Genomic DNA, 72,089 nt, shown 5'->3' with positions numbered 1-72,089 from the left:
CTTGTGAAATAAGAAGATCTGGCCAGTGGCAGGCCTACACCCAGCTGGTTATTGATAGAACTAGGATTAGAATTGGTCTCATGTTTGTGGTACAATCCTATCCACACTCCCACACCTCTGAATTTCTGGATCAAATGGAGATATTTTGTTCATCTGTATCTGTAAGTAGTATTAATAATGTATTTAGTCAATACAAATGTATTTGGCTATTCTTATCACATTAGTGGAATACAAAAATTAACTTTTTTTTTTCAGAAATAGATTTAATCAGATTTACATGTTTATGCATTTGGGGCAAATCTGGCAACTCTAGCAAGCATAGACATAAGAACTGATGAATAAGCCTCAGGAGAAAGTGATTCATGGTGAGTAGCATATTCTGGCATACTCTGGTTACTTTACTGATCATTTCACTAGATTTATACACACTTTTATTGTATCACTTATCACGTTGGGGAGGTAATTTGTGGATCTGGTTGTCTCTACCTCCTTTAACCGTCAGGAGTCGTGTTCTTCGTTTTGTAACGCTAGCTCCTGGTACAGAGCTGATTTATGTGCAAAGCCAGCCAGGAAGAGAAGGGACAGAGAGAACCAACGCCGAACACAGTCCGTGTCCTGGTGCGGGGTCAGCAGGGCTCCGTGTGTCATTTAGCCTCAACTTTTCAGATTGGTGAAGTAAATACTGTGGGTGTTACATGAGCTGGGTATTTCACAGACAATCAGACTGAGATTCACAGAGTCTAAGTAGAGTTCCCAGAGCCACATCCTATCTAAGCTACTAATTGCTGGCACTTATTGGAAAAAGTAAATATTTTTCAAAGTTGTGGTTTCACTTGCTTTTTTATTGAAATACAGTTGATTTTCAGTGTTGCATTAGTTTAAGGTGTACAGCAAAGTGATTCTGTGTTTTATATATATATATATACACACACATGTGTATATTCTTTTCCAGATTCTTTTACATTATAGGTTATTATAAGATACTGAATACATTTCCCTGTGCTATACAGTAGGTCCTTGCTCTTTATCTATTTTATATATAGAAGTATGTGTCTGTTAATCCCAAGCTCTTAACTTATCACGCCTTTCCCTTTTGGCAACCGTAAGTTCATCTTCTATGCCTGTGAGTCTGTTCCTGCTTTGTAAACAAGTTCATTTATGCCATTTTTTTTAAGATTCCACATATAAGTGATATCATATCATATTTATCTTTCTCTGTCTGACTTACTTCACTTAGTAATGATAATCTCTAGTCCCATCCATGTTGCTGCAAATGGTATTATTTCATTCTTATTTATGGTTGAGAAATACTCTATTGTATATATGTATTACATTCTCTTTAATCATTGATCAGTCCATGGACATTTTCGGCTATTTTAAGCAGTGCTGCTGTGAACACTGAGGTGCATGTATCCTTTCAAATTAGTGGATTGTCTTCCTTTGGCTATATACCCAGGAGTGGGGTTGCTGGATCATATGGTAACTCTATTTTTAGTTTTTTAAGGAACCTCCGTAGTGTCCCACCAACTTACAGCCCCATCAACAATGAAGGAGGGATTCCCGGGAAAAGTATATTCTTGTTATATTTGATCTAAATAGTCACTTTAGACTCTTCTAAATAGTTGTATTATATCTATAATCTGATACATTTTTTCTCTTTAGGTCTCAATCCTAGTTTCATGTCTACCAATTACTTTTGTACATTACTCTGAATTGAGATTTGATTTAGTAATACTTATATACTTATAATTGTCTGTTTATACAATAGTGTTTGCCAGTTCATCCCTTTATCCATGATGTTTCTTCTGCCTGGTATAGTAGGAGTAGCAGTAATAGCACTAGTGACATCTTAAACTTTTCGAGTACCTGCTATGCAATTAGCATTGTTTTAAATGTTCTACATGATCTAAGTTATCCTATCATCTACTTAAAAGTTGAAAACTGAATTTCCTACTTGGAAGGTGAAGAAACTGAAATATAGGAAGATTAATGAACTTGACCTACTGTTTTGAGAAGGATGCTTAATATTGCAGATTTTTAGATCATGCTGCCTGGATTCCGATCCCAGTTCTACCATCAAATATGCTACTTGAGCAAGTAATTTACCTCTTTAAATTTTGGTTCCATCTGAAGCAAAATGGAGGTAATAATAGTACCTGCCTAACAGAATTGCTAACTGAACTAAATGAGTTAATATATGTGACCAACTTAGAACAGTTTCCTGACCCAAAGTAAATATTATGTGTTTGCTGTTATAATAATTAATATATTGTTGTTATTATTTCTTTAGTTTCCAAGCCACAACTGAGGGGTTCTGACCTCCAGAAATCCTTCCTGAGTTCTTGTGTTGGGCAAACCAAACATCCTTTCTCATTTCAAAGGCCATGGGTGTTACCTCCACTTCAGAAATTCATTGTGACTAATGTATCTTTCAGATGTAGGTCTCTCCCACTAAGCAATCCTTAAAGACAAGAGCTGTATCACATCCTCCCTTGAATATTTAATAATAGTTAATCCAGGAGGAATGAATGGGACTTAACATCCCAGAGTTAGAAGTGTCTCTCGAGTCAAGCAGTCTCTCAAGCAGCTACAATAAGCTATCCGCTGAGTTACCACTGGAGGTGAGAACAACCTACGTGATACAGCAGGAGGTCTGTGGTCTGGTTGATGGTTCACAGTCTCTAGGTGAGGACAAAACTGATTCTCCCATCTCCCCTATTCTCTTTACCCACAAATAAGGCAAAGGTGTAGATGACAGTGGAAGACAGAAAACAGGGCCACTCAACTGAGGGCCCCATGAATTAGAAGGAAAAAAAAAAAGGTTGGGTGTCCCTAAATCAGGGCTTTGATTCACTGTATGCCTCCAGTGAAGTGAATGAGGGTCCCTCAGAGATGGAGGAGGCAACTGAGGAGGGCTTGTCAGCGTTATACACCAATGACTGACAAAACGTTTCCTATCTTACTTTCTGTTGATTTAAGCCTTCTATATATACCTTAGACAAGTAGGCTTGTAAGAGATGGAAATATTAAAAAAGAGTCCTACGTGGTTTAATATAAGAGGATATAACATTCAGCAAGCAAGCAAGCTGAAATGTGACCCAGAGTCATAATATGGTCCGTTCATGGCAGCCACAATCAGTAAGGGCATTCTAGCATTTTCCATACCACTTCTAGATGAACAACCTCACGCAACCCACAATCTGGTTCAGCTTCTCACCCATGAGCTCCTTCCCTCCACAAGAAGCTGACACATGAACTAGAGACCCCATTTACAGTTTACTCCCCATGAAGATGATCAAATAGCCTCATCTTGTATTTGCCTATCTCGTCATAGGTGCCACTCACGTTGACTCCCCAGTTGATGGAGAACCTTTCAGAGGTGACTGAATTCCTTCTCGTGGGGTTAACAGATGCTCTAGAGATGCAGGTCCCTCTATTTACAACCTTCACTCTCATCTGCCTCACTACTCTGGTTGGGAACCTTGGGATGATCGTGTTGATTCTGTTGGACTCTCGACTTCACACGCCCATGTACTTTTTCCTCAGTAACCTCTCCCTGGTGGATTGTGTTTATGCCTCCTCTGTTACTCCTAAAGTAATGGCGGGGATTCTCACAGGAGATAAGATTATATCCTACGATGCATGTGCTACCCAGATGTTCTTCTTTGCAGCCTTTGTCACTGTTGAAAGTTTTCTCCTGGCCTCAATGGCCTTTGACCGCCACGCGGCCGTGTGCAAACCCCTGCGTTATACCACCACCATGACTAGAGCGATGTGTGCCTCGCTGGTCACCAGCTCCTATATCTGTGGACTCTTACAGTCTTCCATCCATGTTGCCCTCACTTTCCACCTCTCCTTCTGCCATTCCAACGTGGTTAATCACTTTTTCTGTGACATTCCCCCACTGCTGGCTCTCTCTTGCTCTGATATCTACACAAATGAGATTGTGCTCTTCACACTGGCAGCGTTCAGCACTTTTTCTGCTCTTTTGGTTATCTTGGGCTCGTACCTTTTCATTTTTATTGCTATCCTGAGGATGCGCTCAACTGAGGGACAGAAGAAGGCTTTCTCCACCTGTGCCTCCCACCTCACCACTGTCTCCATCTTCTACGGGACAGGCACCTTCATGTACTTACAGCCCAGCTCCAGCCACTCCATGGGCACAGACAAAATGGCGTCCGTGTTCTACACCATGGTCATCCCCATGCTGAATCCACTGGTCTACAGCCTGAGGAACAAAGAGGTCAAGGGTGCCTTTAAAAGGGTGGTTGGGAAAGCAGTCTTCACTAGGCTTAGCTTACTAATTGGAAACCACATGTGAAACTTTTATTGGACTTCTGTGGCCAAGAATGCTATTTGAAGGTTAATTCTTTCTTGTCTTTTATTTCTTTGGGCAGTTCCTTCCCAGACAAAACTGACTTTATTCACTCTTCATGACTGTAACTGGGTAGAAGAAATTCCGGACATCCCTTTCCAGAAATATAACATTGCTTCTGTCTTAAGATAAAGATTATAATCCTTGATACTATAGGATCCCACATTACATCAGTCTGTTGGTTTAAGGTGCTTTGCAGGTAACTCTTATAGGTGATTTACACTAGAGTTCCATTTTCAATTGCTAGAATTAAGAGAACTCTATGAATCTTCCACACAGCACAGGGGCATGGTTCTTAGACATTTATACTCCTAACAGTTACCATGAAAGACTGCTGAAAAAATAGAATTTAGGGATCTAATCCAGATAATATAACTTAGCATATTTCTGGTAGAGCTCAGAAACCTTTTGAATTATGCCCCATTATCCACGTGTACATGGATCCTGAACTTAGATAGTGCTCACTTCGGCAGCATATATACTAAAATTGGAATGATACAGAGAAGATTAGCACGGCCCCTGTGCAAGGATGACATGCAAATTCGTGAAGCGTTCCATATTTTTAAAAGCAAAAATAAACAAATGGGACCTAATGAAACTTAAAAGCTTTTGCACAACAAAGGAAACTATAAGCAAGGTGAAAAGACAGCCTTCAGATTGGGAGAAAATAATAGCAAACAAAGCAACAGACAAAGGATTAATCTCAAAAATATACAAGCAACTCCTGCAGCTCAATTCCAGAAAAATAAATGACCCAATCAAAACATGGGCCAAAGAACTAAACAGACATTTCTCCAAAGAAGACATACAGATGGCTAACGAACACATGAAAAGATGCTCAACATCACTCATTATCAGAGAAATGCAAATCAAAACCACAATGAGTTACCATTGCTCACCAGTCAGGGTGGCTGCTATCCAAAAGTCTACAAGCAATAAATGCTGGAGAGGGTGTGGAGAAAAGGGAACCCTCTTACACTGTTGGTGGGAATGCAAACTAGTACAGTCACTATGGAGAACAGTGTGGAGATTCCTTAAAAAACTGGAAATAGAACTGCCATATGACCCAGCAATCCCACTCCTGGGCATACACACTGAGGAAACCAGATCTGAAAGAGACAAGTGCACCCCAATGTTCATCGCAGCACTGTTTATAATAGCCAGGACATGGAAGCAACCTAGATGTCCATCAGCAGACGAATGGATAAGGAAGCTGTGGTACATATACACAATGGAATATTACTCAGCCATTAAAAAGAATTCATTTGAACCAGTTCTAATGAGATGGATGAAACTGGAGCCCATTATACAGAGTGAAGTAAGCCAGAATGATAAAGACCAATACAGTATACTAGTGCATATATATGAAATTTAAAAAGATGGTAACGATAACCCTATATGCAAAACAGAAAAAGAGACACAGATGTACAGAACAGACTTTTGGACTCTGTGGGAGAAGGCGAGGGTGGGATATTCTGAGAGAATAGCATTGAAACAAGTATATTATCAAGGGTGAAACAGACCACCAGCCCAGGTTGGATGCATGAGACAAGTGCTCAAGGCTGGTGTACTGGGAAGACCCAGAGGGATGGGATGGGGAGGGAAGTGGGAGGAGGGATCAGGATGGGGAACACTTGTAAATCCATGGCTGAATCATGTCAATGTATGGCAAAAACCACTACAATAAAAAATAAATAAATAAATAAAAAGAACTTAGATAGTGAGAATGTCAACTGTAAATCTGGATAATGAGGGATATTACATAAGCTAGATCTATTTTATTCCTGAATCTCAGGGAGAAAAACATGCTTCAAAAGGCTGACATATATCCATATCTATTCCTTACCTGAGTTCTAATAGATGAAATTCATATAAGAGTCTGGCCAGGGAGAACTGCCTGTATTATTGACAAGCTTCCCCTGTATTTCAGATGAGCTTGGGGTGCAGATCACGCTTTGAAAACTGTTTCCCTAGAACAGTGGTTCAAAAGCATCATTACCAAGCCAGCAGCATCAGCATGACCTGGGATTTTTTTAGAAATGCCAATTATAGGAGCCCTCATCCCAGACCCACAGAATCAAAACTCCAGGAGTACAACCAAGCTATCTGTGTTTTTTAACAAGCCCTCCTGGTGATTCTGAAGCAGGCTTAGGTTTGAAAACCAATGCATTCAAGCAACCGAGAAACACTTAGCCTACTGCAGTGGTTCTCAAACTCAGCTGCACATTCCAATAACCTGGGGGAGATTTTTAAAACACTACTGCCCGGGTCCCACTTCCAGGGAGAGTGATATAATAATATGATTTAGCAAAACTTGATCTGAGATAAGACCTGGGCACCAGGAGATGGTAAAATGCAGTCACTTCCCTGGAGCCTGATATATACAAAAGATTAGGACCAAAAAAGAGGTAATATTCATTTAGAATCTAGTACCTTTCCAAGTATTGCATATGCTATCTCATTAACTCTGAGAGCCTCAGCCAGGTAGGGAGGAGGAATGGAGTCTCAGACTTGGGTGCGTGGGTAATGGGTGCTCAGTTGCTCAGTCATGTCTGACTCTGCAATGCCATTAACTGTAGCCTGCCAGGCTCCTCTGTCCATTGGATTCTCCAGGCAGGAATACTGGAGTGGGTTGCCATTTCCTCCTCCAAAGAATCTTCCTGACTCAGGGATCGAACCGGCATCTCTGGAGTCTCCTGCATTGTAGGCAGATTCTTTACCACTGAGCCGCCTGGGAGGATGTGGGTAGATGGTGACAAAGTGAGAATTTTAAGTCTGTGGAATCCCAAAGCAAATCCTTTCCAGCTAACAATTGTTTAATACCAGGGCAGACTGTAGGGCACATAAAGTATATTAAAACAAAAAAAAAAATCTTTTTATCAAAGAACACTAGTCTCAGTATAACAAAACTATCTTTTTTAAATTGAAGTGTAGTTCATTTGCAATGCTGTGACAATTTCTTCTGTACAGCAAAGTGATTTAGATAGCATAATTATCTTTATAACTAAGACATTAGAAGGCCTGAAAGAGAACGTCAGAATATTATTAATCTAGCATCTTTCTTGAATCTGTTTAAATCTCCTTCCTTGTTGATACTCTGAAGACTGCCCGAATCCCCATCACTTGATCCTAGGTCTCAGTAGGAGCGCATTAAACAACATGGTTTTTGAGGTCATCAGAGGTATAGAAAGGGGACTGAAACCCGTGTGTTGCCATGTTCTTACAATCAAGCCCTGTTAACTGAGAAGACTTGTCGTCCCCGCTTTCTAGAAGTTTTGAACTGCATAATTCAAGGCTTCACTTGGATAAAAAGTTAAGCTAGAAAATGTGCATGCTCCAGTGAACATCCGCGTTTAAGAGGACTGAAGACCACAAACCTTAAAATATGATATGTTCACCTTCATCAATTCCCAAAGGTACCATCGCCTCACTGAGAAGACAGGAAAAGAGCAGTAAAAGACAAATGCATGCCCAGAATGCCTCCACGCCCTGACCTTTGAGGTCCTGATGGGTTGATGTGTGGCATTACTCAACCTAGTGCGGCACACACAGCAGACAAATTCAGACACCAATCTGACCACACTGAACCCTCAGTGTTGGACAACAATGGAACACGATAACAGTTCATCCATCTCCAGTCAAATATGCTACTGTAACTTTTTAAATATGAGTAATGAACATATATTAATGCAACTGAAAGTCTCTGTCTGGACTATTTCTGAAAATGGAGGTTGCTCTAGACTGAATATCTGTGTGTCACCAAAATTCCTGTGTTACATCCTAGTGCCCAATGTGAGAGTCGTAGGAGTCGGGGTCTTTGAGGGGAGGCAGATCCGGTGTCTGGGGGAGCCTCCATGAGTGGGCTTAGTGGTCTCCTGAAAGAGACCCCAGGGAGCTCTTTTGTCCCTTCCACCATGTGTGGACACAGCAAAGAGACGGCAGCCTATAAACCAGTGCCTTGATCCTGGACTTCCTAGAGTCCAGAACTGTGAGAAATACGTCTTTATTGTTAATAAGCCACCTGGTCTTGGTATTTTGAAGCATGGGCAGACCCAGATGGAAGCCTTAGCTGCAGCAGAATGAGATCAAACCTTCCCCAAACTGCTGTGACTTTGATTCTAATAAGACCTTGAACTCAGGATAATCAATGAGGAGAAATACTTTTAGGAAGACTGCAGAGGAATTAAATAATTTCCTTATTCTTCATTCTGGAGGAAGAAATGGCAACCCTCTCCAGTACTCTTGCCTGGAAAATTCCTTGGATGGAGGAGCCTGGTAGGCTAGAGTCCATGGGGTTGCAAAGAGTCAGACACAACTGAGCAACTTCACTTTCACTTATTCTTCATTCAGAGTTCAATCAAGCTAAAATGGAATTTATTCTAGTTAAAGAATTCTCTCTGAAATTGACATCTAATGGGAATTTTACACTCCTGAGACTGGGATGGGCTCATACATCAGCTCTCTCATTCTTTACCAGGCTTGGGTTTTTATGAGTAATCAAATGTTTATTCAATGAAAAAAAAAAATAAATGGATGGATGAGGATACGTGTGCCTGTATGATAACATTAGTTAGTAAACAAACAAGTGAATGAACTGAGGTTGAATAAATTAGTCAGCACCAAGTTGGGTACCTAATGGCCAATTACAGGATTCCAGATCTTCTCTTTCTATGCCCAAAGAGAGGATATATCTCAGATCATACCACAGAGTTTTCTCTTCCATCATCCCATAGAAGTACAAACCATGCTCCTTTTTACTAACTAAACCCAGCTGGAGTTGGGATATTGGTTAATCACTTTGCTGACAAAGATTCATATAGTCATAGCTATGTATGGTCTTTCCAGTAGTCATGTATGAATGTGAGAGTTGGACCATAATGAACACTGAAGAATCGATGCTTTCAAACTGTGATGTTGGAGAAGACTCTTGAGAGTCCCTTGGACAGAAAGGAGATCAAACCAGTCCATCCTAAAGGAGATCAGTCCTGAATATTCATTGGAAGGACTGATGTTGAAGCTTAAGCTCCAATGCTTTGGCCACCTAATGCAAAGAGCCGACTTACTGGAAAAGACCCTGATGCTGGGAAAGATTGGGGGCAGGAGGAGAAGGAGGTGGCAGTGCATGAGATGGTTGGATGGCATCACCAACTCAATGGACATGAATTTTAGCAAACTCCAGGAGACAGTGGGCTTCCCTGATAGCTCAGTTGGTAAGGAATCTGCCTGTAATGCAGGAGATAGTGGAGGACAGAGGAGCCTGGTGTGCTGTAGTCAATGGGGTCACAGTCAAACACAACTTAACAACTGAGCAACAACAATGGTTTAATGGGATAATACATTTTATATACTTAGTACAGTGCTTGGTGTATTATAAAGAAGAAAGATTAAGTATTTTTTATTTTATCTTTAGCAAAAATAGAAGAGAGAGAATCAGAATTATATCTCTCTGCCTTTCTCCAATTTCAGGACCACCTAATTTTATTCCTTCTCTCTTTCACGTTCTTGGACTTCATGAACCAGATCTATGTTCTTATACAATCTCCATCCGAGGACATCTTCCTGAGGCCAAGGACCTATGGGGAAACCATAACAAAGACCAATTTCTCTGTCTGGTTTTGTTTAACCCAGACAGTCAAGATAAGTTTAATATTGTGAGCTCAGCCACAGAACTGCCTGATTCTTCTTTCTCTTTTGTGTCCAGGAAATGCATTGAGAATGGAAGAATCTAGTGACCTTCTCATCATTCATCACAGCACTGTTTATAATAGCCAGGACATGGAAGCAACCTAGATGCCCATCAGCAGGCGAATGGATAAGGAAGCTATGCTACATATACAAATGTTTTAAAATAATGCTGAGATTAGTGATATTCTTGTGTCAGGTGTACCTAAATCATACGCACATTCTCAAGGCTCTTTGTGAGTTACTTCACAAACTTAGCTCTCTCCAATGTCCTAGTGAGAGAGAGTTCGATGTGCTTTGCAATAGTGTGTGTGCATTTTATCAGCAGCTTTCCCATGAGAGTACTATGTTAGATCATGTAATCTACAGGGACAACTTTAATTATTCCTTTCGGATATGAATTGCTTTTATTCCTTTGTCTTTCCTAATTGTTCTGTCCGGGACTCCCATTACAATGTAAAACTGTAGTGGTGAGAGTGAGCATCCTTGTCTTGTTCCTGATCTTAAAAAGGAAAACATTTCCACCATTGAATATGACGATAGCCATAGGCTTGTCTTACAAATGGCCAATAGGTATATGAAAAGACGTGCAACATCACTAATCATCAGGGAAGCACAAATCAAAACCACAGTAAGACATTAACTGTCACTATTAAAAATGGCTATCATCAAAAAGATAAGACATCAAGTGTTGGCAGAGATGTGGAGAGAAGAGAACACGTGTACACTGTTGGAATCCTTGTACTCCTTGGAAGAAAAGTTATGACCAACCTAGACAGCATATTAAAAAGCAGAGACATTACTTTGCCAACAAAGATCCATTTAGTCAAAGCTATGGTTTTCCAGTAGTCATGCATGGATGTGAGAAAGAAAGCTGAGTGCCAAAGAATTGATGCCTTTGAGCTGTGGTGTTGGAGACGACTCTTGAGAGTCCCTTGGACTGCAAGGAGATCCAGCCAGTCCATCCTAAAGGAGATCAGTCCTGGGTGTTCATTGGAAGGACTGATGCTGAAGCTGAAACTCCAATACTTTGGCCACCTGATGCCAAGAACTGACTCATTTGAAAAGACCCTGATGCTGGGAAAGATTGAAGGCAGAAGGAGAAGTGGACAACAGGGGATGAGATGATTATATGGCATCACAGCGACTCAATGGACATGAGTTTGGGTAAACTCCGGGAGTTGGTGATGGACAGGGAGGCCTGTGTGCTGCAGCCCATTGGGTTGCAAAGAGTCGGACATGACTGAGCGACTGAACTAAACTGACTGTACACTCTTGGTGGGAATGTAAGTTGATGCAACTATTATCAAGAACAGGATGGAGGTTTCCTCAAAAAAATTAAAATTAGAACTGCCATGTGATCCAGCAATCTCATTTCTGGGTATAAATCCAGAGGAAATGAAGTCAGTATATTGACGAGATGTCTGCTCTCCAATGTTTGTTGTTGCATGAGTCTCAATGGCCAAAAATGGGAACAATCAAAGTGTCTATTGATGTACACACAATAGTATATTAGTCTTTTGAAAAAGAAGGAAATCCTTTCATCTGTGACAACATAGATAATCCAGGAGGATATTATGCTAAGTGAAATAACCCATACAAAGACAAATATCATATGATCACACTTGTATGGGAAACAATTTTTAAAAATCCAAACTCCAGATAACAGAGTAGAGTGTTGATTACCAGAGACTGAGATGTGGGGGAAAAGAAAGAATTTTTTAAAAGAAGAAAGAATGTAGAATTGGGGTTGCCAATAGGTAGGGGGAGGGGACCATGGAAGGCTTATTGTTTAATGGATACACAGTTTTGGTTTTGCAAAATAGAAAGAGTTCTGAAGATGGGTGGTGGAATGGTTACACAATATGTACTTAATACTGCAGAGCTGAATACTTAGAATGGTTAAGATAGGAAGTATTATGTTATGTGTATTCTACCACAATATAAATAAACAGTGAGTTTACCCTTGTAAATTTAAATAATAAAATATGTGCATTTTGCAAATTAATTATATCTCAATTTAATTTTTTAATTAAGTATGTGCATTTTTAAAACAAAGGACAAAAAAGACTCTAAGAGTAAAGGGTGGAAGCCAGGAGACCAATCATGAAAAAAGATGCAGAAATTCAAGCAATAGATGATGATACATTGGAGCAGACCTGCAGAGATGATGTAGGAGAAGCAATCACATTCTGAATCATTGGGAGCCTGGAGCTAAAACGTGGAGCAGGTTGGATGTGCGGGTTGAAAAGAAAGAAATGACTCTTACAACGAACTGTCGTTTACCTCACCAAGGGAGAATAGGAAGAGAAGCAGGTTAGTGAGAAAAATCGAGGGCTAACTTAGACACGTCAAGTTAAAGTTTGACATAGAGAAGCAGAGTAGACAACAGACGCACTTTCTAAAGTTCGTTAGGCAGGTTTGCGACAAGGCCACAATTCTGGGAATTGTCAGCACGTACTAGTGTTCACATCAACACTCTCTGGCGTTTCATCCGACCTGAAGGGTGCTGGCTCCTTCTCACTCTGCTTGCTTCACCCTCAACATCTCCCCGAACCTTAATGTTAGTGTGGCCCACAGCTTATTGCTTGGACCTCTCTCCTCTGCTCTGTCACCTAGATTTCACCCAGGTTCATGACTCAAAACATATCCAGAAGCCTTACAGTGAATATCTGACTTGTAAATACTACATATTCTGGGCAATCTTTATATCACTGACCACAGACAGGTTCCACAGTACCAAACAAGACAATTTGAACCTTATAATAGTTAATTTGAACATAACTAATTGTTTTTAAAGAACATAATTAATTTTTAAGAACATAACTAAGTTGTTTTTAAAGTATTATGGATATTGTTATATATCTAGCATATTGAAAAAAGTATGATTTTATGAATGATAAGAAGAGTTTTTAATTTAATCTCTGTAAGCCTTTGATTCATGTATGAGTCATCTGTTATTCCTCAAAGGAAGACTCTCTTGATTGACCATCATAACAAACAGCATTCAAGTCCATATATTGATTTTTAAAAATATGTATCTAACACAGAAAAATCTCTGATAATCCTGACTTAAATAGAAGCTTTGCAAAGAGTTACACAATTAGATGGAGAGGTTGAAAAGTGGAAATTCTATTAGCAGAATCAGGGTGGAAATGGTACATGAAATTAAAGAGAGGTCACTAAGGAGAAGCAGCGGAACAATTTGGTTGAATGAGAATTAAAATGATAGTTATCATCACAGAAATGAGCAGGAATGGGACAGAGTTCAGCAGAGAGAAATATAAACATGATTGACAGCAGAGATGAGAAAGCCAAAAGTGATGTATGGACAGCAAATCTTCAACGTGTTCTGTGTCTTTTGAGAGAAGTAGAAACTGTAGAATTCTGAGGTTAGAAAGGACCGTGAGGGACTTCTCTTGCGGTCCAGTGGCTAAGACTCCACACTGGCAATGCAGGGAGCCTGGGTGTGATCCCTCATCAGGGAACAGGATCCCACATGTGGCAACTAAAGACCCTGCGTGCCACAGCTGAGGCCCGGCACAGCCAAACAAATAAGTACATATGTGTTATAGAAACCGAAGGACCGCAAATGCCATCCAGTCCTACCATTTAGCACATAGATGTGGAAACTCAAATTTTAGTTTCACAGTGTGCCTGGGATAATTCAGCATCTGAGTGGCAAAGCCATCCCTAAAGTTCACGCCTCCAACACTCTCTGCAAGTGTCATTTTAATGCTCTCTGTGCCTGACCTGAACATTTCCCACTGCTTGGATTTTCCAAAGCACAACACTGTGGTCCCCGCCGGGTGTGGGCAGGGAGGGGGACCCCATCCTGTGGGTCCCAGACAGTGGTCATCTGTGACGATCAGAAAAGCTGCCCACTCACTTTGTCACCGTTGATCAAGCCAAGAAAACGTTCCCAAAATTTATTTAGTTGATTTGCTGTATGAAAGGCCACTGGAGAAACTTCTCTTTGGGACCCGTTGTTTTCCTGCATCCACTGGGGCACTAAGGTCTCTGGTTAACTCAGGTGAGAATGGCGTCTTAGTAAAGACGTGAATCTGGAGACGTCTTCCTGTGCGGACCGGCTTCGGATAACCCCTCAGTGCCCCTACTTCCATGCTATTGCTCTTTATCTTGCCCTGTTCCAAGGATGGCTCTCCAAAACCTGACGCTTCTTCTGAACACCATCAGACGCCCTCCCATCCATACCTAAATGTTACAAGGACATCTCCTATCGGTCACTTTCCATTTCTAGGGAATTGCACACATCTGGAGCCCCCATATTCCTATTTTATGTCATCATTAAAGACAGGATACATGGGTCAGAAAGCATTCCTAGAGAGCTCCCTTAATCATCTAGGGCAGAAACTCTTAGCATTTCAGAAAAAAAAAAAAAAAGTTTGCCTGTATGAATTTTTTGATGGCTGATGGAATGAAGTGAATTTCAAAAAGGTAAGGAAACATCTTCAGAAACTTTTAAAGATGAATTAGCTATCCTTTTTCCTAATTGGCCTTAATTTACTGTGTATAATAATTTAGAGCAAGGGCAGACAAACTAGATGTACAGATCACATTTAGTCTTTTTTTTTCCCTTGTATGGCCCTTCAGCTAAGCATGTGTATTATCATTAAAGAGAAAAGAATGTAAAAAAGAAATGAAGAAGATGAGAGAGATAGAGATCAAAATAGAGACTGAGAGGAAGGAAGTGAGGAATGAACAGAGAGAGGAAGAAAAGAATTTTAAAAAAATAAAAAAAAAACCTATTGTGACCTGCAGTGCCTAAACTATCTACTATCTGGTCCTTTATATAAAAGTTTGCCAATATACTTTAGAGAGTAAAGATAATTTGCTAGTACATGCAAGAAGAGCTGAAGCAGCCAAATTATGTAATGGTTTGGATAAATACCCATACTTCCCAGATGTGGAAAACAAAGCTTAGATTGTGCCTTTTCCAACCCTGTATAACCGGAAGTAGTGAAACCAAGGTTCAGACTCAGGTCTTTCTTTTCTAGATCCAAAACGCATAGACTTGACTCTTGATTCCACTGTGGACTAGCTGTTTAATCACAGACCAGTCAATTTGTCTTTTCTGTGTAGGTCTGTCTTGAATAAGTTGCAAAGCGATTGGTATAGAATAAGAAATGGAATTAAAGAACCGGAGAGTATGAGTAGACTCTGTCTTCTAATAACCAATCTTGTTGGATCGAGGTCTTACTTTTGCCTTTAACTATGTCATCTTCTGGGCTTCCCAGGTGGCACTAGAGGTAAAGAACCCACCTGTCAATGCAGGAAACATAAGAGATGCAGGTTCAATCCCTGGGTGGGGAAGAGTCCCCTGAAGGAGGGCATGGCAACCCACTCCAGTGTTCTTGCCCGGAGAATCCCAAGGACAGAGGAGCCTGGCGGGTTAGAGTCCATACAGTTGCAGGGTCAGACATGACTGAACATGCATGCACGTGGTCTTCTAATTCCTTTGTGATTTTGCTTCCTAAGAATACAAATTTTGGGCCATCTAAAATAAATTTCAGTATATGGTAACTTAGAAAGTTCATGGCATAATGAGTATTACTCCATTATTCCATACCATGGAGTAATACCATGGTTATTTGAAAAATAATTGAGTAAACATTTACTGAATGCTCATAGGGACTGGCACTATATTAAGTGCCTTTCATTTATTTTTACTTTATTATCACAGAAACCCTATAGGGCAAGTACACTTGTTATCACATCCTTTTATAACATGAATGAGGAAATCGAGCTATAGAGATTTTATCTGTGTCCAATATTACTTTGAATCCAAGAAGTCTAACAGCAGGAAGCAGGCTCTTCACCCCTCTGCTATGCTGCCTTGCCTTTACCATGTTCTGAAGACTCATATGTTCATGGGCATTTTCTGTTTTATTTAAATATCTCCCTATCCCGCACTTACTTTTGAATTGGTATAATTTAAATATTATATATTTCTGACATATGATAATAATATACTACAATTTAGTATTTAATGTAAGCCTCACTCTTGTTCTTTCTTTGGACATCTGTTTATTTTCACTTGGTTATTCTTCAAAATACATTTTAAAATCACATTATGAAGCACAGGTACCTGCCCACACATAGAAACACATCCTACTTCTCTTGGATTTTATCAGATTCACACTAACTATGTACATTACTTTGAAGATACTTTATTTTAGAGTATAGAGTTTTCCCATCACTCCCCAGTAAAAGATTTAGTGATTGATTTTTCTTTAATTTTTGGAAAAATAGTTTTCATACAATTTGAAAAATACATTTACTTATATTAATATTAAGTGCTGTTAAGAATATGAAAAAAGAAAGCTATGGTTTTTCCAGTAGTCATGTATGGATGTGAGAGTTGAACCATAAAGAAAGCTGAGCACAGAAGAATTGATGCTTTTGAACTGTGGTGTTGGAGAAGACTCTTGAGAGTCCCTTGGACTACAAGGAGATCCAACCAGTCCATCCTAAAGAGATCAGCCCTGAGTGTTCATTGGAAGGACTGATGCTGAAGCTGAAACTTCAACACTTTGGCCACCTCATGCAAAGAGTTGACTCATTGGAAAATACCCTGATGCTGGGAGGGATTGGGTGCAGGAGGAGAAGGGGACGACAGAGAATGAGATGGCTGGACGGCATCACCGACTCGATGGAGATGAGTTTGAGTAAACTCCGGGAGTTGGTGATGGACAGGGAGGCCTGGCGTGCTGTGATTTATGGGGTCGCAAAGAGTCGGACATGACTGAACGACTGAACTGACTGACTGACTGATGAATATGAAAAGAATGAACTTTCTTCCAATTATCCACATCTAAATAGTAACATGATTTTTACTGAATCACTCTTTATACAGTTTGATAAAATTAATATAATTTTGCCTGGCTCTCCTTTCTTTTACCCATTTTTTAATATTTTATATCACTTGAAATTTTAGATCTAGATTGCTATTAAAGTTGTTTTTCATAATGAATTTTCTATAAAATATTTGAAACAATTATTTAGACACGTGTGTTTTACTGTCTTCTTTTGACTTTTATATTTTTTAATTCCCCATAATTAATTTTTAATTATTTATCAAACTAGATTTTTTTGAGTTACTGAGTTACTGTTTCCAGCATAGATGTAAACAATATAACACAGCATGTGCAAATCTGAGAAAAATTCTTTTTGATTTTATATACAAGAATAATGAGGATTTCCCGGAAGACTCAGTGGTAAAGAATCTGCTTGCCCTTGCAGGATACGCAGGAGACATGGGTTCGATCCCTGAGTCGGGAAGATCCCCTAGAGGAGGAAATGGCAACCTACTCCCATATTCTTGCCTGAAAAATCCCATGTACAGAGGAGCCTGGCGGGCTACAGTCCATGGGGTCTCTAAAGGGTTGAACATGGCTGAGGGACTGAACAACAGAAATCTGAAAGCATTTTGAAAGCAGAATCCCTTTCTTTTTTATTTTTTAATTCTTAAATTTTTAATTTTTTTATTTTTTAATTTTAATTTTACAGTGTTGTGTTGGTTTTTGCCACACAACCACACAAATCAGTCTTAATTTTATATATATATATATACACACACACACACACACACCCCCTCCCTCTTGAGCGCCCCCCCCACCTTCCCACCCCTCTAGATCATCACAGAGCCCCAGGCTGGGTTCCCTGTATTACGCAGCAACTTCCCACTAACTATGAATTTTACACATGGTAATATGTATATGTCAATGCTACTTTCTCAAGATTCCCCTTCTTTTCTCTAAATATCTTTAGTCAGTTGGATGAGGCCCACCCACATTAAGAAGAGTAAGTTGCTTTACATATAGTCTACTAGTTTTATTGTACTTCATTTTTTTTCATGTTTTCTAATATTTTGTCTTGAAAATTTTCAAACGAGTAGCAACATTGTTAGAATTTTACCATGGACACCCACATACCCAGCACCTAGATTCTGCTATTAACATTTGATTATACTTGCCTTATTACATAACTACAAACCCATTAACATATCTTATTATTTGTGATGTGCTTCAAAGTAAATCAAAGACATCAGTGCACTTCCCCCAAACCCTTCCAAGGCATGTCATTAATATTAGAGTTTAAGATTTGCTGACATTTTTCTTTTGATGTAAAATCTGCGATGAAATGCACCATCTTAAAAGCACATTCGCTGCATTTTGACAAACATATACAAGTATAAGCTACCAAGATACAGAATACAGGTAGTTCCCTCACTCCCCTTTCTAGGGAATCCCTCCTCCAAGCCCCAGTGGTAACCCCTGTTCTAAATTTTTTGCAGCGTAGATTACTTTTTTATATTTTGGCATCATGCCAGTGAAATTACATAATATATAACCTTTTGTGCAAAACTTCCTTCAGTCTGCATACTATTTGTGAGATCTATCCACAGTCTTTCATGTATCAGTCACTTGTCATTTTGTGTTGCTGCTTTCATGGTTCACCATCATGTATTTATCTGTTTTTCTCTTGACAGACACTATGGCCCTTTCTAGTTATTGGCTATATGAGTAAAGCCATTGTAAACATCTTGAGTCTTTTTTGTGAAGATATTTTTGTTTATATTGGGAAAATATCTCTGTGTGGAACTGCTGGTCATAGAGTAGGTGTGTGTTTCATTCTAGAAGAAGCTGTCAGACTTTTTCCCAGGGTGGTTGTGTCATCGACCCCGCCACGGACAGCCCTGCTCCAGGGACTGCGTCCCTTCTTCCACAGATGGCTGGTGTCAGCCTCTTTGATGGCCTACTGATTTAAATGTGACTTATATTTTAAAACAAACACACACACACACCAAAAAAAAAAATCTTTAGTGTAGCAGCTCCACTGGCGTTTGACCAAACTACTGGGTGCCATGGCCTAGCCAAGTTAACATGTAAAGTGACCATCACAATGCATCGCTTGTCAACTCAGCACCCCTACTCATCTTCTTAAACCATACTTGATCTCCAAGTAAAGATAGTAAAAAGCATACTTCTGCCTAATCTGATACAATTGCACTGCATATAACTGAAAACACACAAACTGTTTCCACATGAGGGGAATGCAAAGTCTTTGTCATCCTTCTCCTTGATATTCTGTGTATTAAATACTATGATGTAAAGTTAATAATAAACACCATGGTGCAAAGTCAATACATTTTGTTATATGGCAAAGGTTTAAGAGATGGAAGGACACACACACCAACATATGGATTAAAAAATAAAGAATAAATATGCATAATAATTATAGCCCTCATTTCTATAACTGGTCATGTACTCAAAAGTTGATATTTATAAAACACTTCTTCCAACACCCATTCCACATTCCCTTTGTCCTCAGAAAGTACCACAATATTTGGCAGTATTGGAGGAGGGAGGTTGGCAGTATCAGGGGCTTCCCTGATGGCTCAGTTGGCAAAGAAACCTCCTGCAATGTAGGAGACCCTGGTTCCATTGCTGGGTCGGGAAGATCTGCTGGAGAAGGGACAGGCTTCCTACTCCAGTATTCTTGGGCTTCCCTGTGGCTCAGCTGGTAAAGAATCCGCCTGTGATGTGGGAAACCTGGGTTCGATCCCTGGGTTGGGAAGATCCCCTGGAGAAGGGAAAGGCTATCCACTCCAGTACTCTGGCCTGGAGAATTCCATGGACAGAACAGTCCATGGGGTCGCAAAGACACAGCTGAGCAACTTTCACTTTCATTACCTTCTTTATAAGGACCCAGCCTGCCCTTAATTCAAGGAGTTCTGGGTCTATAAACTAGCTCAAGTCTGAGAATTGATTCTGTTTTATGATCCAAGTTAAGACTTTTGGTCACTTGACCTAAAGCTCTTCCACTTAATAGGCTTCCCATCTGTTTTACTTCCAGGAGCACTATGATCAACTAGCCAAGGTCATTCACAGAAGTCTAAGTCATAATATCCCGATTGCTGTTTTGACTTTGTGTGCATTAGGATAACCATACCATCTTACCTTTGGTAATTAAATACCACACTTGGACCTTGTCACCAAGAATCCAGTTATCCCCATTACATTTAAGTTTCTCGAGTCAGTGGCAGAAGATCCCACTGTATTTTCTGAGAAGAGCAATCACAGAACTCTTCAGAGACTCTGGAATTCCGCTTATGAATTTGTTTCTCATGGTCGTGGTGAAAAGTGTGTCCTCTGGACTCTCCTGTGGTGGGTGAAAGTGAAAGAAAGTGAAGTTGCTCAGTCGTGTCCAACTCTTCGGGACCCCAGGGACTGTAGCCCACCAGGCTCCTCCGTCCATGGGATTCTCCAGGCAAGACTACTGGAGTGGGTTGCCATTTCCTTCTCCAGGGGATCTTCCCAACCCAGGGATCAAACCCGGGCCTCCCGCATTGTGGGCAGATGTTTACCAGCTGAGCCACAAGGGAAGCCCAGGTAAGGTCAGCCCTGGGGTGGGTGAGCAGGTCTTAAATGACAAGCCCTCTAACTTCCTAAGCTCCTAAAGTCTGTGAGTTGCTCTCTCGATGCGATCCCAAGGCACGCTGGTATTTCTACTTTCTCTGGTGTGAGCCACCCCGTGGCCCATGTTTCAGCGAAACAAGCAAATGATTAAAGTCCTTTAAACACCCCAAGCTGCCAAAGTAATTTCAAAATCTATGCTTAGGGTCCTTGTTGTCCAGTCGCTAAGTCGTGTCCAACTCTTGGAGACCTCATGGACTGCAGCACACCAGGGCTCCCCAGGTAGCTTGGTGGTAAAGAACCTGGCTGCCAATGCAGGAGACACAAGAGATGTGGGTTCAATCCCTGGGTCAGGAAGATCCCCTGGCAACACACCCCGCTATTCTTGCCTGAAAAGTTCCATGGACAGAGGAGCCTGGGCTACAGTCCATGGGGCTGGAAAGAGTCACAACTGAGCAACTGAGCATGCATGACTGGAATATATTGAACATGGAAGTAAATGATGTTCAAAATAAGCTTGGAAATTTAGGCTTGAATGTGTTATTTCAAAGATACATGTGCCATGCTTGTAAGACTAGCCTTTATTCCAAAAATGATAGAAAACAAATAAATTAAGCAGAGCAGTATCTTGATTTAATTCTTAGTGGGCTCATCTCAATAAATTCAGCTTTGTGTTTCTTTCATCATTAATCCACACATTTAATATGCATTTCCGCACATATTCCTCAGACTTTGTTTGTGTAAAGTGGTGAGGGTGGGGGAACTGTGATTCTCTTGCAGTTTGTGCAACTCCTCGTCAGTCAAACTTTGTACTTCACCTTTCGGGGCCTGCGGGGACTGGGGTCTAGTTTTAGGTCCAGAAGTAAAAAGGGTAATGGGTGTGGGTCCCGTGGAGAATTACCACGGTTTTGTAAGGCAAATAACACAAGAAAGGCTATTATAGGCAACGTAGGATTGATATCTCTTGCAGTGTTCCCTTGATATCTCCACTTTTCTTGAAGAGCTCTCTAGTCTTTCCCATTCTATTGTTTTCCTCTATTTTTTTGTATTGTGCATTTTATTTTTTTTTCTTCAATCCATTTTTTTTGGTTTTATTTATTTATTTTTTCACTTTACAATATTGTATTGGTTTTGCCATACATTAACATGAACCAGCCATGGGTGTGCATGTGTCCCCCATCCTGAATCCCCCTCCCACACCGCTCCCCATCCCATCCCTCAGGGTCATCCCAGTGCACCAGCCCCGAGCACCCTGTCTCATGCATTGAACCTGGACTGGCGATTCGTTTCACATATGATAACATACATGTTTCAATATATGCGAGAATGGCATTGTGCATTTTAAAAAGGCCTTCTTATCTCTCCTTGCAATTCTCTGGAACTCTACAATCAACTGGGTGTATCTTTCCCTTTTCCCCTTCTATTCCTCACCTATTTGTAAAGTCTTCTCAGGCAACCACTTTGCCTTCTTGCATTTCTTTTTATTCGGGGTGGTTTTGGGTCACTGCCTCCTGTGATGGTTTTGAATGGTGGTACTGGAGAAAATTTCAGAGTCCCTTGGACAGAAAGGAAATCAAACCTGTCCATCCTAAATGAAATCAACCCCAAATATTCATTGGAAGGACTGATGCTGAAGCTGAAGCTCCAGTACTTTGGCCACCTGATGCAAAGAGCTGACTCACTGGAAAAGACTGATGTTGGGAAAGACTGAGGGTAAAAGTAGAAGAGAGCACCAGAGGATACGATGGTTAGACAGCATTACCGACTCAACAGGCATGAATCTGAGCAAACTGCCAGAGAGAGAGGAGGACAGAGGAGCTGGGCGGGTTACAGTTTATGGGGTCACAAAGGTTGGACATGATTTAGCAGCTGAACAACAACAAGGATGATCTTCTCAGATGGGAGTGAACCAGCTGCTACTTCTAGCAAAGACTCTCCTGAATCAGGAAGTCTATATCCCCAGTTTTCGGATTATCTCATTGGTGCCCCTTGCAATTTTCTGGATCCCATTCTTTTACAATTAATGCCCTTAGTTAACAGTAGAAGCCCTGTGAAGTTAGGAATTGAATTTGCATTGTAAATCAGCCACTCAAAGGATGAAATTCTGGGTTGGTTTTTCAGCTCTGCATCTATAGGATGGTTAAGTCATCCCTTAGTATCTGCAGGGGATTGGGTCCAAGACTCCCTACAGATAGCAAAATTTGTGGGTGCTCAAGTCCCTTATATAAAATGTCCCTTATATAAAATGGTTCTGTTCAGTCACTCAGTCGTGTCCGACTCTGCCAGACCCCATGGATCACAGCACGCCAGGCCTCCCTGTCTATCACCAACTCCCGAAGCATACTCAAACTCATGCCCATCGAGTCGGTGATGCCATTCAACCATCTCATCCTCTGTCGTCCCCTTCTCCTGCCTTCAATCTTTCCCAGCATCAGGGTCTTCTCTAATGCATAGTATTTGCGTATAACATGTGCACATTTTCCCATAATCTTTATATATATATATATATATGTGTGTGTGTATATATATATATATATATAGCAGAGAAGGGGATGGCACCCCACTCCAGTCCTCTTACCTGGAGAATCCCATGGATGGAGGAGCCTGGTAGACTGCAGTCCATGGAGTCAAAAAGAGTCGGACACAACTGAGCAACTTCACTTTCACTTTTCACTTTCATGAATTGGAGAAGGAAATGGCAACCCACTCCAGTGTTCTTGCCTGGAGAATCCCAGGGACGGGGGAGCCTGGTGGGCTGCCGTCTATGGGGTCGCACAGAGTTGGACACGACTGAAGTGACTTAGCAGCAGCAGCAGCATATATACATATTACTTAATATATATTATATGTATTAGTTCAGTTCAGTTCAGTTCAGTCACTCAGTCATGTCCGACTCTTTGCGACCCCATAGACTGCAGCACGCCAGGCCTCCCTGTCCATCACAAACTCTCGGAGTTTACTCAAACTCATGTCCATCTAGCCGGTGATGCCATCCAGCCATCTTATCCTCTGTCGTCCCCTTCTCCTCCTGCCCGCAATCCCTCCCAGCATCAGGGTCTTTTCAAATGAGTCAGCTCTCTGCTTTATGTGGCCAAAGTATTGGAGCTTCAGCTTTAACATCAGTCCTACTAATGAACACCCAGGACTGATTTCCTTTAGGATGGACTGATTGGATCTCCTTGCAGTCCAAGGGACTCTCAAGAGTCTTCACCAACACCACAGTTCAAAAGCATCAATTCTTCGGCGCCCAGCTTTCTTTATAGTTCAACTCTCACATCCATATGTGACTACTAGAAAAACCATAGCCTTGACTAGATGGACCTTTGTTGTCAAAGTAATGTCTCTGCTTTTTAATATATATTTTATATATTATTTCATCTCTAGGCTACTTATAATGCTTAGTACATATAAATGCTATGCAAATTGTTGCCATCATGTAACAAATTCAAGATTTGTCTTTTGAAACTTTCTGGAATATTTTTTGCAATAATTTTGATAAGTGGCTTGTTGTATCTATTGATGTGAGACCAATGAATATGAAGGGCTTACTATGTACTAGTCTCTTTCAGGGCAGACATAGAAGTTTCCAGGTCATTTACTCAGTAATTGAGCTGAGAATGTGAATCCTCCAGCTCATCCTTTTCTTTCTTATTCTTGTGCAATTAGAAGCAACCCACCAATCTCATTATATTTCTCACTTTGACAAAAGCATGTGAAGGTATCATATGCATGCTTAGCCCAAATCTCTACTGCTGTGAGCATTTGATCATTGTACCCAACGTCACATTCTGCATATCTCTATTCCCATTATCTACCATGACCTCTCAGTGCTCCGCTACTGGGAACAGAGGCATTAGTAACTTTAAATCCAATCATAAGAGAGAGCCACTCCCACAAAACCCAAAGCCAATTCAGAAAACGCACTCTTAGAATTTCTTTCCTTTAGAAACAGTTATTGCTATCAAAGGGCTTCCCAGGTGGTGCTAGTGGTAAAGAACTCAGCTGCCGATGCAGGAGACACAAGAGATAAGGATTTGGTCCCTGAGTTGGGAAGGTCCCCTGGAGCAGGAAATGGCAACCCACTCTGGTATTCTTGCCTGGAGAATCCCATGGACAGAGGACCCTGCTGGGCTATAGTCCATAGAGTCACAAGGAGTCAAACATGACTGAAGTGACTTGGCATGCACTCGTGTATTACTGTCAAAAGCTGTGTCAGTCAGGGTTCTCCGGGAAACAGAACCAACAGGATTTATTTAGAAAGAAAAAAAGAGAACATTTGATACTAAAGATTTTCCTTTTTTAGTTGAAGAATCTGGCAAGTTCAAAATGTGCAGGGTAGACCAGCAGGCTGGAGACTCAGAGAGGAACTGATTTTGCAGCTTGAGTGCAAAGGCAAGCTGGAGGCAGAATTTCTTCTTCAGGAAACCTCAATCTTTCTTTTTTTCCTTAAAGTTTTCAACTGATTAGATAAGGCCCACCCCCATCACTGAGGGTAATTTGCTTTACTCAAAGGCTAATTTTTTTGTTATCATAAATTCTATTTGTTAAAAATACTTCCACAGTAACATGTAGACTGATATTTGACAAAATGTTTGGGTACTGTGGCCAGCCAAGTTAACATATAGAACTGACCATCACACCCCAGGAAATAAGAAAAGATCTGATATAACTTTAATATAAATTGATTTATTTTACTTGGAGGTTAATTACTTTACAATATTGTAGTGGTTTGGCCATACATTGACATGAATCTGCCACGGGTGTACATGTGTTCCCCACCCTGACCCTCCTTCCCATCTCCCTCCCCATCCCATCCTTCAGGGTCATCCCAGTGCGCCAGCCCTGAGCACCCTGCCTCATGCATCGAACCTGGACTGGCGATTCGTTTCACATGTGATAATATACATTCTCCCAAATCATCCCACCCTCACCCTCTCCCAAAAGACTGTTCTATACATCTGTGTTTCTTTTGCTGTCTCGCATATAGGGTTATCGTCACCATCATTCTAAATTCCATATATATGCATTAAATCCCAATTGTGTTATGTTTCTATCTCAGAAAACTGTGACGAAATGCTTTTAACAATATTTTATTCTGTCAGATACTTATCATACAAGTATTGTTTCAAAACATGCAGTCATCTTCTGAGTCTTAGAAATATGTGCATGCTCAGTCATGTCTGACTCTGCAACCCTATCAACTGTAGCCATCGAGGCTCCTCTGTTCATGGGATTTTTCAGGCAAGAATACTGGAGTGCTTGCCTTGTCCTCCTCCAGGGGATCGACTCAACCCGGGGATCGATCTTTTATATCAGATCTTTTCTTATTTCCTGGGTTGTGATGATCAGTTTTATGTGTTAACTTGGCTAACCACAGTACCCAAATATTTTGTCAAATATCAGTCTACTTTGTAAAATATCAGGGATCGAACTTGCGTCTCCTGCATTGACAGGTGAATTCTTTTACCACTGAGTCATCTTAGAAATATATTTAATTTCAAACAAGTTTGTACTCTAATTAGTTTTAATTTTTAGAAAAAGGGTAAATCCTTGGTCTAATGAGTTATTGAAAGTCATATGATATTCTCTTTAAAATAGATACTTATTGTCCATCCACTTCCTCGGTAATCCTGAAGGGCTGATGGGTTTTATTACTCAATAATCAGCAGACAGGTAAAAAAGTTTTCATTAGCAATTTTAATATGGCAAAGTAGTAGTTGAAAAGGAACATGATCAAATCTATAAAATCTATATGGTACATTGAGTGAATATCTCTATTTTCTTCACATTCTGGAAAACTATAATATAACTTGTTTTTTTTTTAAGTAACAGAGAAGAGTTAACTATCTGCTTAGCGTTCACCCACACTTTGTTCCCTTATGCATGGCCAAGATTACCAGTGCCCCCTTTTTCATAAAAAACATGGAACACAGTATCAGTTCTCCTGAGCAACAATAATGTAAGGCCTGGGCTGAACCCAGCTATGACAAATCTGGTGGGAATTAACTCCAACTTTATGTTGTTTGGGAGATTATTTTGACTGAGAACATTGATAAAAGTTTTAATACTGGCCTTTGCTTTGACGAACATGTGCAAGACCTTCCACTGACAGCAGATCATACAGGGAAGAACAGATTTAGTTTGGACTGATTATTGGTCACAAGGGAGAAGATAGATGAGCAAACACCCAAATACCTTCTGGGAGATGGAATTTATGAGACAAGATCCTAAATAGCAAAGCAATTTTCTGCTTCCACTGCTTTTGTTTTGGGAGATTACTGAAGCCTCAGTCTCACTGGGCAATCTCTCCAGGCTCACGCTTCTCCCTTCTTTACCCACCAGAGCAGTCAGATATCACCTGCCAGGTCCTGTCTTTCGTGAATACAACTAAGAAGACTGGTTCTGTGTACTCTTTTCTCTTTTGATAGTACAGCCAAGAGCTTCAAAGCCTTTGACAACCTCCTTCTTGATTTACAAAGTTCCAGGTGCCAGCTAACATTGAGTTAGAAAAGTGAGTAACAGCTTTACAAGTCAAGACGCCAGTATTTCAGAAGTAGTACCGACCATGACTTGCGGTATTTTCTCTGAATTCACTTGGAAGCCCAGTTTATCTGGGTGGAATGGCAATAGCTAATCTCAGTCAAAGAAACAGTGAGAGAGTAAATAATATAAATTGTGGTGTAGCTTAAGATTATAAAAAACCCTCTCCTCATATGGTATGCCATTTAATCTTGACAGAAAAATGAAGCAGATATTATCTGTTAATATTAACTTTTCTATAGATTCAAAGAAATAAGGGAAGAATTAACATTTTATGCAAATTAATAGGCTTCATACTTCCCAGATTGCTCTGTGGTAAAAGAATACGCCTGCCAATGCAGGAGATTCAAGAGACTCCAGTTCGATCCCTGGGTGGGGAAGATCCCCTGGAGAAGGAAATGGCAACCCACTCCAGTATTCTTGCCTGGAGAATCCCATGGAGAGAGGAGCCTGGAGGGCTACAGCCCATGGGGTTGCAAAGAGTCAGAGATGAAAAGCAAACACACATACACACACATGCACACACACATACATACACACACACATAAACACACATGCACACACACATACACATGCATATACATACATACACACACATGCATACATACACACACACACACACACATCAAGCCAACTGTTCTAAAAGCTTTATCTCATTTAATCCCATCAAATTCTCGGTATGGTAAGATTTATTATTTGCATCTTTGAAATAAGAAAACCAAAAGCAATGCAAGGTGATCTCCCCAGAGGATAATGCTATTAATAGGAAACTGAGATTTTAGCACAGATCTGTTTATTGCCACATTCTCTCTGTTTTAAAACAATACTAATTAGACTGCAAGGAGATCAAACCAGTGAATCCTAAAGGACATCAATCCTGAATATTCATTGGAAGGACTGATGCTGAAGCTGAAGCTCCAATCCTTTGGCCACCTGATGTGAGTAGCCAACTCACTGAAAAAGACCCTGATGCTGGGAAAGATTGAAGGCAGGAGGAGAAGGGGCGGCAGAGGATGAGGTGGTTGGATGGCATCACCGACTCGATGGGCATGAATTTGAGCAAACTCTGGGAAATAGTGAACGACAGGGTAACTTTTCTCCTAACATCCTACCAACTGGGGCTGGGCTGGCTGGAGAAGTAAGAAGGAAGGAGGGTGTGACGTGGGCTGTGACTTGGATGTGCGGATATGGGGGTGGAGCCGTGAACAGGTGTCACTCTGGGCAGATTTCCGGAGATGGTTGTATGCAACATATTTGATAGCAACTTGATGAACAAGCTGGTGATATGTTGATATAATAGTTTTTACGTCTCTGGGAACCATGACGTCCCCTATTTCATCTGGCCACAATATGGACCCCATGACTCAGCCTATCCCTCTGCTCCTGGTTAATTTCTACTTTTCAGATCTAAGCTTAAATATGATTCCCTCTAGGAAGACTTTTCAGAATTGCTTAGTCAAAATTTATGTTAGAGCCCCATGTTGTACAGTCTTACAACACACTATTTTTTTTTTTTAATATTTATTTGGCTGAGTCAGCTCTCCATTGTGGCACTCAGGATCCTCAGCCTTTGTCGTGGCAGGCATGCAGGATCTTTAGTCGTGGCCTGTGAGCCCTCAGTAGGGGCATGCGGGACCTAGTTCCCTGAACTGAATCCCAAGCCCCCTGATTGGGAACATGAGTCTTAGCTACTGGACCACCAAGGAAGTCCCTATTTTTTCTAGATAGCAGTTAATTATATACACGCACACACACACACACACACACACACACACACATATATACACACACACACACACATATATATAAGCCAGATTGTTTAATCAACAGTGTCTGCCTCTCATTAGGACAGGCTATCCAGGTGAGAACCAATCATCCCATTTTGATCACCCTTGTATATGGTGCTTGGCACTTAATACGTAAAAATTAAATGTGAGTGACTTCAAAAAGGTAGCTAAGATGTGAGGTGGCAAATTCATGACTTTTTAAAGTCTCATTACTGGCAGACTGTACTAATGGGCCAGTGTTAGAAGAATGGCGGGGGAATGTTCTGATTCTCTGAAAATGCGAAAAATAATTAGGAACTTTAGCTTTAAAAAGTTAGTATCAGTCAAAGTGTGAGCAGACCACCAAAACCATCAAACACAAAGCTATAGATTAACCTGATTTTTATCAGACTGAAGATACGGACTGCCTAGTATCATATTTTTAAATTGATTTTACTGGAGTGTAGTTGCTTTATGATATGTTAGTCTTTGCTGGGCAGCAGAACGAATACGCTATATTTCACGTACATCCTCTCTCTTTCGGATTTCCTTCTCACTTAGGTCCCCACAGAGCTCCTGAGCCGTCCAGCAGGTTCTCTTCAGTCATCCGTTTCGCCGTATCTTTTCAGTGATGGTCATTTCTGTGACCTGTCCCGTGCAGCACACTTTTAAGGGTGATATTTGAAATAAGAGGATTTCCAGAGCTAAAACTGTGAAAAATATCAAAACTATGTCACATGATGAATAGCTAAACAAATCAGAATTAAAATGTAGGGCTGCATGATAATGGCTATTTAGTATCTGAAGTATTTCATGTAGAAATGGCCGCATCGCATAGAACAGAATGAATGACTACATAGAGGTTGCATAGAAGAGTGTGTCTGCTCATTATGAGAAAGGACTTTTAGAGCCACTGACCCAACAGTGGAGCAAGAGAACCAGGAGGTAATGAATGGAAATTCTACTAGATGTCCAATGTTGGATCTTTACATTTTTGGGTCGTCAAAAACACAAAACATAAAATTTATTATCCTCAAGTGTATAGCATATTACAATTAACCACATACACACTGTTGTGCAAAAGATCTCCATAAAATTTTCATGTTACAGGACTGAAGTTCTATCCATTGAACAACTTGCTTTTTCCCATCACCCCTACCCCTGGTAAACACATTCTATTTATACTTTCTAAGGGTTTGACTACTTTGGATACTATATTTAAGTGAAATCATGGGGTAATTTTCTTTTTGTGACTGGCTAATGTCGCTTAGCATAATGTCCTCAAGGTTTAACCATGTTGCAACATATGACAAGATTTCACTTTTTTAAGGCTGAAAAAATATTCCTTTGTATGTTTGTGTCTCATTAGTTTTATCCATTCATTTGTTGGTAGACAATTAGATTGCCTCCACCTCTTAGCTATCATGAGCAGTGCTGCAATGAACACAGGTGTGCAAGTATTTCTTCAAGAACCAATAATCATTTGTTTTAGAAATATACCAAGAAGTAGAATTGCTGGATCATATGGAAGTTCTATGTTTAATTTTTTTTTGAGGAACTTCCATACTGTTTTCCATAGTGGCTATACCATTTACATTCCCACCAAAAGTGCAAAAGATTTCTAATTCCTCCACATACTTGCCAAAGCTTGTTATTTTCTGCTTTTTTATAGTGGCCATCCTAATGGGTGTGAGGTAACATTTCATGTTGATTTTGTAAACCTGATGATTAGTGATGTTGAGCACCTTTTAAAATGCCTATTGACCATGCGTGTGTCTTCATTGAAGAAATGTATATTCGAGCCTTTTGCCCACTTTTAATTGCATTGTTTGTTACTGAGTTAGGCAAGTTTTTTGTATATTCTGAGTATTAAGCCTTTATACAGTGTATAGATATTTTATCTGAATCCGTCGGTTGACGTTTCAGCTGGCTGTTCTCTGCTGCACACAGCACTGCTCTTTCTTAAGCAGGGCTCTGATGATGTCACTCCATCACTGCTACCCTTGCCAAATGGTACATACCCTCCTACCACACCACACCAAGTATTTAACCTTGCAAAAACTTGTGGCAATCTCCTCTTTCCATCCTCCTTTGTAGCATCTTACACGCCAGCCAGGATGACTCAGTTTCTCATGACCCTCCCATTTCTACAATTTTAAATTGTGTTTTCCATAAATTTCCTTTCCTTAATCACCCTTACATGCTTTCTCTCCCATGAAGTCTTGACTGACTCCCAAAATTGAAAATGCATTCTATCTATAAAACTTAATTATCTAATTTATACATTTCTTATGACTCTATCTACTATTACAATCTTTTTACATATATTTCACTCCATATCATGAACTTTTGAATATCGTACCCATATATCTCCAACTGAATGTCTTAGGAAGTACTGAGTATAAATATAAATGAATTAAATGATGAATAGCTTCCTCCCTCCCCTTCATAATCTCTGAACTTTAAAAGTTGTTGACCATTTCTTGGGAGTTAACTTAAATAATCTTCGTTCCACTTCTACTGAAAACAGTTTGAAATTCCACAAACTTCCTCTGACTCTTTTCCTCAAAAAATTCTTACACAATTTAGCCCAACTTTTGGCAGTTAGGAGCATAATTGTAGATATTTATGTGAAGAAACTTGTTAAAAGGGGGAGGAAAAAGAGAGTAAGTCTTAATTCTTCTCGTTTTTAACTCAGTCTTAGATTGCATCATGGTTCATGTAATCTAATCTTAGACTGCATCATGAAGTAGATTACATCATACATCATGGGAGTATGAACTGATGTATTGTTAGTCTGCTTCTTTCTTTGGATTAATATTTCTCAACAGAGAAAATCTGTTAACTCAATGTCCTGGGGAAATCACTCAGTGTGGATGGAATTCGTGTTCCTGGCCTATCCCTCCAAGCCAGAGCCGCGCGCCTTGGCCTTCCTTGGGGCCAGCCTGGTTTACACATGGGTCATCACCGGGAATGTCCTCATCATGGTGGCCGTCCAGGCCGAAGCCCGCCTCCGCACGCCCATGTACTATTTCCCGGGCAGCCTCTCGGGAGTGGAGATCGGCTACACGGCTGCGGTGGTGCCCCTCCTGGCCAACGCCCTGCAGGCGGAGAAGACCATCACTGCTGGGCTGCGCCACTCAGATGGGCTTCTTCATCGGACTGGGCGGCGCCGACTGCCTCCTCTTGGCCTCCACGGCCTACGACCGCCACGCTGCCGTCTGCCACCCCCTGCAGGACCCTCTCATCATGCCCGGGATGCTCTGTGCCCGCTTGGTGGCGGCCTCCGTGGTCCTCGGCCTCTGCCTGTCCTTCCAGCTGGCGGCCTCTGTCTTCTCTCTGCCCTTCTGCCCCGCTCGGGGCATTCAGCGCTTTTACTGCGACGTGCCCCCCGTGATGCATCTCGTTTGCGCCCAGAGCCACAGGCATGAACAGTCGGTGCTGGTGGCGGCCACACTGGCCATCGCGGGGCCTGTCCTCCTGATCGCCGCCTCCCACGCCTCCATGGCGGCCGCGGTGCTCCGGGCCCCTCGGCCGCGGGCCGCCGCCGGGCCTTCTCCACCTGCTCCTCCCAGCTCGCGGTGGTCCTGCTGCAGGACGGCTGCTGCGCCTTCAGGTACCTGCGGCCCGGCTCCAGCTACCGCCCCGAGCAGGATCAGTGCGTCTGCCTGGTGTACGCGCTGGGGACCGCACTGCTGACCCCGCTTGTCTACACCCTGAGGAACCGTGAGATGGAAAGGGCCACAGCCAGAGTCCTTCCCAGGAATTGCCTCCCCCAGAAAAGCCAGTCCACGCTAGAGGAGATCAACCCTGAATGTTCACTGGAAGGACTGACGTTGAAGCTGAAGCTGCAATACTTTGGCCACCTGATGCGAAGAGCTGACTCATTGGAAAAGACCCTGATGCTGGGAAAGATTGAGGGCAGGAGGAGAAGGGGACGACAGAGGATGAGATGGTTGGATGACATCATGGACTGGATGGACGTGAGTTTTAGGAAACTCTGGGAGTTGGTGATGGACAGGGAGGCCTGGCGTGCTGCGGTCCATGGGGTTGCAAAGAGTCGGACACGACTGAGCGACTGAACTAAAAAACTAGGAGAGGGTCTTACCTCTCAGACAAGGATTAGGTTCCAGTTTATGCAAATTCCCATGCAACAGGGATTTCTCTCAGTTGATGTTAAAACTGTCTTTTAAGAGGGCACAGTGTTTGGACACTATTTAGCTATGTGTACCAGGGACCTTTAAAATGTTTTTGCCATTTGACTCAGTAATTTCTTTCCTTTTTCTTTTTTTTTTTTTTCTTTAGCTTATATGGTTGTGCTGGGTCTTAGTTGCAGCACACGGGATCTTAGATCTTCATTGGGGTATGCAGGATCTTTATTTGCAGCATGCAGAATCTTTCCTTTGTTTAACTGTGCATGTGTGATCTAGTTCTCTGATCAGGGATGGAACTGGGGCCCCTGAATTGGGAGCAAGGAGTCCCAGCCAGTGGACCACCAGGGATGTCCTGACTCAGCAATTTCTATGAATGAAATATATAAGCAAATCGTCATAAATTAACACAGAGTGGTACTTACAAGGCAATATCCAGGCATCAGTTGGAAGCAGTGGCCCATTCAATAGATTTTAACTGAAAAAAAAAATATTCTGATTATATGGAGACATATGAGTAAGGGAACCAATAACTGTAGTCAAGGCACTTACATACTAGCAAGAGCAGGAAGCCATTATCACCCCTACACCTAAAAGTCAAAAGGATGATACAGTGTTATCTGAGCCCAATAAGAACAAGATTTGTTGAAAAGAGACCCTTGGTGGAACTGTGGTCTCAGGGGAAAAGCCTATTATAGAATAAAGGCCATGCCGGGAAAGAGCAGGGAGATAAACCCTTAACCCTCTGGCTGCCCGGGCCCTCCCGCCTCTTGCCTTTTCTCCCATTGGCTGATCCATCTGGAAGCAGGAAGGCAGAGAGACTGAGTGATTCAGTCCACAGAAGTTAGCCTGTGGGGACAGACTGGAGCACAGAAGGACCTTGAGAACTGGGGCCAAAAGATAATAATCAGAACAGAAGTTGGTTGTTAGCATATTAGAAATAACAATGAAGATACATTAGCAATTCAGCTTCCCCGTAATAAAGGATTGGTTAAACAATTACTTCTGAGATAATATTATGTAGCCTTGAAATATGTTTTCAAATGCTAGTTGTTGGTAACGGCTAACATTGAGTGCTTTCTATCTACCAGAATCTGTGCTAGGGGACTCTCTCTCTCTCTCTCTCTCTCTCTTCCTTTCTGCCTCTCCCTACCCCTCTCCATCTCAATCTACCTGTCTATCCGTAAAAGTCGGCAGATGGAGGAGGTGCTGGACTTGTGTCCTCAAGAACCATCTTAATTTGGGGTAGAATTTAAATGTCTTTCCTCATTTTCCAAGGATAAAACTGAATCAAAGAGAGTAGATAACTGGTAGATGTCAGACAATTCATGAGTGGCAGAGTTGGGATTTGAACCCAGATTCCAACTTCAGAGGCGATCTTAACACTTACAATTGGCGAAAGCTGTAAAACTGCTTCTACAACATGATTCAACATTTGAAAAATACGCCATGTACACATTTGAGGAAAAAGTGGGCATAAATGTACCAAAATGTTAACTATGGTCATCTCCAGTTTGAGGGATAATGGATATCTTCATTATATTCACTCTCCATCTTTATCTTTTTCTACGCTTCCTATATTACAAACCTATTATTTTTAATTCAGAAAAAAATAACTGTTGGAAAGCATTTTCATAAAGAATCTGATGTTCATGCATTAGCTTGAACCATGTGAAATTACTACCATTTAATCACTTGTGATCTACAAGACAGTGATATCACATGTTGCAAACTATTTATTTAGCTTAAATCTTCCATTCCTGCAAGAATGCTCTTCTATCTTTTATATATCCCTGTATTGATAGTTTTATCTTTAATGTTTCCTTTTTTCTCTTCAAATCCTTGATGATTTCCTAAAATTAGAATAATTATTTTAATATAATGTGACATAGAAATAGTGAGAAGGACTTTACATTTTGTAAAGTGTAAGGCATTCTCCTCCTATCCTCTGAAGATATCATGCATCACTTTCATCTGCAACATTTTTCTGGGTGTTGAGAAGAATGTAAAATGGTAGGGGGAGGGAAGCAGGGAAGGAAGGAGAAGGTAAGGTTTTCAATTACATTTCAGTGTGACATTTGATGTCATGAATCATATTTCTCATTAACTTATAACTCAAAATAGGTAAGTCAAGAAAGAAAGGATGAATTATAAGGCCAGTGGAGAAACGTCATTGAAGGATTGATTCCAAATTATTGAGTAGCTCCAGTCCCCCATCATCCAGACATATAATAAAGGATGAGGTTTACCTGCTTAACAAAAATCACTTGGCAAACTCATGTGTCTGGTTAACAAGAGTCTTTTCATAGAATCATTAGCCATCAAAATTACATAGTACAATAGAATCATGGAAGAAAGCATGCCTGTGTCTGCCTGGAGGTATTTTTTTATATTAGGTCCTCATAAAGCCTATATTTTATCAATCATCATAGGTGCCCTAGGATTCTTTTTCTCTGGATAAACTAGACACCTACGATCATAAATGTCTGAAAAGCACTTCCTCTGTCTAGAGATGGGGCCATAAACACATAACTAACAGGCTCTCTGACTGTATATCAGTGCCTCCTGGCTCTAAATTCTGCTTCTTATCATTTTCCTTGTCCCAAGTCTTCTGGTGTGTGTATCATTGACTCTTACCTAAATTACTGTACCTTGTGAAGCTTCCCAGGCGGCACTAGTGGTAAAGAACCTGCCTGCCAATGCAGGAGACATAGAGACACGAGCTCAATCCCTGGGTCAAGAAGATCCCCTGGAGGAGGGCCTGGCAACCCACTCCAGTATTCTTGCCTGGAGAATCCCATGACAGAGGAGCCTGGTGGGCTACAGTCCGTGGGGTCAGAGTGGGACACGACTGAATCGACTTAGCAGGCGTGCATACGAAGCTTATTTGGACTGACTTTCTAAACTAGTCTTGAAGATGCTTTAGCTCAACTGTCTTCTTAGTGATTATCCGTGGGTCTTTATCTGTGCTTCTGTCACTCCTTTCCTCTGTCCTTCACTCTCAAATCGCAGCAGTTTTACAACCAAATCCCGTTAGTCTGGAAGGGAATACTCAATGAGAAGTATAGCCAGTGCCTTGAGGTAACTTAGGAATAAACTTTTCATCTATCTCTGCATCAAAATCACATTCTCTTAATCCCTGTGGATTCACAGTAACGCCTAATATAAAGTAGAGCAAGCCAACTCATCAGGTTTTTCTTCAAGAATGTATGAGCTATTCTTGGTCCTTCAGAAATCCTTAAGATTTTAAGATCAACTTGTCAAGTACCTGCCTCTCTCTGTCTTTCTCTCACTCACACACACATGCACACACCCACATACACACATACATACACACACTCCTCCTGGAATTTTTATTCAGATTGTGATGCATCTGCAAATCAATTTCAGAAGTCATATCTTTAAAAATAGTTTATTATGATCCATGACCATGGCATACTTTTTCATGTACTCAGATTTTAACCACTATCTTTCAGTGAAGTTACATACTTTTGTAGACAGAAGTCCTGCATTTCTATTAGTTTGGGTTAATGGTCCTTTACTGGGAGATAGCATCTTTGCCATAAAATGCACACATTTAAAGCTGCAGGACTCAATGAACTGTGGTAAGTATATCCAGCTGTGTAAACTTGGCTCAGCCCAAGATAATACAGAAAGTTGCTTTGTGCTTCTTTCTAGTCAATTCTCTACTTCAGAGGCAACCACTATTTATAAACTTCTTCTCATGGAATAGTTTTACCAGTTCTTGAACTTCATAATTTGGAGTAAACAATGCAACGGTTATCAAGCTCTTGCCTCTCAGCTCCAAATTCACTCTTTTTTTTTAATTTTTATTATTGTTTTTAATTTTGTTTGAAGCCTGTATTCAGTCATTCTTTTTTTTTTTTCTTTTTTTTCCATTTATTTTTATTAGTTGGAGGCTAATTACTTTTCTCTTCTGCTTCATGATGTACCACGGCCGCTTTGCTAACTGGCCCGATACGGAGCGTCCTCTGTAGAGAGTTTCATTAGAGAGTCATGTTGGGAAGAAGCAGCATCCTTCCTGGTTCTGGCAGCCTCTGCTCTGCTGGTGCTCAGCCGTGTCTGACTCGGAGTGACCCCCTGGACTGTAGCCCGCTAGGCTTTTCTTCCCATGAGATTTTCCCAGCGAGAGCATTGGAGTGGGTTGCCGTGTCCTCTCCCAGGGGATCCTCTCGCCCCAGGGAGTGAACCTGCTGCATCTCCCGCACGGCCAAGTGGACTCGTTACCACTGAGTCACCAGGGAAGCCCTCTGGTGGGCTTTTCTGTTCCATCCCTACAAGTCAAGGCTCCAGTTTTGGGTGGGACACCCATAGACACTCCCGTTCCAGTGACTCTTGCCAGAAGTCTAAAGGATGGTTTTGCATTGAGTTTTTCCCCAACATCCCAGCTGGTTTCCTAGCAAGTATCACCAGTGCCTCAGTGGACAGCTTCCCAAAGAGTTTCCCTGTATTTCAAAGAGTATGCTTCTGTGACTTCAGCAAACTTCTCAAACTTTCCAGAAGGCTACAGTCACATCCTCTCCAGGTAGGTCAGAATCTCAGCCTTGGGGGTGGGGGGATGCCTTCCTAGATTTGTTTCTTCTTTGATTCTTTTTCCAGTGATGTGGGCCTTTTGGCATCCACATAAGGGGAGTTTTAAGTGGGAGTACAATGCGTGGAGTTTTTAAACTTTTACTGGCGTTTAGTTCCTCCACAATGTTGTGTTAGTTTCTACTGGACAGCAAAGCGAATCAGCCGCTCAGACCCCTCAGCCACCCGCCCCTAACCCGGTGAGTCCCGGGGGTTCTAAGTCTTCATGTGCCTTTCTTGTCACCAGACAAGTAGGGATTTCTTTTCTCTTTTCCATCTGTAAATAGGTAATACATGTCCATGTACACGGTGACCCCTGTCACCCTCTGTCCCGTCTGCACCAAAAGTAAACATCATTTTACACACACACACACATCTCTTCCTGGGGGCTTCCATGGTGGCTCAGATGGTAAAGAATCTACTTGCATTGCAAGAGATGCAGGTTCAATTCTTGGGCCAGGAAGATCCCCTGGAGAAGGAAATGGCAACCCACTCCAGCGTGCTTGCCTGGAGAACCCCTTGGACACAGGAGCCTGATGGACTACAGCTCATGGGGTTGCAAAAGAGCCGGACACAACTTAACAACAAAGCAATAACAAAAGCATATATTTCTTGATTCTTTGGCCTCAACTCTAGAAGTAATGGATACTCCTTTTATATTTGATTCCTGTTTTAAAGTTCCCTTTGCCCTTTTTACCAGATAATCCCCTATTACTAGACTAATAATTATTTTTATATTAAGTTTTCCCTGTTCCAGTTATTAGCCTGGTTTCTATCTCCAGCCTGAATCTTGACTGTTGCATGTAGTACATACTCTTTTGTGTCTGGTTTGTTTTGCTGATCAGTGTTGCATTCTGTAAACAGGTAAAAGGTAATCTATACTTTCTCCCTGAAACCCTATGGAAAAACATTAAAGGAGCAAAATAAGCATAAGCCCTAGGATAATGAGCACAGATGAGGGCAAGCAGCAAATAAATATGCTTTTTGGAAAATGTAAGACAAACAGATAATTTGTAAACAAGTTAGTAGAAGAGAGAAAGTATTAATACCTATCAGCTTATAAGGAAAGAACACAATAAAAAGAAATCTTGATTGCAGAAAATTTGGATGAGCACAGTAATTGGAACCCTCAGGTACTTCCGAAAATTTGGAGTGGGACTAAAAGCAAGAAAAGTAGTTGAAAATCTATGTTGTTATAGAGACTATTAAGTACATTGAGGAATAAAACAAAGCAGTAATTATGTTTGTATCATAGAATCCTGGAAAGGAAATACAGATAGAGGTAAAACCTTTGTAGTTCTAAATTTGAATGTGAGAATAAAACACTCCCGTTCTCCAAAATCAAGAAAGAAGAAGACTGACTGCTTAGAGGTCATAATATGTGTCAGTGGCCCAGTGATCAGCCAGATGTTTGGTGCTTTGCTAGAAGGACTCATAAGACTTAGCTTATAACTGTACCCATGGCTAACATCTGTCAGAGTCAACAGGATATTCAGTAGAATCAGAAAGGGCATAACCATGCAGGCTTCCCGTGTCCTTCCTGACGGAGTCCTACAGAGAACACTTCCTTCTATAGAGGCTAAAGGCAGCAACATGTGTGCAATGCTTCTTCCGGGGAAGCCCATTAGAGACTCATAGCCCTAGTGTTTAATCTGGGGCTGGTCACACAGACATGCTACGCTTATATGATAAACCACAACTATCAAAATTCCAGGCTCCCAACAGGAAAGCAGGTTGCCTGAAAGCAGAAATATGTCAAAGCATCCCATTTAGACTCTTTGACTAGAAATCACCTCTCTCCATCATTGCTAGATCAACTGATATCTCAAGAGAAACTGTATATCTGAATTAAGTGCTTGCCTAAATCAAGACTTTATTTTTCAGGGCTCCAAAATCACTGCAGATGGTGATTGCAGCCATGAAATTAAAAGACACTTACTCATTGGAAGGAAAGTTATGACCAACCTAGATAGCATATTAAAAAGCAGAGACATTAGTTTGTTAACAAAGGTCCATCTAGTCAAGGCTATGGTTTTTCCAGTAGTCATGTATGGATGTGAGAGTTGGACTATAAAGAAAACTGAGAGCCAAAGAATTGATGCTTTTGAACTGTGGTGTTGGAGAAGACTCTTGAGAGTCCCTTGGACTGCAAGGAGATCCAACCAGTCCATCCTAAAGGAGGTCAGTCCTGGGTGTTCATTGGACGGACTGATGCTGAAGCTGATACTCCAATACTTTGGCCACCTGATGTGAAGAGCTGACTCATTTGAAAAGACCCTGATGCTGGGAGGGATTGGGGGCAGGAGGAGAAGGGGATGATAGAGGGTGAGATGGTTGGATGGCATCACCGACTCAATGGATATGAGTTTGAGTAAACTCTGGGAGTTGGTGATGGACAGGGAGGCCTGGCGTGCTGAGGTTCATGGGGTCGCAGAGTTGGACACGACTGACAGACTGAACTGAACTGAACTGAACTAAATCAAGAATCACTCCTCCTCCAAGCTAAAATTAGCTTTGTTTCCTTAAAACTAATCAAACAGAAATTTCCAACCTTCGAGGGACTTGGATATTAGATTTTAAAAGTGATTTCTTAGCTCTTTATTCTCTACTTGAAGAATATGATATAACTTTAGAGTTGCTGACTATTAACTGTGAGATAATCACCTTTCATATTTTTAAGCAGAATTGGATATGCATTCTGGGGGGAAGGAGACACAAAGGATTTTGCCATAACTGGATATCTACTTTACAGAGGGGAGGCTTTGTGCTCCATTTATAAAAACATCTGCATCAGATACAATTGGTGATAAAATTAAAAAAAAAAAAACTCCCAATCATAACCTCATTGTCTCATTTTGGCCACATTTAATAAGCTATTTGCTGTCCAGATTTTTCATGGGACTTCTGCAAGCATTACATTTCTTACAATAATATTTTGACAAAAGTGAATGCAGATTTGATGAGATATACTGAAGCAGAAAAGAAAACACTAATAATGTGCATCTGTATTTTTTCCTGAAATAAAGGGGGAAAAAAATCCAGGAATATGTGGTTGGCAATGAGAGTGAGGGAAGGCTTGGGTCTATAAAGGAGGATTTCATCAAGGATATCCTAGAATAACAAATAATTATACTTTTTAATACCTCTGGGTGGATGAGTAGTGGAGGTTGGGGGGTGGAAGGAGATATATCTGCATGCAATTTTGAAGCCAGTTTAGAGTTTGATATTAAAGCATGCATAATTTTTAAGTTATGAAGATTTACTAGTTTATAGAGAGTTTTCATCGAGTCACAGTCTAGTTCCTAAGATAACAAATTCCAGTCCTTCAGACATTAGAGAATCTAGAATCAACAGACCTCTTTGTTTTTTATCAATTTAAATGATTGCAAAGCAAGACAGATGAATATACTGAAATCCAGGAATGAACGCCTCCTTGAAGAAGTACGAGACGCAGGACGTTCCTCAAACCCCAGGGTTCAGATGCCCCCTTGGAGTCAGGACTGATGTCTTCATCCTTGGCACTCCTTAAACACGTTGTTTATCACTAAGAGGTGATCATTTGAAGGCACGCCACAGTCACATTGGCATCCATTCTTCATGTTGCCCAGTGTCCTGCCCACAAGATGAACTTGACAAATGTTGGACGCATGTTGAAATGCAGTAAAAGTCAGGCAAAATCAGAATGATGACATAAGTATTTTCCCCCAGGTAATTCACATGCATGCTTTCCAAGAAACTGAAGCTTGGTTTTCAAAACAAATGCTTTTAATTTAATCATTTTGAGAGCATATCCGAAATACCCTGGCAGTGCCTGGCCTGGCACGTGGGAGTCGTGTGAGGATCCCACTCCTGGGCATATGTCTGGAGAAAACCATGGTTCAGAAGTGTACCAGCACCCCAATGCCTATTTCAGCACTGTTGACGATAACCAAGTCAGGAAAGCAACCTAAACAACTATCAACAGAGGAATGGATAAGGAAGATATGGCAGATATACACAGTGGGATATTCAGTTCATTCACTCAGTCATGTCTGACTCTTTGCAACCCCGTGGACCGCAGCATGCCAGGCCTCCCTGTCCATCACCCCGGAGTCCACTCCAATTCATGTCCATCAGGTTGGTGATGCCATCCAACCATCTCAGCCTCAGTCATCCCCTTCTCCTGTCCTCAATCTTTCCCAGCAACAGGGGAAAGGTGGTGGTGAGGGACCAATTGGAAGTTTGGGATTGACATATAGATACTGTATATTTTAAATGGATAAGCAACAAGGACCTACTGTATACAACAAGGAATTCTGCTCAAGATTCTGTAATAACCCAAATGGGAAAAGAACTTGAAAAAGAATAGATAAGTGTATATATAATATATATACATGTGTGTGTGTGTGTGTGTGTGTGTGTGTGTGTGTGTGTGTAACTGAATCACTTTGCTCTGCAACTGAAACTAACACAACATTGTTAGTTGCTCAGTCGTGTCCGACTCTGAAACCCTGTGGACTGCAGCCAACCAGGCTCCTCTGTCCATGGGACTCTCCAGGGAAGAATACTGGAGTGGGTTGCCATGCCCTCCTCCAAGGGATCTTCCCCACCCAGGGATCAAACCCTGGTCTCTCCAATATAAAATAAAACTTTTTTAAAAAGAGAAGTAAAATGATGATAGCAGACTTTTGGACTCTGTGGGAGAAGGCGAGGGTGGGATGTTTTGAGAGAACAGCATCGAAACGTGTATTATCTATAGTGAAACAGATCACCAGCCCAGGTTGGATGCATGAGACAAGTGCTCGGGCCGGGTGCACTGGGAGGACCCAGAGGGATTGGGTAGAGAGGGAGGTGGGAGGGGGGATCGGGATGGGGAATTCATGTAAATCCATGGCTGATTCATGTCAATGTATGACAGAACCCACTACAATATTGTAAAGTAATTAGCCTCCAACTAATAAAAATAAATGAAAACAAAATGATGATAGCAGGCAGTCTAGTCCGCACAGACTCACCCAAAGCTGAGCCGTACGATCATGGAATACAAAGACGGGCATGTCCCGCCTCGTCCCAGTAAAGTACCCACTGTACCAGGTGCCGTGGACAGAGAATTCCTTAAACACGGACATGTATTTTGGCTATCAGAAAGCTCTTTAAAAATGCCTAATACAAAATAATGAAATAAGCAGACATAGGTTCTGACACAAGCCTGAGTTCCTCCAGAGCAATGTATCTCTAAGGGCGCTGTCAGCTGGATTCCTGCATCAGAATCACCAGCAGTAATTGGAGAGAGTGTTGCTCCCAACATCCCCTACCGAATGCCACCCAATCAGAACCTCTATAAAGAATGACCAATATCCTTTTGAAACAAATATCCAGTGACTCTCCGTAAACTCATTTACATATCAAAGATGTGCAAACCAATCTTCTTTTCATATTGACCCACACTGAGATAGCAGAGCCTACTTATCTTCAGTCTTACGGATGTTCCTCAGTTATCGTTGATAGTCCCGAGGGTTCAGCTGTTGAGGTCACATCCCCAGTGATCCTCTGCTAAGCCTCTCTCTGAAGTCATTACTTTTACTTTGTGCTTGTCTCAGCTAGGACATGAAAGTTCCTGAAAGATGGCATGTGTAGGAATTCCACAAGGAATTTTTCTGCATTAATTTATATCCCCACTCACAGTCTTGAATTTTTTTTAAGTTGCTCTTTAAAAATAGTTTTCTTGAAGGAAAGTATACCAGTAAGCTTTACTTCTTCACCCAAATTCCCTTTGGGATTAATTAAATCCAGTCCCTGAAAATCAGGGAAGAGAAGTAGAGTTATTCCAGCAACAAATTCCTCATTCCATGCAGTGCTTGGTCCATCATTACAGTGTTTCCTAATAGTTTCTTGATAAAATATGGGACACGGGAAACACATTCTTAGGTAATCAAATATGTGCATTTCCTTCATCTATTCCAAGTGTTTTTCCCCTGAGGGTTAATGAATGGGAATTGGGGATTGGGGGCAATGGTTCCAACAGTGTACCCAGGCTCTGACAGACAGCCAATGGCTGGAATCAGGATGCAAACCCAGGTCAAGACCATCCCAAAGTCTAAGCAGTTTCTATTTTTCTGTGGTCAGCTATATGGCATGAATGAGTGTGTGTGTGTGTGTGTGTGTGTGTAAGTTCAGTCATAAGTCCCCTGTCCAACCTCCCCTTACACTAGATGTGCCTTGAATTTTTAGCTGTAGAACCGTTCACTTGTTCCCTCAGTCCCCCCAAACAAGGATCCACACAGACAACTTACTTCTATTTTCACATATTCTTTTTTAATATTCTTTTCCGCTATAGTTTATCACAGGATACTGAAAATAGTTCCCTGTGCTATACGTTAGGACCTTATTGTTGATCCACTCTAAAATGCAATAGTTTTCATCTACCAGCCCCAAATTCCGAGTCCATTCCTCTCCCTCCTCTCCTCCCTCTCGGCAACCTCACGTCTGCTCTCTATGTCTGTGAGTCTGTTACCTTACTTCTGAAGAAAACTTCCAGGCAGAAGTTAACCTATGTTACTCAAAATGAAGAGTTGGTAAGAAAGAACTGATGCTTCCTTAGAAATGCATGGAGAAGAAGGTGCTCTGATTTTAACTCAAGTATCTTTACAACAGTGAGGAAAATCAATCTTAGGTGGATAGAAAGACATATTCCACATACGGCTCAGTTAGCTACAATTCAGGGTTCATATACTAACCTCTCAATCTTTATCAAGTTGAAAATTTCATTCCCATAGAGTTCCAGTCCTGGGAGACTTGGGCTATTTATTCAAGTATCCAACAAAGAGTTGAGGGGTTTGGGGCCACTCTCTGTGTCACGTGGGATCTTAGTTCCCTGACCAGGGATGGAACTTATGCCCCGCGTGTTGGAAGTGTGGTGTATTAACCATGGGGCTGCCAGGGAAGCCCCAACAACAAATAGTTTTGAGCACCTTCCATATGCCTAGCCCAAAGGGACTCAACTGAGGGAAACTGAGGCTCCCAGGGAAACGTTTATAAAGTCTGGAGAAAGCTTTGGTTATCGTAAACAGAGCAGAAGCTAGCGCACTGTCACCCAGGGAGGAGGATCCAGGATACTGTGAAATGTCCTGCAGCATGCAGGACAGCCCCTCACAGCAAGTCATCCAGCCCAAGTTGTCAACAGCACCTAGGCTGAAAACACCGTTCATTATAGACACAGTATGCTTACAAGTTGGAGAAAAGGAGACTCAGCCTTTGCCCTCTTTGAGCTTACACATGACCGGTGGAAATAGAAGCTAATCCATAAATGTATAGCAGCGATAGTTGCAGTGATGGATGGATACTGGAGATTACAAAAAGGAACCTCCCAAAAAGTGCTCTTGACCCTGACGCTACCAAGGTCAGGGAAACCTTCCCTGAGAAATTTTCATGAAACTGAGACGAAGGATAAGAGGAGCTCATTTATTTTTTATTTTTTTCCCCATTTATTGTTATTAGTTGGAGGCTAATTACTTTACAATATTGTAGTGGTTTCTGTCATACATTGACATGAATCAGCCATGGATTTACATGTGTTCCCCATTCCGATCCCATTTATAAAAGAGAAAAGAGAAGAGGGGGTCCCAGCAAAGTAAAGAGCGTGTGCAGAGGCCCGGTGGCTGGGAGGAAGCGTGGTGAGGAGGGGCTGCGACAAACACACCGTCGCTGGAGCGAAGAACCAGGAAGAGGCTGGAAATTAGTCGGGGCAGGCGTCATACAGCCTTGTGGACAACATTATGGTTCATCTTTGACATGAAAGCCCGGTGTTTTTTTTTTCAGAAGTCTTAAAGTTAATTTTATTTTATATACTACCTTCACAAAATGACAGTTCAAATGGCAGTGATATACAGTGAAAGCTTTATCACAATTCCACAAAAGTCAGAGAAAGTATCGTGTAGGTGGGTGCTTTCAGGCAATGTGTTGGCAGAAGTGGGAAGTAAACTAGCAAGAAAACCCAATGCCAAACAGTACGTCACCACTGCATGCACACAACTCACAATACATGTGGCCCTGCTCCTCAAGCTCCTACAACTTACTTGGGAAGGTACAATGCAAGAAAAAAACTGCACCTAAGACTATTACATAACAATCACTCAGGGCAGACAAACTCGCACAAAGACTATCAAACACCACATGTCCTTAGAGTTTATATGATGCAACTCTCTTATTGGACTTCCCTCATAGCTCAGTTGGCAAAGAATCCACCTGCAATGCAGGAGACCCTGGTTCAATTCCTGGGTCCGGAAGATCCTCTGGAGAAGGGATAGGCTACCCACTCCTGTATTCTTGGGCTTCCCTTGTGGCTCAACTGGCAAAGAATCCCCCTGCAATGTGTGAGGCCTGGGTTTGATCCCTGGGCTGGGAAGATCCCCTGGAGAAGGGAAAAGGCTACCCACCCCAGTATTTTTTTAATTAATTTATTTACTTTAATCGGAGGCTAATTACTGTACAATATTGTAGTGGCTTTTGCCATACCTTGACACGAGTCAGCCACGGGTGTACACGTGTCCCCCATCCTGAGCCCAAGAGCCAGGTTTTACTCTTACTAAGAGGTAACAGAGCAGTGTGGCTGGATGATGCTTGAAGAAAAGGAAAAAAAGAAAATATATTCTTTAGGGTTAAGCAAACTTCACCTCAGCTGCTTGCTGAATCTCCTTTCACAAATTACTCAAATTCTGTCAGTCTTTTACCTTTGACTTTCACCTATTAAATAGGGTTAGCACTCACTCTGCAGAGTTCTTATAAGGATTAAATAGTATAATAATATAATATGTAAGTGGCTTTCCTGGTGGCTCAGCTGGGAAAGAGTCTGCCTGCAATGTGGGAGACCTGGGTTCATTCCCTGGGTCGGGAAGATCCCCTGGAGGAGGAAATGGCAACCCACTCCAGTATTCTTGCCTGGAGAATCCCACGGACAGAGGAGCCTGGTGGGCTACAGTCCGTGGGGTCACAAAGACTTGGACACAACTGAGTCCTCTCATTTCATAATATGTAAATGGAATACCAATAGTACCTGCTTCTTAGAATTGTTGTGATGATAAAATGAGTTAATACATGCAAAGTGTGTGAAATATATTAATAAGTACAACATAAGACTTAGCTGTTGTAATTATTGCCATCCTTGGCACAAAAGATACCTCAAAAGTCACTGAGTAGCTCAGTGACTCAGGTAGCTCAGCCCGTATGGCTGTTGAGATCTGACTGTCCTACAGAAACACACACACACACGCGCGCACATGTACACACACCAGACCCATGCAGAGTACCTGCCCTTGAATAAATGGGGCACATGGAATCATACATTCACACACAGATATTTAAACACTTGTATACATATGACCAAGCAACATTTTTTCAAGGAATAAGCTTATTTGCTAAGACCTAAGGGAGTGCCAGGAGAAATATCCATAACCTCAGGTATGCAGATGACACCACCCTTATGGCAGAAAATGAAGAGGAACTAAAAAGCCTCTTGATGAAAGTGAAAGAAGAGAGTGAAAACATTGGCTTAAAGCTCAACATTCAGAAAACTAAGATCATGGCATCTGGTCCCATCACTTCATGGCAAATAGATGGGGAAACAGTGGGAACAGTGTCAGACTTTATTTTTGGGGGCTCCAAAATCACTGCAGATGGTGATTGCAACCATGAAATTAAAAGACGCTTACCCTTTGGAAGGAAAGTGATGACCAACCTGGACAGCATATTAAAAAACAGAGACATTACATTGCCAACAAAGGTCCATCTAGTCAAGGCTATGGTTTTCCAGTGGTCATGTATGGATGTGAGAGTTGGACTGTGAAGAAGGCTGAGGGCCGAAAAGTTGATGCTTTTGAACTGTGGTGTTGGTGAAGACTCTTGAGAGTCCCTCGGACTGCAAGGAGATCCAACCAGTCCATCGTAAAGGAGATCAGTCCTGGGTGTTCATTGGAAGGACTGATGTTGAAGCTGAAACTTCAATACTTTGGCCACCTCATGCAAAGAGCTGACTCATTTGAAAAGACCCTGATGCTGGGAGGGGTTGGGGGCAGGAGGAGAAGGGGACGACAGAGAATGAGATGGCTGGGTGGCATCACCAACTCGATGGGCATGGATTTGAGTAAACTCCAGGAGTTGGTGATGGACAGAGAGGCCTGGCATGATGAGATTCATGGGGTCACAAAGAGTCGGACACGACTGAGCGACTGAACTGAACTGAAGGGAGTGTCTCTGCTCACTGAGAGTTAAAGAAAGATACTATGGTAAGTGTTCACTCAGGTAAATATTCATTAAGAACTTGTTAAATATAGAGCAGTATGCTAGGTCTCATGAAAGCCAGGTAAGATACAAAATATAGTCTCAATTCTCCAGGGTGATGATAGTTTGACACTTGGGCTGAACCCAGCTGTGATCATCTAGTGGGAGGACATTTCAAGGAACAGGAGGTTCAAATGACCTTGATTATGTAACTTTCTAACTCTCAAAAAATTATTTTGGAGCACTGAGAATGTTGATAAAGGGTTTAACAGTGGTCTCTACTATGACAAACATACCCCAGATCTTCCATTGACTGGGTATCCCAAGTGGGGAGACTGTTTTAATTGGACTGTTTATCCAGCAACAGGGGAGGAGCTAGGCAATCACTACACCACTTTCTTCGTGGAGATGGAATTTATGAGACAAGATCCTAGATAGAAAGGTAATTTACTACTGCCGTGGTTTCTAATTTAGGAAGGTTCTTGGGCTCTCAGCCCCACTGAGCAGTCTCTCTGGGCTCTTGGTCCTCCTTCCTCCAGCCTTCATCACGTGATAAGATGTCACCTGCTAGGTTCTGACTTTTATGAATGTAACTGAGAGCACTGGCTTACTCCCTTCTCATGCTAAAGGTAAAAGGAAACTTTTTCTACCTCCTTGTAGATTTGCAACATACTTGACACTTATTGATGTTGCCTAGGAAAGCAGGAAATGGCTCTTCAAGTATTTCACAACTATTTTAGCCCATGACTTAGCAATGCTCTCTGAATTCACTTGGAAGGCTTAATCTTCTGGTTAAAATGATAGTTACTAATCTCGGTCCAAGAAATATTGAGGGACTGACTAATATAAATCTGGATAAAGTTTAAGGATTTAGAAAAAAATTTTCCTAATAAGGTACCTCATTTAATCCTCTGCTATCAAGAAGTTATTATTATCATCCCCTTAAAAGATTCAAAGGAGAGAAGAATTAACATTTACTATGCAATTTAAAAGGTTTCATACATCAAACCAAGTGTTCTAAATACTTTATCTCATATAATCTCATCACAACTCCATTAGGTAAGTATTATTATTTATAACTTTTAAATAGGCAGGAAGAGAAATTAATGTAAGATGATCTGCCCAGGTGACAATAATAGATTGAGATTCTACCTCGAGTCTGGTTTTGCTAAATCTACCAACCTTTTTTCTCATTATGCTAACTAGACAATTGGAAAGCCAGTCCAGCATAGAGTTTCTGTATTTCCTGACTGCACACAGACAAGGTTTTTCATGACACTTTTGCCAACAAGGACTGGTCTTGCTGGAGAAGTAAGAAGGAAACAAGAATGTAACATGGGATGCGACTTGGAGGCACTGAGATGGGTGTGGATTAAATGAACAGATGCCAGCCTGAGGTAGATATCTGGGGATAATGCCAAGTGCTCTTATCTTGCCTCTGTTTTATGCAGTATATTTAGTATCAACCTGGAATAGCAAGTTGACGATACGTTGATATAACACCTTTCACTCTCTTTGAACCATTAAATTCACTATCTCATCAGTCTACAATATGAACCTCACTGCTTTACCTGCCTAATTTCTATATTTTTGGATCTAAGATTAAATATTACATCCTCTAGGAAGACTTTGAAGAAACTCTTAATCACAACTATGTCAGAGTCTCGTGTTGCACAATCTTATTAACATGCTAATTTTTTTACAACATTAGTCACAGTTTTAATTACCTATATGTACATATATGTACTCAAGTGCATGTGTGCTCAGCCATGTCTGACTCTTTCCAACCCTGTGAATGAGAGCCGGCCAGGCTCCTCTGTCAATGGAATTTTCCAGACAAGAATACTGGGGTGGGTTGCCATTCCTTTCTCCAGGGGATTTTCCCAAAGTGAAAGTGAAGTTGCTCAGTCTTATCTGACTCTTTGCGACCCCATGAACGATAACCTACCAGTCTGGGAACCCACATGGGATTCTCCAGGCAAGAATACTGGAGTGGGTTGCCATTTCCTTCTCCAGGGGATCTTCCCGACCCAGGGATCAAACCCGAGTCTCTTGTGTCTCCTTCACTGGCAGGCAGGATTCGTTTACCACTGAGCCACCTGGGAAGCCTGTATGTCATAATATACATAAATATACACTATGTTTATGCAAGTATATGCCAGATTCTTTAACAGTGCCCGTCTCTCTCATTAAGCTATATAACTATTTGGGCACAACTGTGCCATTTTGATCATTATTGTATGTGGGCTTGGCAATCAATCTATTTTAAAAAATGTGAGTGACTGACTGTAGGAAGGATGGTTAAGAGGTGGAGTCACAGATCAAAGTATTTTTTTTTTTAATGTCAGTCTCAACAGACTAAAGCTATGGACCAATGTTAAAGGAATAATGGACGATGCTCTGCTTCTCTGAGGGGGAAAAATGTTTAAAGTTTTAGTATCCAAAGAGATAGTATCCAGATATTAGTATCTGGATATTAGTATCCAGATATTGCATATCAGTCCAAGTCTGATGACATCATGAAAGAATCAAACATGTGAATTAATTTAATTGTTGGTAAATTAAAGAAATAGACTGCCAGTGAATAGATAGCTGATACCCAGATCTTCTTATAGTTGACCATTTCTGTGATCTGTCACCTGCAACACACTTTTAAGTAAGGTATTTAAAACAAGAGCATTTCCAGAGCTAAAATTGTGAGACACACCAAAACCATGCCCTTGCGAGGAACAGAAAAAAGGAAAGTAGGAAGAAAATTTACTGGACTGCATGATAAGAGCTCTTTGATTCCTAGAGTTTCATGTAGAAATGGCCCCATTGTGTAGAACAGCATGAACATGTAGAAGTTGCACAGGAGCGGAGGGGCTTCAGTTGGGCTAGGATGACTCAGCAGGTAGAGAATCCGCCTGCAGTGCAGGAGACAGAGGAGGTGAGGGTTCCATCCATGTGTTGGGAAGATCCCCTGGAGGAGGAAATGGCAACCCACTCCAGTATTCTTGCCTGGAGAATCCCACGGACAGAGAAGCCCGGTGGGCAACAGTCCAATGGGTCGCAAAGAGTCGGACACGACTGAGCAGCTAAGCGCGGGCTTCAGCCTTTACAAGGCAAAACTTCTGCTTGAGAACTGGGTCATCCAACAGTGGGGCAGGAGAGTCAGGAGGAAATGAGATTTTCTAAACTTTAAGGTGACCTGACGTCCAGATACAGATAGGTGATTGAAGTATCTAACAAAGGACTGAGCTAGACACATTCTGAGGTCTTTTCCAGCACTAAGAACTCATGACCTGTAGATAACTCTATCATATAAATATTTTGTTACAGATCCTGGAGAGCACCATTAAGATGACATGAGTGTAACTGACTATAGTAAAAATCATTATCCCAAAGCCCTGTATCATAATACAGATGGTAGGCAAGCCTTAGACATGTTTGCTGAAGTCTTTTACATATTATCTTTCAGAGTGACATAATTTTCTCCAGAGTGCAACTCAAATGTTGGATACCAAATTATTTTCCATAAAGGGCTCTTATACAAAGGTTTTGATCATGAAATAATCTTAAAAGTGAAAGATAAAATGGGAAAAAGGGTAACTGACATGTTTTCATAGTATGTTCATCCATACAACAAAGATTTATTAAATGGCTAATCTTTGTGCAACATTAGGCTTGGTTTATGTGGGAGATAACAGTATAAATAAGGGAGAATGGCTTCCCTGGAACTTACAAATAATAATCATGGTTATCCATTATGAGGTTGTTATTACTACTGACTGATATTGGTGGTAGAAACTTTACATTAAGATCTCAAGAACTAAGCATAATTATTATCCCCATTTTTCAGATAAAAAACCTGGGACTCAAAGACATTATATATAGCCTAATATCACAGAACTAGGAGATGGAATCACTCAAATCACATCATTTAAAAATCAAAACAATTTCACACTCACACATTGCTCCTCCTCATGTTATAATATGATGTTGAATGTGCTGCTGCTGCTGCTAAGTCACGTCAGTCGTGTCCAACTCTCTGCAACCCCATAGACAGCAGTCCACCAGGCTTCTCCAGGCAAGAACACTGGAGTGGGTTGCCATTTCCTTCTCCAGTGCATGAAAGTGGAAAGTGAAAGTGAAGTTGCTCAGTCATGTCCGACTCTTAGTGACCCCATGGACTGCAGCCTACCAGGCTCCTCCATCCATGGGATTTCCCAGGCATGAGTACTGGAGTGGGCTGAATATGCTAGGTAACATTAGAAATCATTCAAAGCATTAATGAAGTTCAGAAGAGAGAAAGAGAATGAATGAAATGGACATTGCTTGCTCACTGTTGGAAAAGCAGAGTCACTGATGCCCTAGGGGCTCTTGACATTTATTTATGACAATCTCTCATCACCCTAAGCTGGTTTATGTGAATAGCACTTATCAGAGTGGTGCTTCTGGATACGGTTTCTCTTTAAAGCTCATAGTAAGTAATACATATTAAACTAGGGAAATTTGAATTAAGGTTGAATGTTGCCTCTTTTCCCTCTTTTTTTAAGATTATTTATTTATTTTGGTTGCTGTGTGTGGGCTTTTCTCTCGTTGTGGTGAGTGAGGGCTCCTCTAGTTGCAGGGCGCAGGCTTCCCATTGTGATGGCTTCTCTTGTTGCGGAGCACAGACTCCAGGGTGCAGGGGCTTCCGTGGCTGCAGCGTGTGGGTTCAGCAGTTGTGGTGCCCAGACTTAGCCGGCCCACAGCACGTGGGACATTCCCAGAGTCAGGATCAGCCCATGTGCCCTGCATTGGCAAGTGAACTCTTCACCACTGGGCCACCAAAGAAGTCCTTTTCCACCTTCTTGAATGAGTTGGTCTTGGAAAAGTAATGGAATGGGTGCCCTTTGAGAGTTAGGACTCTTCATTAGAAAGTTTTCAAGGAAGCTACATGGCTTTTCCTAGATTTTACTTTAGCTTCTTAGAAGGGAGGAAAAGCAAATGGAAACAGGCTTGGTCTTTCAGACTCATCCCTAAACACACAGGAAGGGCGCTCAGTTCTCTGACAGCTTATGATCGCATGTTTTCCCATGGCACCCCAAGCCAGGAGGAGCCCTGTGATAGAACTCCCTGATTGGACATGGATAGAACACCGGGAGTTGGGAGAGCTTTGGCTTTTGAGGGTTCTGCCGACACTGTCAACTTTAGGCCTGTGTCAGCCCTTTGCCCCTGGGCATTGGGTTTTCTTCCTTCATTTTCCATCTTGTCACTAGTTTTTCAGTGTTACATTTGTGTATGTCCAAGCCAATGCCTCAGGAGGTGTTGTGTGTAAACCTGTGAATGAATAAATGCTTCCTGTTCTCAACAGCCCTGGCTCTCAAGAATTTCCTGACACTTCCTTGTGAATTTACTAGAACAATTCAATTTTCATTCCACATCTGCTGAACATAGCTTTGAATTCCGTAAAATTCTCTGCCACATTTCCTCAAAAAATTCTTACACAATTTAGCCAACTTTTGGCAGTTAGAAGTGAGAAAGTGAAGTCCCTCAGTCGTGTCCAACTCTCTCAGACTCTATGGACTGTAGCCCACCAGGCTCCTCTGTCCATGGAATTCTCCAGGCAAGAATACTGGAGTGGGTCACCATGTCCTTCTCCAGGGGAGTCTTCCCAACCCAGAGATTGAGCCCGGGTCTCCTGCATTGTAGGCAGATGCTTTATTATCTGAGCCACCAGGGAAGTGGCATCATTAGAAGTGAAGTTAGAAGTGAAGTTGTGGCTATTTATGTGAAGAAACTTGTTTAAAAGGGAGGGAAAAGAGAATAAGTCTTAATTCTTCTAGTTTCTAACTCCAGTCTTAATTAGATTGCATCATGGCTCAGAGTATGAACTGATGTATTGTTAGTCTGATTCTTTCTTTGGATTAATAATTCTCGACAGAGAAAATCTGTTAACTCAATGTCCTGGGGAAATCGCTCAGTGTGGATGGAATTCGTGTTCCTGGCCTATCCCTCCAGGTCAGAGCCGCGCGCCTTGGCCTTCCTTGGGGCCAGCCTGGTTTATACACGGGTCATCACCGGGAATGTCCTCATCATGGTGGCCGTCCAGGCCGAAGCCCGCCTCCACACGCCCATGTACTATTTCCCGGGCAGCCTCTCGGGAGTGGAGATCGGCTACATGGCTGCGGTGGTGCCCCTCCTGGCCAACGCCCTGCAGGCGGAGAAGACCATCACTGCTGGGCTGCGCCACTCAGATGGGCTTCTTCATTGGACTGGGCGGCGCCGACTGCCTCCTCTTGGCCTCCACGGCTATGAATGTTCCCAGGTGGCACTAGAAGGGATCTGCCTGCCAATGGAGGAGACAAGAAAAACAGGTTCCATCCCTCAGTCGGGAAGATCCCCTGAAGTAGGGAATGGCAATCCACTCCAGTATTCTTGCCTGGAAAAGTCCATAGACCGAGGAGCCTGGCAGTCCATGGGGCTGCAAAGAGTCAGACTCCATAGACCACAGTGACTACTCTGTGCCTCTTCTATGCCTTTTGAATGAAAAGTGTCTACTATTGTCCAAATTGGGAATGGATGCTAACTATAAGATTCAGGATTTTGAGTCTGGGTTATAATTTTTATCACTGATTGTCTTATGACACATGTTTTATTATGATGCCTCAAGCACCTTTGAAAAGAATGTGTATCCTGCAGCTGCTGAGTGCAGTCAGTTTAATTAAGCTAGCTAACAGTACGGTTCTAATCTCTATCATTATGTATCTTTGTCTACTTGTGTTGTCCATTCCTGTCAGAGGTAGGTTAAATCCACAACTATGATTGTCGACTGTCAATCTCTCCCTTTCGTTCTGACAATTTTTGCTTTATTCTAGTTCTTTTATTTCCCTATATTCTGAAGCTCTGTTATTCAATGTAAATATATTTAGCATGATTATATCTTGTTGATGGATTAACCATCTTATCATTAAGCAATGTTCATTTTTATTGCTGGTAACATCCCTGGTCCAGAAATCTACATCTGATCTTAATTTGTCCACATTGTCTTTTTTATGATCAACATTTTCATGGTACATATTGTTCTTCCTTTTGACTTCTACCTGTATTTCCTCATATATAAGGTATGGCTCTTATCAAGAGCATATAGCTTATACTTTTTCTTCTTAATCCTGATTGGACAATTTACAGTACCATATTTCCATGTGTATTTTATTCATCTGTTCTCTTGTTTCTTAGTTTCTCCTCATCAGCCCCTTTTTGGATTTGTACACATTTTTTTTTCTATCAGCTTTTTAGATATATTTTTTGTTTCATACTTTGTAGTTGCATTCTTATCATGGCCTACCAAGAATTGTTATAACACTTTGAAGTAAATGTGTAAGAAACTTTGAACAGGATAATTCCATTTTCTGCCCCCATATTGGTGCTCTTATTGTAACATCTTACTTATAAATTCCATCATACATTTTCATTTTCATTTTAAATAGTCAACATTTTTAAAGGTATTCTAAAAGTAGTCTTCTACATTTGTATCTTAATTTTAAGAATATTTTCACTGAATATGGAATTGTAGAAATGACCATTTTTCTTGCATCTCTTTAAAGATGTCATTCCATTGCCCTTTGGTTCCCATTTTTCTGATGAGAAATCATTTGTGGTTTTGAGGAGGGGGTGAGGGTTACCACCTAAAGGTACATTTTTTTCTCTTTATCTTTGATTCCCAGCCACATAAATACAATGAATCTAAGGTTTGGGTAGGACTGGGGGGTGAGGGGAAGGTAAGTAATTCATTGTGTTAAAATAAGATGAAATGGAGACTAGACTTGAAAATCCAATGAGCAGACAAAATCAGTTAGGCCATGTAAGCAAAACGTAATCTAGCTTATTTCATGAATATAAGTGAAACTCTACTTAGATATTTCCTGGTGTCTCTGATAATCATAAGTAAAATTGAAGTCATCTTCCTAAGGTGGTACAACACCTTTTATCCAAGTCCTCTTTCATCTGGAAATTCCCATTGTAATAACCGATCATTGTATAAGTTAAACGACTTCTTCATTCTCACTGTATAAGCCATCTTGTATTAACAACAACATGCCTCTCTGAGCTTCAAATCACTTTCAGTTTGAAGTCTCCCTTTCTGCTTAGAGTTTCTTGCTCTATAAAATATTCATATCAAGTAAAGTTCTCTAAATTTTCTTTTGACAATTGTATTTAAAACGCATCTGAAATGCAAAATTAATTCACCCTCTTCCAAACCCCCCAAAGCCTCATCTCATGATAGCATTAACTCAGGTCCAAAAATCTCAACTAAGTATCTAGTTCAAAAGTCACAAATATCATCACCCAAACTATCTAAATAAACGTCTAGATGAAACTTAGGGTACAAACATGCCAGGATAAAATTCTCCATCTGTGGACCTAGAACTAGAAAACAAGGTATCTGTTCCCAGCATACACGGTGGGGCAGGCATAACAAAACGGTTAAAGACATTTCCATTCAAAATGAGAGAAACAAAGGAAAAAATGGACCTACTGGGTCCAACCAATTCTGAAATCAAACTGGGCAAAGTCCATTAGTTTTCAAGGCCCAGGAATAATCCTTTGTGGCTCATAACTCCATGCTCTGGGCCCGGGAATCACTCCCTGCGGTCCAAGGCACCACTCCCCAGCCTCACTGTTCCATCCCTAGAGTCATCTTTCCTTTCTCATGAAGGGGAGCACATGTTTCCCAGGTGGCTCAGTGGTAATGAATCTGCCTTAAAATGGAGGATACATGGGTTCCATCCCTGGGTGGGGAAGACCCCCTGGAGGAGGAAATGGCAACCCACTCCAGGACTCTTGCCTGGAAAATCCCATGGATGGAGGAGCCTGGTGGGCTGCAGTCCATGGGGTCACAAGTCAGACGTGATTGAACGCGCACACACAGCACATGTCTGCAGTTAGGCAGTTTTCTCAGACTGTCACCTACTGGCAGAACTTGGGGAATATAATCTCCTTTTCTTTCTTTTCTTTCCTTTTAAACTACATTTAATATGATTCTATTTGACTGATTGGTTAGTTTTTTTGGTTTAAGCAAAAAGTGTTAACTATTATTATGTGTTCTGTGATTTCCAAAATTGCTGTTATGGATAGAAAAGTACATTATGTGAAGCTCCTGGGAACAATTTCCAGTCCCAGAATTTCACTGCTTCTGCCAGAATCAGAAAGCCACAAAACCCGAAAGATGCTGGCTATAAACCCCTGCCCATAAACTATGACCCATGCGAGGAAAATTGATGACTTGCATATTGCTTTGTTCCTCTCATTTTCCTCTTCTTTAATTGTGGTAAGACCACAGCATGAGGTATACTCTTTTAACAAAATTTTAAGTGCATGATATAGTTTTGTTAACTACAGCCATAATGTAAATCAGCTCTTTAGAACTCACTCTTCCTGCATAACTGAAATCTATACCGATTGAACGGCAACTCGCGGTCTCTCCCTGTACCCAGCCCCCTAGAAACCATGATTCTACTCTCTTTTTCTATGAATCTGACTATTTTAGATACTTCAGATAAGTGAAATCATGCAGTATTAATTCTTCTGTAGCTTGCTTATTTTACTTAGCATAGTATCCTCAAAGTTCATCAATGTTGTCAACATATAACAAGATTTCACTTTTTTAAATTTGATCAATATTCCATTATATGTATATAGCACATTTTTTGTATCCACTCATTCCCCAGTGGACACTTTGGTCATTTCCATATCTAGGCTATAGTGAATCACCTTGTAACAAACATGCAATAGTGGATATCTTATCAAGGAGGCCCCATAAAAAATAAATCTGTAAAGATCATTTATATTGTATATACAACTGAGTTAATCAGATACTATAGTTGGCAAGTATATGATCTAAACTTTTTAAAGTTGATTTCTTTAGAATTTTTCTTTATGTTTTAAAAATACTCTTGCTGCACTTTTAAAATCTTTATTGTGGTAAGAACAGTTAACACAAGATCTATCCTCTTAACAAATTTTAAGTAAACCATACAAAATAATGACCTTCTAAATCATACATAAATATCCAAGTAAATTAACAAAGAACAATAAGAAAGTGCACATTTTCAAAAACATGATGTTGGATGACTAACTGAATCAAATCATCTATACTACTGTATGTCCATCTAAAGTCATAAGAAAATAAAAAACATCCTAACTGTTCAATATTAGGGATTCATTTAATAAATTGTAGGACATCAATACTACTCATATTAAGTTGTCACAAAAAACATGACCGTGAACACTGTATTTGAAAACACAACCTACTGTTTGGTGGAAATCCTACATGCTGTCATTTCAAGAGTGTAAAATATATTTGTAGGAATGAGGTCATCTGAACAGATAGATATATCTGGGTGAGAAAAAAAGGAAAAGAAGTCTGAGTATAGTCTCTGTATGCGTGTAACTATCCTCCAATTTTAAGAACCAGCACAGAGCTATTTAATTCATGATTGCCGTGATTATAAAAGCAAGCTGTCTTTCCTCACATCGATTGTAGATATTTTGGACTTTATGGACAAGTTTGATATGCTTATCTGGGCTTCAGAAAAGGCCATGTCAGCTGCTGTGGCTTCTGCCCTAGGACACTTTCCCTTCTCTTCTCCGCGCGGGCTTGTCTGCTCAGATCACCACCTGCCTAGAGCCTAAAAGAGCCCTTACCAGAACTCAGGGAGCCTCTGCACCTGTCACACGTCACATCACTCTCAGGCTCAACCTCCCAGCATCCTCGCCGGGGTTTGCTTTTTGTCTATAGTACTCCCCTTCTGACACATATCACAGGTTTTTTAAATTTATTTATTTTTAATTGGAGGATAATTTCTTTTACAATATTGGGTTGGCTTCTGCCACACATCAACATGAGTCAGCCACAGGTATACATATGTCCCTTCCCTCTTGAGCCTCCCTCCCATCACCCACCCCGTCTCACCCCTCTGGTCTGTCACAGAGCACCGGCGTATGATGTATGATGTATGATGTATGATGTATGTGTGTCCCTGCAGCTTACACCAGATTCCCGCTGGCTATCCACTTTACACACGGTAATGTGCATGTCTCAGGGCTACTTCTCAATTCATCCCACCCTCTCCTTCCCCACTGTGTCCACCAGTCTGTTCTCTTTGTGTGCACCCTCCATCGTGGTCCTGCATATGGGATCATCAATACCATCTTTTTAGATCCCATCACATGTTCTTATCCTTACTTTCTGCTCATTGCCTTTCTTCTCCCCTCCAAGAATATAGTTTCTATGAGGGCAAAATTATCATTTATTTTACACACTGATATATCCCAAACGTTGGAAATAGAACCTGGCTCATAGTAAGAATTCAATAAATATTTGTTTTATATTAAATAAAGTTACATTATTAATAATCGACATAAGACAGGGAGGGCTTCCCTGGAGGTTCAAGTTCCCTCGTGGCTCAGACAGTAAAGAATCCACTTGCAAAAAAAAAAAAAAAAGAATCCACTTGCAATGCAGGAGACCCAGGTTCGATCACTGAGTCAGGAAGATCCTCTGGAGAAGGGAATAGCTACCCACTCCAGCATTCTTGCCTGGAGAATTTCATGGACAGAGGAGCGTGGCAGGCTACAGTCTATGGGGTAGCAAAGAGTCGGACACGACTGAGCAACTGCTTTTCACATAAGACAGGGGTGTGGAACTTGACTAAAAATTAAAGGTAACAGTGAGGATAAAGTATATGATTTTAATTCCATGAGGTTGGAGGGAGGCAGAAAAGGAGAAACAAATTTTTAAATGAATAGGTTAAGAGGTGGGACTCTCCAGGGAACTCTAGACTCCATGCTCTGGAGTGAGCTAAATGGGGAGGAAATCCAAGGAAGAGGGGATGTGTACATACATGCAGCTGATTCCCTTTGCTATGCAGCAGAAAGTGACAACATCACAAAGCAACTAGACTCTAATTTAGAGAGAGGTGGGAATATCGCTATAATTACCAAAAAATTAGATACAGATATATAAATATTTCGAAAAACCAGAAAGGTGTCAGCACAGGGCTTGACCAAGAAATAGAAATAAATAGGATAAGAAAAAATGAAACCAACGATCAAAAGGAATCATTATAGGAAAATGCTTCATAATTCTGCTTATCAAGAAGAAAAACACAGTTCATAGAATTGTAGAGCTGGACAATTCCTTAGAGTCCATTTAAGCCGACACCTCATGTCACAGGTATAGAAACCTGCCCACATAAGAGCTCCACTGTTCGCCTGAGGTCAATAGCTATGTGGCAGATCCACAATTAGGTTCCAGGTCTCCAGATGCCTAGGCTAGTGCTGAATTAGTGTGTTTCACATGTTCCGTGAGCTCAAGCTGAAAGGAATGTGTGTCTTCCGCAAGGCTCACTGGGATATTGTCTGGAACACAACATGAGTAAGTTCCCTGCTGGGTATAGAAAAGGAATGAGCCCGTCTGGAATTCCCAGATAATGATTGTCAATGGTGACCATGCAGAAGAGCTGCCCATTAGTCTTGTTCAGTGGATCAACTCAGGAAGTTTTTCTCAAATATTTCTCTGGCTGGCTTCAGTTTAAGGGGAGCCACTGGGGAAATTCCTCCTCTGTGGGGACTCATTAGCTTTAAAGAGGTGTCATAGAGGACACCAAGTAACCTGACTGAATCAGGCGAGACTGGACCCCGCGTGGACGTGGCAGAGTGTGTTTTCCATCATTAAGGAGGAGCCGTAGGTCTTCTCACTCAGGACTTGGGATGATTCCACAGGATCATCCTTCCAAAGGACGTTCCTCTTATCCTGCTCCATCCTTGCCACAGATCTCTCAGAGGTGTCTCTTCCTATGAATGTCAGCATGCAGAGGATGCTCATCTCCATCCTCACCTAGACGTCACGGAGGTATCCACGACGTCCACCTGGCCTCCCTAAGAGACGCTGCACAGCCTGAGATTCATGGATCCTCATTCCGAGTTATGCTTTGAGAAGAGGAAAAACAGGGTCCATGACTCCCCTGGAAGAGCTCCTCTGTCCTCCACGCCAAGAACTTTTAACATCTCAGCAAGAAGAGTTAACCTGATGGATTGAAGCAAATTTCAGAGTGGTAAGGGAGCATCTCAAGAGACAATTTCTTTCATTTGAGTTTGATTTGATTTCTAAAAATAGTCATAAAACACAACTATCTATAGTGCTTTACATTGCAGAAGAATATCCACATACATAAAATTATGGAAAACAAATAAGTTACCAGAGTAGGTACTACTATCCACTTTTACAGACACAAAAAGGGTTGAATTACCCCACGTCCTATATGTAAAAAGTGTGAAGCTGGGATAAAACTTGGGTCTTTTGTCCCTCCTTCTAATAAACTGTCCATAGGACTTTTTTCAATAGTATGGCATGGACCTCACTTTTCTTTAAGTAGAATGAAATCACAAATCCTTATTGGTGCTATGTGAATATATATATATTCTGTGGTAAAACAGATTTGGAAAATGTTTGAGGTAAAATGAAACTGTTTGCTTTACAACAGGGCCTCCCGTAACTTCACTGTGCTAATATTCACTGTAACTCTTGAGAAAAAGGGTGAATGCTTTCCAATTTGACCATGAACTTTTTCATTTCTGAGGTGTCAAGAAGAAGTGTATTCTAAGGAACACAATTTAGGAATTAGTTCCTCAGAGGATGTTTAAATTCTTTTCCTACCTGCCATGTTCTGTTGTATGGCTGAAGCTAGTGATTATGTGTTATAATTTTCTCACACATCCCCACACAGCTGAGCCCAGGACCTGAGCTCTTCACATACACCATACATGTTGGTCTGCTTGATTTATATCCTGAGAAGTTACCGTGGCCTTGGAGTTGAGGTGAAGAGAAGGCTTTGGGGGAAGCTCAGAGAAGTACCTATCAATAGAGTTGGGGAAAGAAGAGGATGAAGGAAAGCTTTACAGGAGAGGTGGCACCTGAACTGGGCTCTGAAGGAGAAGGTGCAGCTAGGGAGCTGAAGAGGAGTGTCCAAGGTGGAGGGAACAGATAATGCCAACCCCCAGAGCAAGAGCAGCAGTGGGAAGGAGCTGAAGGTGGTTCAGTAGAGCTGGGGCCTAAAGCACAACGTGGAGGGTGGAAAAACCACACCTCCTAGAAGTCAGGCGGGTCTTTCCAGGTGGCACAGTGGGACACAATCCACCTGCCAAGCAGGAGACCCGGGTTCAACCCCCGGGCCAGGATCTCCCCTGGAGAAGGAAATGGCAACCCACTCCAGTATCCTTGCCTGGGAAATCCCATGGACGGAGGAGCCTGGCGGACCACAGTCCACGGGGTCACAAAGAGTCAGACACGACTGAGCGGCTAAACAACAACAAAGTCAGGCAGAGCACTTGGTCCACCTTCCTGTTAATTCACCTTACTGCTGATTCTGTTACCTTAACGTGAGAGCTAATGCTCACAGCCACTCTGTGGGGTAACTACACACACCCTCTGTAGCTGAAAATCTGAGATTCGTGCGGATTTGGGAACTTCGTCCCAGATTCTAAAACTATGAAACGGCAGATCCAGAACCCACACTCTTGTTGAGAGATCAAATGTTTCTTAACTATCTTGGTCTTGGTAATAATTTATATATATATAAATCTATATTTATATTTATATATATATTATATATATATATTTACTATAGATATCAAATCATCATATATACTATTACATTTGTCAGTTTTTCCTCAATAAAACTGGTGGTGGGAGAGACTGAAAAAAGGTATAACTAACTTGAGAATGGCATAGTGGTCAATATTAGGGGAAATTGTTTGGAACAGGAGAAGTTTTAAAGAGTTTTCAGATTGCTCTACAAAAGACGTTGCTCCGCTTAGCTGTGTGCACAGTAGCAGACCTAGTTTGGGCATGTTTCCCAGCAGCTCTGCCAGACCCATCCTGTGTCCATTCTGCATGGGTATTTGCACTCTCTTAGCTTTTATACTGCCTTTGTTGCACATAAAACGTGAAATATACTCAAGGCCTGTATGTACACTTTACACTCTGGTAATGAATCACACAGAAAATAGATTCAGGCCCCATATCTGCTTATCGCTAGCGGTATGCCTCTGAACAAGGCTTAATCTCAGCAGACCTTGGGTTTTACACATAGGATATATGTGGGACCTGGTGCCTCTTAAGTTCCCTTATAGTTACCAGACACAGAGATTCAACTTTACACACACTTTATAAATAAGCACACATTTGACCTATGACTGGGCTTTGCTGTGGTTTCCTGGCTCACTGATATTTCCACAAGTGTTTAGGTTTTATATGCACAGTGTTTACGGATTAGCAGGAAGCACGTATTACACCTTGAAATGACTTCATCAGTCATTAAGGAATAACTGCTAACTAGATGAGCTTCACAACATTATCAAACTCATTGGTTCAATAAGCACATCAATAGCTTAATTGCTGTGCTTCCCACTAGCCATTAATCAAGTGAATCCATTAATCAATTGAATCCATCCCATCCGAATCTTCCTTTTTGCATGAAGCAGACAAGTGTAAACAAAATGACCTTTGGACTAGGAAAGACCCAGCCTATGTGGGGCTAAAGTAATTGCGGCGTAAGCAGGCTATAGGGGTGCCATTGGATACTGGCTTTGAAAGGAAGTTTAAAGGACATGAGATTTAACTATAATTTAACTATAAGCTATTTAACAATACAAAATAATTCAATCTAGTTCAAATCAAATTTATTGTGATGAGATACTATGATGAACAAGACAGACATTCTTGTCTTTGTGGAGCTTATATATATCCCTGATTGAAATGTTTACCAAAATAGCATTGCCAGGACTGGAGTGTTCCCCAAGGAAGGAATGTGGGCACCCAGAAAAAAAGTGAATTCTGCGAGTAGCAATGACAATAGGTCTGGGAGATATTCTAAGAATAGGTTTTGAAAGAGTAGTAGAAGACAATCATAAATGCAGCCTTACGGATTTGTATGAACTGTTGTGTAATCAAGAAATGAAGTTTTGAATACCTCAAAATACAATAGGATGATAAAGACTTAGAACAGAGAAATGTGTTGATATTTGCACAGTACTCTTTTGGACTTGAAAAAATAAAGAGCTGGCGCAGGGATAATGTCTATGAAGAACTTTTTAATATACAATCAACCTCTCATACATTGTGTGCACGCATGCTAAATCACTTCAGTTGTGTCTGACTCATTGTGATGCTTTGGACTCTAATCTGCCAGGCTCCTCTGTCCATGGGACTCTCCAGGCAAGAATACTGGAGTGGATGGCAATGCCCTCCTCCGGGGGATCTTCCTGACCCCTGGGATGAACCCATGTCTCTTACATCTCCTGCACTGGCAAGCAGGTTCTTTGTCATTAGCACCGGCTCTCATACATTAGCCAGATAAAAATGTTGACATGTTCAGATTTTTCATTTGTGTCAAGGGAGAGATTACTTTATGGTCAGTGGCCAAAAGAGATGAATTTGAATGACAAAATCCATTACTCATAGTTGAAAACATGAGGCAAATGTTCACAAAGATTGTGCCACACATGTCAAATGGTACACTTATTAGAAATGATAATATTTATTCTTTATTTCTCAAGTAATTGAAGAAAAATGTATGTTTCTACTATACAGCAATATCAGCTTCACCAACTCTTGTTTTGCTCAAACTCTATAGTGCAAAATGGGGTCACCTAGCTTATTACTCTATTTTATTTCACTGTACCTCAAGTGCTTGCTATTAAGAAAATAAGCAAATGTATCCTCCAAGTGTGAACATATGTCACAACTGATGAGATTAGAGAAAATGTGTATTCTCTTAAAATAACCCCCAGCAGCACTCTAAAAATGGGTTTGAAAGGCACACCATTAGAGTAAGTGCAAAACCTTTGAAAGTGGCCGTTGAAAGGGAAAATGCTTAATTCATAAGCACAAAGTTTGACATGTTTTATTTTTTATATTTTATAGACCCACTTTGAATGTATGTGGTAGTTTTTTCCTTGAAATTGCCCTGACATAACTTGTCCTAGCAGACATCAAGCTCCAACACTATATGTCTTGCTTTATCCATACATTAAGTATGTTTTGCACCAAATCTTGACGGTTCCCATCCAAGTTAAAAGCTGCTTATTTGATTTTCATGTCTTAATAGGGACTTCCCTGGTGCTTCAGCTGGTAAAGAATCTGCCTGCAATGTGGGAGACCTGGGTTCAATCCCCTGGGTTGGGAAGATCCCCTGGAGAAGGGAAAGGCTCCCCACTCCAGTATTCTGGCCTGGAGAATCCCATGGACTGCAGAGTCCACAGTGTCACAAGAGTCGGACACGACTGAGTGACATTCACTTTCAGGTGGCGCTAGTGGTAAAAAAATCCACCTGCCAAGGCAGGCGGCACAGAGACCTGGGTTTGATCCCTGGGTTGGGAAGATCCCCTGGAGAAGGAAATGGCAACCTGCTCCAGTATTCTTGCCATGGAAAGTTCCCTGGACAGAGGAGCCTGTTGAGCTACAGTCCACGGGGTCGCAAAGAGTTGAAATGACTGAGTGACTGGACACACACACACACTCACATCTTAATAAGATAGATTCATTTTTAAATGTTTCCCTGAGTTAGGATCTATCTTATTTGGTTTTGGTGCTATGTAATCACATTATTTTACTGAAATCTCTCTTCCATTTTATTCTTATTCCTTTTCTCTTTTACTCTTCTTTTTATTTTCGATGATGAGTAGAGCAACTCAAGACCTGGGAGAACGCAGCTCTAGAGGAGCCTCACTGTCCACTCTGGAAAAGATAAGAGCTGAAGAGTAATTAGCCAAGGGAAACTCCCACCATGAGAAAAGAGGAAGGACATCAGTTACGTTCATTTATTATGTCCCAGGCACACTATATATTTGAAATATTCAGTCTTCATAAATTGCCCATATTGCTCCATATTCACATCTCCAATCACACATTGGAGAATCAAGGCTCATCAAGTAATGTAATTAATGTAAAAATTAAATTAGTAAATCAGGGCAGTTTTAACATCCAGATCTAATTGTTTAAATATTTATTTATTTGACTGCTGTCTTAGTTGCAGCATGTGGGATCTATTTCCCTGACCAGGGACTGAACTTGAGCCCCTTGCATTGGAAGGTTGGAGTCTTAGCTACTGGACCACGAGAGAAGTCCCTATACTCAGATCTGACTACAAAAATTCATGCGATCAACACTCTACCATTCTTCCTTCTCAACATTATGTTAAAATACCAAAAGATAAAGGAAATTTTTTAAGTTTATTAAATGATTGCAAAATTGGGTACACTTATTGTCAAATGTGTAAATATAGAAAAGCATAAGCCATAAACTAAAATCCCACCAACCTGGTAATACTCATTGTTAGTATTTTAAGATATATTCTCTTTTTATGAATAGAAATCATTATCTCTTAAATGGAATCATGATTTAACACTTTTTATGATCTGTTTTTTCATGGGCTTCCTGATCTCATAAAGCATTTTTCTGCAACATCGTTTTCAAATGATTGCATTTTTCCATCGCATGGATAGACCCCAATAAATTTAAGCATTTTCTCATTAATGATATTTAGGTTGGTACAATTTTCACTGTTATATCAGAAACTGTAATGAATATTCCTATCAACAATTCTGTGCACATATACATGGTTAACTTATAAGAATAAATTCCTTAATACATTATTGCTGAATCAAAGTGAATGCATTTCTTCAAGTCTTTTATGACATATTATCAGACTGCAATCCACACATCTTTATAGCACTGTTATACTTCCAGTAGCGAGAGCTCCCCAAATAGCTCAGTGGTAAAGAATCTGCCTGCAGTGCAGGAGACCCAGGTTCAATCCCTGGGTCAGGAAGATCCCCTGGAGAAGGGAAAGGCTACCCACTCCAGTATTCTGGCCTGGAGTGTTCCATGGACTATACAGTCCATGGGGTCGCAAAGAGTCGGACATAACTGAGGGACTTTCACTTTCAGCAATATTTGGGAATATATCCCTCTTTGCAACTTTCACAACACTAGATATTATTATTTTTACAAAACAATCAGTTTCTAAGCAGAAAATAGTATCCAATTTTATTTAATTTTATATTTATTTGAATAATAATGAAATTGAATGTTTATATGTCTTTGAAGCTTTCTTTTTTGAATTGCTTGATCTGATGATGAACTTTTTTGCTGGGAGGTAAAATTTCATTTTCTATTCAATTTGCTTATTGTATTTTTGACACACAGAACTTTTAAATGTTTATTCTGTCCAAGTGTCAGTATTTTCATGTACTCTGCTTATTTGGTTGTAAGTCATTTGGTTGTACTTTGAGATCTGAAAAATATTTATCTACACTATCTTTTAGCTTTCTTCCAATTTTTAAAACTTTTAATTTAATAAAATTACATCATTACAAAAATGAATCCAAATGGTCGAAGTAGGTTTGGATGAAACCCAACTGAATTTTAAATGTACAGTTCAATTTGGTTGTAGGAATGCTCAAACATATCATAGAATAAGCCACAGGTCTCTTGTGTTCAGTGTATCATGGGCTACGTATAGTATATTGTACAGAGGGAATGAGCAGCATTGCTTAATCTGACGCATCAGTTAAGCTTAGTTAGGAGATTCCCTATTACATTTCATTTGGAACCAGCCACCATAATGAATATCTTATACATCTCAGTGTTTCAATTTGTTCTGCTGCATCTTAAATTAAACAATCAAATATTCTGCATCCTTTTTCTGCCTTCTTTCACAGGCTACATCCTAAAACACAATGCTAACTAAATGTGATGCTAGCCTTTTAAGTCACTGTATGTGAACTTAGTTGGATTTTTTTCTCATTTAAGTGTGAGATACTCTTTAATAGAACATAAACCTCTCTTAAACTTATTTCCAGAAGCAAAATACTTTTCTCAGCTTACATTAAGCTATTTTTATCTTATATGCTTGCTCACATTTTCCTTTGTTTCCTTTGGCTCTCTGCACTATATTTACTTTTTTAATATGCATATTTACTTTTTAAAAGCAGATTGTTTGGAGTGGATATGCTGTGTGTTTATTCTACTGATGATTATTATTCAAAAATTTATCTTTGAGTAGGTATTCCTCTGATTAGTCATATCTACATGAAATAGCTCTTGAATTCTAGCTTCCATTGATTGAAAAAATTAGTATACTTACTAATTTTAGTATACTAAAAAAAGTAGTATACTTACATTTCTCCCATCCTTCATTACCAATTTCCCAACTGTGCACTTTGTGGTTTTAAATATGCAGAGCTATTCTAACTTTTTACATTTTATATTATGCATTCTTTCAATAATTAGATTTTTTTGCTTTTAACAGTATTTGCATTAATCAGTTAGTGTTAAATACATATCTTATTCTTTCATTTTTCAAGTCAGGTTTTTACATTGCAACTTTCTCAATCTTGAATTTGGTTAATAACCCAGTTCAGTCAGTTCAGTCATTCAGTCATGTCCGACTCTTCGTAACCCCATGGACTTGAATGGACTGCTTTCTTCAATTTAACTCTGAATTTGGCAACAAGGAGTTCATGATCTCAGCCAATCAGCTTCCTGTCTTGTTTTTGCTGACTGTATAGAGCTTCTCCATCTATGGCTGCAAAGAATATAATCAATCTGATTTCAGTGTTGACCATCTGGTGATGTCCATGTGTAGAGTCTTCTTTTGTGTTGTTGGAAGAGGCTGTTTGCGATGACCAGTGCTTTCTCTTGGCAAAATTCTGTTAGCCTTTGACCTGCTTCGTTTTGTACTCCAATGCCAAATCTGCCTGTTACTCCAGGGATCTCTTGACTTCCTACTTTTGCATTCCAGTCCCCTATAATGAAAAGGATAACTTTTGGGGGTGTTAGTTATAGAAGGTCTTGTAGGTCTTCTTAGAACCATTCAACTTCAGCTTCTTCAGCATTACTGGTCAGGGCATAGACTTGGATTACCGTGATACTGAATGGTTTGCCTTGGAAACAAACAGAGATCATTCTGTCATTTTTGAGATTGCATCCAAGTACTGCATTTTGGATTCTTTTGCTGACCATGATGGTTACTTCATTTCTTTTAAGGGATTCTTGTCCACAGTAGTAGATATAATGGTTATCTGAGCTAAATTCGCCCATTCCAGTTCTTTTATTTCACTGATTCCTAAAATGTCGACATTCACTCTTGCCATCTCCTGTTTCAGTTCAGTTCAGTTGCTCAGTCCTGTCCGACTCTTTGCAACCCCATCAACTACAGCACACCAGGCCTCCCTGTCCATCACCAACTCCCAGAGCTCACTCAAACTCATGTCCATTGAGTCGGTGATGCCATCCAACCCTCTCATCCTCTGTCGTCCCCTTTTCCTCCTGCCCCCAATCCCTCCCAGCATCAGGGTCTTTTCCAATGAGGCAGCTCTTCACATCAGATGGCCAAAGTATTGGAGTTTCAGCTTCAACATCAGTCCTTCCAATGAACACCCAGGACTGACCTCCTTTAGGATGGACTGGTTGGATCTCCTTGCAGTCCAAGGGACTCTCAAGAGTCTTCTCCAACACCACAGTTCAAAAGCATCAATTCTTCAGCACTCAGCTTTCTTTATAGTCCAACTCTCACATCCATACATGACTACTGGAAAAACCATAGCCTTGACTAGACAGACCTTTGTTGACAAAGTAATGTCTCTACTTTTTGATATGCTATCTAGGTTGGTCATAACTTTCCTTCCAGGGAGCAAGCGTCTTTTAGTTTCATGGCTGCAATCACCATCTGCAGTGATTTTGGAGCCCAAGAAAATAAAGTTTGTCACTGTTTCCAGTGTTTCCCCACCTATTTTGTCATGAAGTGATGGAACCAGATGCCATGATCTTAGTTTTCTGAATGTTGAGCTTTAGGCCAACTTTTTCACTCTCTTCTTTCACTTTCATCAAGAGGCTCTTTAGTTCTTCACTTTCTGCCATAAGGATGGTGTCATTTGCATATCTGAGGTTATTGATATTTCTCCTGGCAATCTTGATTCCAGCTTGTGCTTCTTCCAGCCCAGCATTTCTCATGATGTACTCTGCATGTAAGTTAAATAAGCAGGGTGACAATATACAGCCTTGACGTACTCCTTTCCCAGTTTAGAACCAGTCTGTTGTTCCATGTCCAGTTCTAACTGTTGTTTCCTGTCCTGCATACAGGTTTCTCAGGAAGTAGATCAGGTGGTCTGGTATTCCCATCTCTTTCAGAATTTTCCACAGTTTATTGTGATCCACACAGTGAAAGTCTTTGGCATAGTCAATAAAGCAGAAATAGATGTTTTTCTGGAACTCTCTCATTTTTTCAATGATTCAATGGATGTTGGCAATTTGATCTCTGGTTCCTCTACCTTGACCACTTCCAATTTGCCTTGATTCATGGACCTAACATTCCAGGGTCCTATGCAATATCGCTCTTTATAGCATTGAATTTTACTTCCATCACCACTCACATCCACAACTGGGTGTTGTTTTTGCTTTGACTCCATCTCTTCATTCTTTCTGGATGTATTTCTCCACTGATCTCCAGGAGCATACTGGACACCTACCAACCTGGGAAGTTTATCTTTCAGTGTCCTATCTTTTTGCCTTTTCACACAGTTCATGGGGTTCTCAAGGCAAGAATACTGAAACGGTTTGCCATTCCCTTCTCCAGTGGACCACATTTTGTCAGACCTCTCCACCATGACCCATCTGTCTTGGGTGGCCCCACAGGGCATGGCTTATAGTTTCACTGAGTTAGACAAGGCTGTGGTCTGTGTGATCAGTTTGGTTAGTTTTCTGTGATTGTGGTTTCCATTCTGTCTGCCCTCTGATGGAGAAGAATAAGAGGCTGATGGGAGCTTCCTGATAGGAGAGACTGACTGAGGGGCAAACTGGGTCTTGCTCTGATGGGACGGGCCATGCTCAATAAATCTTTAATCCAATTTTCTGTTGATGGGCAGGGCTGTGTTACCTCCCTCTTATTTGACCTGAGGCCATATTAATGTGGAGGTAATGAAGATAATGCTGACCTCCTTCAAAATGTCCCATGCATGTACTGCTACACTCAGGGCCCCCAACCCTGCAGCAGGCCACCGCCGACCCACGCCTCTGCCAGATACTCCTGGACACTCCCGGGCAAGTCTGGGTCAGTCTCTTGTGGGGTCACGGCTCCTTTCTCCTGGGTCCTGGTGCACAAGGTTCTGTTTGTGCCCTCCAAGAGTCCATTTCTGGCAGTCTGTAAGTTCTGGCAGCTCTATGGTAGGGTTAATGGTGACCTCCTCCAAGAGGGCTTATGCCATACCCAGGTCTGTTTCACCCAGAGCCCCTGCCCCGCGGCAGGCCACTGCTGACCCGGACCTCTGCAGGAGACACTCACAGTTCTGGCTCAATCTCTGTGGGGTCTCTGGGTCCTGGTGCACGGAAGATTTGTTTGACCCCTCTGAGTGTCTCTGGCCGGTATGGGGTTTGGTTCTAAATGCGATGTCACCCCTCCTACCATCCTGCTGGACCTTCTCCTTTGCCCTTGGATGTGGGGTATCTTTTTTTGGCGGGATCCAACAGTCTCCTGTCAATGATTGTTCAGCAGCGAGCAGTAATTTTGGAGTTCTGGGAGGAGAAGATGAGCGCATGTCCTTCTACTCTGCCATCTTGGAGTAATATTACATTTTAATTGTATTTAAATTGAATGGCATGCAAATATCAACTTAAAAAATATTCACAACATAAAAGTTGAGAGTTATGTTTTATTTGGTAGGAATTTTTAGGACTTCAAGACAGTATCTCAAGTAACCCTGAAAACTGCTCCAAGGAGGTGAGGGGACGAGCCAGGTTATACAGAAGTTTTACAACAAAGGGCAGGTAGTCTGAATGTCAAAAGTTAAAGGTTATTATTAATTAAAGAAAACCAGGTAACTCACGCTAAGGAATTTAGCTCCTGTCTATGTATGGGAAAACGCAAGAGTCTGGGTTCACTGAAATCATCCCTTTATCATGCACCTCAGCTATCTGGGGCCAGTTTCCTGTGTTTTCACATCCTGAGCTTCCTTTCCTTGGGGCTCACCTTAGGGAGTGACCGTAGGTCTGCTGGCAGCTAGAAGGCAGGTATTCTCCTTTCTGTGTCCCTCAGGGCTCACCAGCTCACACTGGAAACGCTGATGACTGTGACATCCTTATTTACTGATAAGACAGGAAATATTCCATTTCTCACAAGCACACCTCATTTTATTGCCCTTCACTTTATTGTGCTTCACAGATATTTCTTTTTTTTTTTTCATTTATTTTTATTAGTTGGAGGCTAAT

The 72,089-nt window shown here is 41.1% G+C and overlaps 2 protein-coding genes and 1 non-coding gene across 3 annotated transcripts; all 3 read left to right on the top strand.

Moving 5' to 3' along the window:
* The first annotated feature begins 3,361 nt into the window (after window positions 1-3,361).
* LOC133074179 (olfactory receptor 5B12-like) lies at window positions 3,362-4,507 on the top strand. The gene is made up of 2 exons (XM_061168197.1): window positions 3,362-4,279; window positions 4,478-4,507. Exons 1-2 carry the CDS (start codon window positions 3,362-3,364, stop codon window positions 4,505-4,507), a joined length of 948 nt encoding a protein of 315 aa, XP_061024180.1.
* A 325-nt stretch (window positions 4,508-4,832) lies between these two features.
* On the top strand, window positions 4,833-4,939 carry LOC133065107 (U6 spliceosomal RNA). The gene has a single exon (XR_009694847.1). It is a non-coding gene; the product is annotated as a U6 spliceosomal RNA (small nuclear RNA).
* Window positions 4,940-31,651: 26,712 nt separating this feature from the next.
* Window positions 31,652-58,769, top strand: LOC133074112 (olfactory receptor 10W1-like). Its single transcript, XM_061168076.1, is given in 5 exon segments — window positions 31,652-31,926; window positions 31,928-32,328; window positions 32,331-32,618; window positions 53,746-54,089; window positions 58,755-58,769. Coding segments are annotated over 5 exon segments (1,323 nt in total).
* Window positions 58,770-72,089: the final 13,320 nt, after the last annotated feature.

The sequence above is a fragment of the Dama dama genome, chromosome 1, assembly GCF_033118175.1.
Source record: "Dama dama isolate Ldn47 chromosome 1, ASM3311817v1, whole genome shotgun sequence".
In the NCBI taxonomy this organism is placed as follows: Eukaryota; Metazoa; Chordata; class Mammalia; order Artiodactyla; family Cervidae; genus Dama; species Dama dama.
This window is presented reverse-complemented; position numbering and strand designations above follow the sequence as displayed.

Bases quoted from the DNA above. Each gene is read 5' to 3' on its own strand.
- LOC133074179 (XM_061168197.1), top strand. From the start codon at position 3,362: ATGGAGAACCTTTCAGAGGTGACTGAATTCCTTCTCGTGGGGTTAACA. The intron at 4,280-4,477 runs GTCTTCACTAGG...ATCCCTTTCCAG, and splicing joins AAAGGGTGGTTGGGAAAGCA to AAATATAACATTGCTTCTGT.